The sequence below is a fragment of the Somniosus microcephalus genome, chromosome 6, assembly GCF_052327205.1.
Source record: "Somniosus microcephalus isolate GS21.2 chromosome 6, FLI_Smic_1.0, whole genome shotgun sequence".
In the NCBI taxonomy this organism is placed as follows: Eukaryota; Metazoa; Chordata; class Chondrichthyes; order Squaliformes; family Somniosidae; genus Somniosus; species Somniosus microcephalus.
Genome location: NC_140992.1, coordinates 83675648 through 83747736, shown reverse-complemented (window position 1 = coordinate 83747736; position 72089 = coordinate 83675648).

The window sequence follows — 72089 nt, the reverse complement described above, 5'->3', positions numbered from 1 at the left end:
AACACCGCACCGCCGACCATATCTATACCCTTCACACCCTCATTGAAAAACATATACACCAAACAAAAAATGGGAAAATATTCGCCTGTTTCATCGACTTCAAGAAAGCCTTTGACTCTATATGGCACGAAGGGCTCTATTATAAACTTCTTCAATGTGGAATAGGGGGCAAAGTCTATGACCTTATTAAATCAATGTATCTGAAAAACAAATGCGGGGTCAAAATTGGAGACAAACGCACCGATTTCTTCACCCAGAGAAGAGGCGTCCGGCAGGGCTGCAATTTGAGCCCGACCCTGTTCAACATATACATAAATGAATTAGCAGACATGCTGGAGCAAAGCAAGTCACCAGGTCTCCGTCTCCTGGATGGAGAAGTGAAATCCCTGTTCTATGCGGACGACCTGGTTCTGCTGTCTCCCACAGAACAGGGATTACAGCAACAACTAGACCTACTCGACAAATACTGCCAAAATTGGGCTCTAACAGTAAATCTAAAGAAAACCAACATCATGATTTTTCAAAAAAGGCCCAGATGTCAGGAAAACAAATACCAGTTTACCCTCAGTGATATCACTATAGGACACACTATGAGCTACACCTACCTTGGTCTAACTATTACAGCATCAGGGAGCTTCAGCATAGCAGTGAATGCACTAAAAGAAAAAGCCCGAAGAGCCCTATATGCAATAAAAAGAAAATTCTACAACATCCAAATCCCAATCAAAATCTGGCTCAAAATATTTGACAGCATAATCCTGCCCATTGCACTGTACGGTAGTGAAGTATGGGGCCCGCTAAATCACCAAAGCTACACTAAATGGGAAAAACATACAATAGAAGCCCTACATGCAGAATTCTGCCGAAGCATCCTTCGCACCCAAAGAAAAACGCCAACAAATGCATGCAGAGCCGAACTAGGCAGATACCCACTGATAATAAACATCCAAAAACGAGCACTAAACTTCCTAAATCACCTCAAATCTAGCTCCCCAGACACCCTTCATTTCAAAGCCTTTCAGACCCAAGAGCTAAACCCAGAAAAGAGTCCCCTGAGTCAGCTGCTACGGAAACTAAGTACTCAGCCGGACCCTGACCAGCCCCAGACCAACACAGCCGTCCAAACACCAATCCGAGTGAACCAAATCATTAAAAAATGCAAAGAAACCTACCTGGAACATTGGAACAAAATAACCGAAAGCCAAAGCAGATTAGAATGTTACCGGGCCCTAAAAAGAGAATATAAACTGGCAGACTACCTCACGACCATCAGAGACACAAAACAGAGACAGACCCTCACCAGGTACAGACTAAGCGACCACCAACTGGAAATTGAAAAAGGCAGATACAAGAAATCCTGGCAGCCTAGAGAGAATAGAATATGCGATCAATGTCTGGCTGGCGAGGTTGAAACAGAAATGCATTTCCTCCTAAAATGCGAAAAATTCAACACATCAAGAAACATATTATTCAACAAGCTAAGCCAAACAACTCCAGATTTCAAGGAATTGGATGATCTGTCAAAATTGAGATTAGTCCTAGGAGAAGGAGACAGACCATACCTTGGGGCCAAATATGTAACAACATGTCACAACCTGAGGACTGTTTAAAATTAAGACTGTTTAAAATTAATATTGAACGTACCAAATGAAGTACAAAGACTGTTTAAAATTAATATTGTTTAAAAGTAATATTGTATGTACCCAACAAATGTCAAATCGATTGACACCTACAGAATGTTGGAAAACTGTACCTTTTTGCTATGTAAGCTTTGGCAATATGGTTCTCTGTAAACTTTCATGCCAATAAAGCATTTTAATTGGAATTGGAATTGGAATTGGAGTGAGACAGAGAGAGAGAGAGAGACGAAGAGAGAGAGAGAGATGGAGATAGAGACGGGGAGAGAGAGACGGGGAGAGAGAGAGAGAGACGGGGAGAGAGAGAGATGGGGAGAGGGAGAGAGAGACGGAGATTGAGAGTGAGACAGAGAGAGAGACGGAGAGAGAGAGAGAGAGACAGAGAGAGGGAGAGACAGAGAGAGAGACGGGGAGAGAGAGAGAGATGGGGAGAGAGAGAGAGACGGGGAGGAGAGAACGAGACGGGGAGAGAGAGAGAGGCAGAGGGGGAGAGAGAGAGACAGAGAGGGAGAGAGATGGAGAGGGAGAGAGAGAGGGATGGATAGAGGGAGAGAGAGAGGGACGGGTAGAGGGAGAGAGAGAGGGACGGGTGGAGAGAGGGAGAAGGACGGGTAGAGAGAGAGAGGGAGACAGGGAGAGAGAGAGAGAGAGACGGGGAGAGAGAGAGAGACGGGGAGAGAGAGAGACGGGGAGAGGAAGAGAGAGACAGAAATACGGAGAGAGAGAGAGACAGAGAGAGAGACGGGGAGAGAGAGAGAGACGGGGAGAGAGAGAGAGAGACGGGGAGGAAAGAGCGAGACGGGGAGAGAGAGGGAGGCGGAGGGGAGAGAGATGGAGTGGGAGAGAGAGAGGGATGGATAGAGGGAGAGAGAGAGGGACGGGTAGAGGGAGAGAGAGAGGGACGGGTAGAGAGAGAGAGAGGGGCGGGTAGAGAGAGAGAGAGATGGGGAGAGAGAGAGAGAGACAGGGAGAGAGACAGGGGATGGAGAGAGAGAGGGGGATGGAGAGAGAGAGAGGGACGGAGAGAGAGAGAGGGACAGAGAGAGAGAGGACAGAGAGGACAGAGAGAGAGGGAGAGAGAGAGAGAGAGACGGAGAGAGAGACGGGGAGAGAGGGAGAGAGACGGGGAGAGAGACGGGGAGAGGGAGAGAGATGGGGAGAGGGAGCGAGATGGGGAGAGAGAGACGATGGAGAGAGAGACGGAGAGAGACGGGGAGAGAGACGGGGAGAGAGAGATGGGGAGAGAGAGACAGGGAGAGAGATGAGGAGAGAGAGATGCGGAGAGAGAGACAGGGAGAGAGATGGGGAGAGAGACGGGGAGAGAGAGAGAGAGAGGGGGAGAGAGAGAGAGATGGAGAGAGAGAGAGATGGGGAGAGAGAGAGATGGAGAGGGAGAGAGAGAGACAGAAAGGGAGAGAGAGCGAGAGACGGAGAGAGAGAGAGAAGGGGAGAGAGAGAGAGAAACGGGGAAAGACGGGGAGAGAGAGAGAGAGACAAGGAGAGAGGGAGGGAGAGACAGGGAGAGAGAGAGAGGGAGAGACAGGGAGAGAGAGAGACGGGGAGAGAGAGACGGATGGAGAGAGAGAGACGGAGAGAGAGAGAGACGAAGAGAGAGAGAGAGATAGAGAGAGAGACGGAGAGAGAGAGAGAGAAAAATGGAGAAAGAGACAGGGAGAGAGAGAGGGAGAGACGGGGAGAGAGAGAGGGAGAGACGAGGAGAGGGAGAGAGAGGCGGGGAGAGGGAGAGAGAGGTGGGGAGAGGGAGAGAGGCGGGGAGAGAGAGTGAGAAAGAGAGAGAGAGATGGAGAGAGAGAGAGATGGAGAGAGAGACGGGGAGAGAGAGACGGGGAGAGAGAGAGAGAGACGGGGAGAGAGAGATGGGGAGAGGGACAGAGAGACGGAGATTGAGAGTGAGACAGAGAGAGAGATGGAGAGAGAGAGAGAGAGAGACAGAGAGAGGGAGAGACAGAGAGAGAGACAGAAAGACGGGGAGAGAGAGAGACAGAGAGAGAGACGGGGAGAGAGAGAGAGACGGGGAGAGAGAGAGAGAGACGGGGAGGAGAGAACGAGACGGGGAGAGAGAGCGAGGCAGAGGGGGAGAGAGAGAGACAGGGAGGGAGAGAGATGGAGAGGGAGAGAGAGAGGGATGGATAGAGGGAGAGAGAGAGGGACGGGTAGAGGGAGAGAGAGAGGGACGGGTAGAGAGAGAGAGAGGGACGGGTAGAGAGAGAGAGAGAGAGACAGGGAGAGAGAGAGAGACGGGCAGAGAGAGAGATGGGGAGACGAAGAGAGAGACGGAGAGAGGGAGAGACAGAGAGAGAGAGACGGGTGATGCGCCTCAATGACTTCAAGACTCAAAGTTAACGAAATAAAACAAGGCTTTTATTAGCAAAGAAAAGATGCCTGTGGCTTCACCTAGCATGCTGCTGTTCTGCTGCAAGACAAGCCTGGGCTTGTCTTAAGTAGGGCCAGGTATGGGCGGAGCCGACACACAAAGGGGGCGGTCCACTATACACAATACAAGGTAAAGCACCGGAGCAGGCAATACAATATATGTAGTTAACTACAGAGTCTGATGAATGACATATTTCATCACATTCACCCCTTCTACAGATTTAGTCTGTCCGGGGGTGTGATAGTCCTCTGTGACCGACGTAACGGTTGCGGTGCCGCGGGTGCTGGCTGGGTGTCCCGGGTGGTCTCCTGGGTCTCTGCCGGGGGCGCCACCAGGGTTGTTGAAGGAGTAGGTGGTGGGGGTACCGTTGGCTGGTGTTCTTCCGGGGGTGTTGAAAGAATAGTGGGTGGAGTGGGTGGGTAATAGTTGTTGTGGTTGTTGTGGTTGTTGTTGTTGTTGTAGTCGTTGTCGTTGTTGCTGTTGTTACCGGCTGGGGCGAGGTCTTTTATGGACACAGTGTCCTCCCGTCCGTCGGCGTGCCGGACATACGCATATTGTGGGTTGGCGTGGAGCAGGTGCACTGGCTCCACGAGAGGGTTCGTCTTGTGGCCCCTCACATGCTTCCGCAAAAGTACCGGACCTGGGGTGGAGAGCCATGACGGTATGGATACGCCTGAGGTGGATTTCCGGGGAAACACAAACATTAGCTCATGAGGCGTGGCATTAGTGGCGGTACACAATAGTGACCGTATTGAGTGGAGCACATCTGGGAGGACTTCCTGCCAGCGGGAGATAGGGAGGCCCTTGGTCCTTAGAGTTAGGGTGACTGCCCTCCATACTGTCCCGTTCTCTCGCTCCACCTGACCGTTACCCCGGGGGTTGTAGGTGGCGGTACGGCTCGTGTCAATCCCCTTGGACAGCATGTACTGGCGTAGCTCTTCACTCATGAAGGACGCCCTCCTATCCATGTGGATATAGCTTGGCATCCCGAACAGGCAGAATAGGCTGTTGAGGCATTTAATGACCGTGGCGCTGGTCATGTCTGGGCAGGGGAAGGCGAATGGGAAACGGGAGTATTCGTCCACAATGTTCAGGAAGTAAACATTGCGGTCGACGGACGGGAGGGGGCCCTTGAAATCTAAGCTAAGCCGCTCGAAGGGCCGTGTAGCTTTGATTAGGTGGGCTCTATCAGGGCGGTAGAACCGAGGCTTGCACTCAGCGCAAGTGCGGCAGTTCCTGGTCAGGGACCGAACTTCCTCAATCGAGTAGGGTAAGTTGTGGGACTTTATGAAGTGGAACAGCCGTGTGACCCCTGGGTGGCAGAGGTCGTTGTGGAGGGTCTGTAGCCGATCCCCGGTGGCGTTGGCACACATCCCTCGTGAGAGGGCGTCGGGGGATTCATTAAGGGCCCCCAGCCGGTATATGATGTTGTACTCGAAGGTGGAGAGCTCGATCCGCCACCTAAGAATCTTATCATTTTTAATCTTCCCCCTCTGTTTATTATTGAACATAAACGCTACCGACCGCTGGTCGGTAAGTAGGGTGAAGCGTTTGCCGGCTAGGTAGTGCCGCCAGTGGCGCACTGCCTCCACGATGGCTTGGGCCTCCTTTTCCACGGAGGAGTGTCTGATCTCGGGCCCCTGGAGGGCCCTCGAGAAGAAAGCTACGGGCCGCCCCGCCTGGTTGAGGGTGGCCGCCAGGGCAAAGTCAGACGCATCACTTTCCACTTAGTCATAGTCATAGAGTCATAGAGTTTTACAGCACAGAAAGAGGCCCTTCGGCCCATCGTGTCTGCGCCGCCCATCCATCCCTGTCCAGTCTAATCCCATTTTCCAGCATTTGGTCCATAGCCTTGTATGCAATGGCATTTCAAGTGCTCATCCAAATGCTTCTTGAATGTTGTGAGGGTTCCTGCCTCTACCACCCTTTCAGGCATTGAATTCCACATTCCAACCACCCTCTGGGTGAAAAAGTTCCTCCTCAAATCCCCTCTAAATCTCCTGCCCCTTACCCTGAATCTATGCCCCCTTGTTATTGACCCCCCCACTAAGGGGAAAAGTTCCTCTTTATCTACCCTATCTATGCCCCTCATCATTTTGTACACCTCAATCAGGTCCCCCCTCAGCCTTCTCTGCTCCAAGGAAAACAACCCCAGCCTGTCCAGCCTCTCTTCATAGCTGAGGCGCTCCATCCCAGGTAACATCCTGGTGAATCTTCTCTGCACCCTCTCCAAAGCAATCACATCCTTCCTATAGTGAGGCGACCAGAACTGCACACAGTACTCCAGCTGTGGCCTCACCAGCGTTTTGTACAGCTCCATCATAACCTCCCTGCTCTTATATTCTATGCCTCGGCTAATGAAGGCAAGTATCCCATATGCCTTTTTAACCACCTTATCTACCTGCTCCGCTGCCTTCAGGGATCTATGTACATGTACACCAAGGTCCCTCTGACCCTCTGTACTTCCTAGGGTCCTACCACTCATTGTGTATTCCCTTGCCTTATTTGTCCGTCCAAAATGCATCACCTCGCACTTTTCAGGGTTAATTCCATTTGCCACTTTTCCGCCCATCTGACCAACCCGTTTATATCGTCCTGTAGCCTGAGGCTTTCCTCCTCGCAATTTACCACCCCACCAATTTTCGTGTCATCTGCGAACTTACTGATCATACCTTTTACATTCTCATCCAGATAGGCCAACCGGTTTTGGCCCGGGACTACCGTACACTTGAAAGGGAGTGTTCTCGTCCACTGCCTGTAGCGTGGCCCGCTCAATATCCTGCTTAATGCTTTTGAAGGCAGCATGGGCCTCAGCAGAGAGCGGGAAAGAGGATGCTTTCAAGAGGGGGCGGGCTTTATCGGAGTAGTTGGGGACCCATTGGGCATAATACGAGAATAACCCCAGGCACCTTTTCAGGGCTTTGGGAGTGTTGGGCAGGGGCAGCTCCCGTAGGGGGCGCAATCTGTAGTGTCCGTGTGTAGATAAAGACACTGAAGACAGGAGTTGGTTCATAGGTATTTACTAAGCAAGTCTGGGGGGGGGTTTCTAAAGGATATACACAATACACAGGCTTATATAGCCCAAGTGGCAATTACCGGCATTACGCACACCTGGGGCTCTTAAAGGCACATACACCACAATTCCTCCCCTTCTAGCTAACTAGTACATCATATTTTAAGTAATTATTAATTACATGTTATGTGCAAAATAATATACATTGCTGTATTAATTAATTATAAGTTAGTCTCTCAGGAGGCTTCCTGACTCGGTCCGGATAACGCCTCGGGGGTGTAGTAGTTTCTGGTGGTGTAGTAGGTTCTTCTGGCAAGGCTGATTCAGCTTGAAGGCCAGTGTCGGGTTCATCGGGCTCCAGTATCACCGGATCGGAGGTAGATATGGGTATCTCTACTTCATCGTTAGATGTATAGAGTGGTGGTGTAGGTTGTCCCTTTTCGGATGACTTGATGATTTGGTCAGCATGGCGCCTTATTATGCTGTCTCCGATGTCCACGGTATACATCAGTGGTCCTAATCGTGTGCAGATAGTTCCAGGCTGCCATTTCTCGGTACGGTAGTCCCGGGCCAAAACCGGTTGGCCTATCTGGAAGGCCCTAGTTGGCCTTTCATTCATGCCCTGAAACTGCCGGTTCTCCACGTCCCTTCGGATGTTGGGCTTGACCAAATCCAGCCGGCATCTTAGGTTTCTATTGTAGAACATCATGGCGGGAGTTTGGTTAGTAACCATATGCGTTGCATTCCTATATGCAAATAAGAAGTTATCCACCTTGTGCTGAAGTTTTATGTCTTCATTACCCATGGCCTTGATGGCCTTCTTGAAGGTCTGGACAAACCTTTCAGCCAATCCATTGGTGGCGGGATGGTATGGGGCGGACGTGTAGTGCTTTACCCCATTGTTCTTTAAGAACTTTCTGAATTCTTCGGACACAAATTGCGGTCCATTATCAGAACATATCTGCTCCGGCAGCCCATTCCTGGCAAATATGGTCCTTAATACTGTGATGGTTTTTTCCGTGGTGGTGGAGGACATCTTTATTACCTCCGGCCACTTGGAGTGTGCATCAACTGCGATTAAGAACATTGAGTCCATAAATGGACCAGCAAAGTCGATGTGCACCCTTTGCCAGGGAGATGAGGGCCACTCCCATGGATGTAGAGGGGCCTGTGGCGGAGCATTTTGGACCTTCTGGCATCCTAGGCAACTCTTGGTCATGTCTTCGATGTCTCATAAGAACATAAGAACATAAGAAATAGGAGCAGGAGTAGGCCAATTGGCCCCTCGAGCCTGCTCCGCCATTCAATAAGATCAAGGCTGATCTGATCCTAACCACCAATCCACTATGACAGGACTATCTCCTGAATCTAACAGCATTAGACACACGAAAACAGGAGCAGGATCAGGCTACACAGCCCCTGGGCCCGCTCCGCTACCCACAGGGCCATGACCTATCCGAACCTAGACTCATGTCCAAATTCCTGCCCGCTCCCCGTAACCCTTAATTCCCTTTTCTACTAGGAAACTGTCTATTTCTGTTTTAAATTTATGTAATGATGTAGCTTCGACAGCTTTTTGGGGCAGCATATTCCATGGACCTACCACCCTCTGAGTGAAGTAGTTCCTCCTCATCTCAGTTTTGAAAGAGCAGCCCCTTATTCTAAGACTATGCCCCCTAGTTCTAGTTTCACCCATCATCTGGAACATCCTCCCTGCATCCACCCGATCCAACCCCTTCATAATCTTATATGTTTCAATAAGATCGCCTCTCATTCTTCTGAACTCCAATGAGTAGAGTCCCAATCTACTCAACCTCTCCTCATATGTCCATCCCCTCATCCCCGGGATTAATCGAGTGAACCTTCTTTGTACTGACTCGAGAGCAAGTATGTCCTTTCTTAAGTATGGACACCAAAACTGTATGCAGTATTCCAGGTGCGGTCTCACCAATACCTTGTACAACTGAAGCAATACCTCCCTATTTTTATATTCTATCCCCCTAGCAATGAAAGCCAACATTCCATTGGCCTTCTTAATCACTTGCTGCACCTGCATACTAACCTTTTGAGTTTCGTGCACCAGGACCCCCAGATCCCTTTGTACTTCAGTACTTTCCAGTTTCTTGCCATTAAGATAATAACTTGCTCTACGATTTTTCCTGCCAAAGTGCATAACCTCACACTTTCCAGTATTGTATTCCATCTTCCAAATCTCTGCCCACTTACTTAGCCTGTCTATGTCCCCTTGCAGGTTTTTTATGTCCTCCTCACTCACTACTTTCCCTCCCATCTTAGTATCATCTGCAAACTTTGACGTGTTACACTCGGTCCCCTCCTCCAAATCGTTAATATAGATTGTAAAGAGTTGGGGACCCAGCACTGACCCCTGCGGAACACCACTGGTTACTGATTGCCAGTCTGAATATGAACCATTTATCCCAACTCTCTGCCTTCTTTTAGATAGCCAATCCTCTATCCATGCCAGAATATTACCCCCAATCCCGTGATTTTTTATCTTAAGCAATAATCTTTTGTGTGGCACCTTGTCAAATGCCTTTTGGAAGTCTAAATACACTACGTCCACTGGTTCACCTTTATCCACCCTATATGTTACTTCCTCAAAGAACTCCAGCAAATTTGTCAAACATGACTTCCCCTTCATAAAACCATGCTGACTTGTCTTATTAAATTATGATTATCCAAATGTCCTGTTACTGTCTCCTTAATAATGGACTCCAAAATTTTACCTACCACAGATGTTAGGCTATAGTTTCCAGCCTTCTGTCTACTGCCCTTTTTAAATAAGGGTGTTACATTAGCAGTTTTCCAGTCTGCCGGGACCTTTGGTGAGTCCAGGGAGTTTTGGAAGATTATTACCAATGCATCCACAATCCCTACCGCCACTTCCCTCAAAACCCTGGGATGTAAGCCATCAGGTCCAGGTGATTTATCCGCCTTGAGTCCCATTATTTTACCAAGTACTACTTCCTTAGTGATTCTAATCGTATTTAGCTCCTCCCCCCCTATAGCCCCCTGCTTGTCAAGTGTTGGGATATTCTTGGTGTCCTCTACTGTAAAGACTGATGTAAAATATTCATTCAGTGTTTTTGCCATCTCCATATTTCCCACCATTAATTTCCCGGTCTCATCCTCTAAGGGACCAACATTTACTTTAGCCACCCTTTTTCTTTTTATATAACTATAAAAACTCTTACTATCTGTCTTTATATTTTTTGCTAATTTACTTTCATAATGTATCTTCCCTTTCTTAATCAATCTTTTTGTTATTTTTTGCTGTCTTTTAAAGTTTTCCCAATCCTCTATCCTCCCACTAGATTTGGCTACCTTATATGCCCTTGTTTTTAGTCGAATACTATCCTTAATTTCTTTACTTAGCCACGGATGGCTGTCTTTTCTTTTACACCCTTTTTTTCTCAGTGGAATATACTTTTTTTGGAATTTGTAAAATAACTCCTTAAATGTACACCACTGATCATGTATCGTCTTATCCTTTAACCTATTTTCCCAATCCACTTTACTCAATTCCGCTCTCATACCTTCATAGTCTCCTTTATTCAAGCTTAGCACGCTTGTTTGAGATACAGCCTCCTCACCCTCTGACTGAATATGGAATTCAACCATGTTATGGTCACTCATTCCAAGGGGATCCTTTACTAGGACATTTTTAATTAATCCTGTCTCGTTACACAGGACCAGATCTAAGGTTGCTTGCCCCCTGGTTGGTTCAGTTACATACTGCTCAAGAAACCCATCCCTAATACACTCAATGAACTCATCCTCAAGGCAGCCCTGCCCAATTTGATTCGTCCAATTTATATGATAGTTAAAATCCCCCATAATTATAGATGTTCCCTTATTACAAGCCTCAACTATTTCCTGATTGATACTCCGTCCAACCGAGTTGCGACTGTTCGGAGGCCTATATACTACACCCACTAGTGTTTTTTTCCCCTTATTATTCCTTATCTCCACCCAAACTGTTTCATTATCCTGATCCTTTGACCCAATATCATTTCTCTGTATTACAGTGATTCCTTCCTTTATTAACATAGCCACCCCACCTCCCCTTCCTTCCTGCCTGTCCTTCCTGATTGTTAAATAACCTGGTATGTTTAATTCCCAGGCATTGTCACCCTGCAGCCATGTTTCTGTAATGGCCACAAGATCATACCCATATGTAGCTATTTGTGCCTTTAACTCGTCTATTTTGTTACGAATGCTACGTGCATTCAGATAGAGAACTTTCAAATATGTTTTGTGACACTTAGTTCCTGCTATTGCCCTTTTTATTACTTTACCTTTTACTCCACACCTTCTACCCCTTCCTGACACGCTCTGGTTTTTAATTTCCCCACTGCTACCTAAGTCTATGACCTTCTCTGTTGTCATTTGTATTATTTGCTCTCTGGGAACCTCCCCCCCACTAGTTAGTTTAAAGCCCTCTCTACAGCCCTAGTTATATGATCCGCCAGGACTCTAGTCCCAGCACTGGCCAAGTGAAGCCCGTCCCAACGGAACAGCTCCCTCCTGTCCCAGTACTGGTGCCAGTGTCCCAGGAAGCAAAACCCATTTCTCCCACACCAGTCTTTGAGCCACGCATTTAACTCTCTTATTTTATTTGTCCTAGCCAAATTCGCTCGTGGCTCAGGTAATAATCCAGAGATTATTACCCTTGTGGTTCTGCTTTTTAATTTGGCCCCTAGCTGCTCAAACTCCCTCAGCAGAACCTCCTTCCTTGTCCTATCTATGTCGTTGGTACCAACATGGACCACGACAACTGGATCCTCCCCCTCCCACTCCAAGTTTCTGTCCAGCCCAGAGGAGATGTCCTTAAACCTGGCACCGGGTAGGCAACACAGCCTACGGGACTCTCGCTCTTGGCTGCAGAGAACTCTATCTATCCCCCTAATAATAATATCCCCTACCACTACAACATTTCTATTTACTCCCCCCTTTGAATGGCCCCCCTCTCCATGGTGCTGTGGCCAGGTTGCTCATCCTCCCTGCAGCCCCTGCTTCCGTCTCCACAGGGAGTAAGAAGCTCGAACCTGTTGGACAAGAGCAAGGGCTGCGGCTCCTCCAACACTACCTTCTTGATCCCCGTACCTGCCTCACTCGTGGTCACACCGTCCAGTCCCTGACCATGGGCTACATCTGAATTAATTAACTTCATAGGTGTGACCACCTCCTGAAACACAGAGTCCAGGCCTGGCCACCATACCTGGCCACCATACAAACGCCCTAGCTAGGTTCTTCATTTTCACTCCACCCAGATGCCCCTCGTGAAGCTCCTTTAGCACTTTATCCTGGAGTTTGGGTGGAATCACCACTCTGGATCCACACATCAAGGTTCCTCGGCAGACTGACAGCTGTTCTCTTCTTTGCGAGAATGCTGGCAACAGTGGTTCGCCATGTGCTGGCCATCCCTTCACTGTTAAATCGTAGACCCGTGAGAGAGTAGGGTCATTTCTTGTCTCCCTTTCAATGGCAGAATTTGTCACCGGTAGACATTCCACTATGGTAGAGTGGAATATCTCTACTGGGTCTACTGTAGGTGCCTCTTCTATCGTTGGCAACGGTAGGCGTGATAAACCGTCAGCATTCCCATGCTGTTTTGACCCTTTGTATTCAATGTTGTATTGGTGTGCCCCTAGAAAAAGGGACCACCTCTGTAGTCTTTGTGCCGTCATAATGGGGACACCTTTTTTAGGGTTGAATATGGAGATGAGGGGTTGATGGTCAGTCAGCAAGGTAAATTTTTGTCCGTGTAGGTAATGGTTGAATTTCTTCACTCCCCATACCAGGCTGAGTGCTTCCCTGTCTGTCTGGGCATAGTTACGCTCAGCTGAGTTCAATGAGCGTGACGCAAAAGCTATCGGCCGTTCCGAGCCATCAGGGAATCTATGGGACAATACCGCTCCTATGCCGTAAGGGGACGCATCGCACGCCAGTCTGATTGGTAGTGATGGGTTGTAATGAGCCAAAATTTTCTCGGATGTGATTAAGTCTTTACATTTATCTAGGCACGTTTACAGTCTTCGTTCCATTTCCAAATCACTCCTGTCTGTAGAAGATCATTAAGAGGGTGTAGAATAGTTGATAAGTTCGGTAAAAATTTATGATAGTAATTTATTAATCCCAGGAATGACCTTAATTGTGAAACATTTTCAGGTGCTGGGGCTTTTATAACTGCTTCAATTTTTTCAGGTGACTTATGCAACCCTTCCTTATTAATTATGTGGCCACAATGTGATATCTGATTTTGGAAAAATTCGCACTTGGGGCGATTTGCTCGTAGGCCCCGTTCTTTCAGCCTAGTGAGCACCTGCTCCAAATTGGCAAGGTGCTCGTTGTCGTTTTCTCCTGTTATAAGGATGTCGTCTAGGTAGCATTGAGTCCCCGGAATCCCTTGCAGGACTTGCTCCATAGCTCTTTGCCAGATAGCTGGAGCTGATGCTATTCCAAAAACCAGTCGATTGTACTGGTACAGGCCTTTGTGTGTGTTTATTGTGAGATACTTTTTAGAGGTCTCCTCAACCTCCATCTGTAGATATGCCTGTGCCAAGTCAATTTTTGTGAAACGTTTCCCTCCGGATAGTGAGGCGAAAATATCTTCTATCCTCGGAAGAGGATACTGTACCGTGTGAAGGACCGGGTTTACAGTCACCTTAAAGTCCCCACAGATGCGAATTTTTTTCTGTTCCTCAGAGTTATTTTTCAATGTTTTTTTCATGACTGGAACGATGGGTGTTGCCCATTCGCTCCAATCTATTTTGGATAATACGCCTGCCTTTTCCAAATTCTTCAGCTCTGCCTCGACTGCCGGACGTATTGCGTATGGCACCGGTCTTGCCTTAAAAAATTTTGGAATTGCTGTATCTTCCACTTTTATTGAGGCGGTGATGCCTTTCAAGGTTCCTAGTTTCTCTTGAAACACTTCTTTGGCGTTGGCCAAGATGTCTTTTAATCGTTCAGGTATGATGTCATCATTGTTTTTTTCCTTACTGGTCACCGTCAGTGCCTGAATGGAGTGCCAGTCTAAACGTATCTTCCTTATCCATTCACGTCCCAACAACGGTGGACCACCATCTTGTAGAATGTATAAATACAACTTTTGTATTTCTTTGCCGTTGTATACCACAGGCACCCTTATTTTTCCTTTGGGGTAGACTTTCTGCCCCGTATATGTTTTTAAGATAATGGATGTGTCTTTTAGAGGTATATGCGAAAATAGCCTCTCGTAATCTTGTCGATTTATTACGGTTAGAGCTGATCCTGTATCTAGCTCCATTTTAACTGGGGACCCTGCTATTGTGAGGGTAACCCAAATGGTTTGGTAATCCTCTTTGGCAAGTACATTATGTAATTTGAGACAGCTTAGTCTCTTGTTTCCGGAGTCGCTATCGCTATTCTGGTCTTCGGAGCTATTGTCCGTCATCATTTGTACCTTCCTGTACTTTTCTTTATTGATTTTTTGTTTTCTGTCAGTGGATTTATTTTGTCCAGATTGGCATACCCGTGCAATGTGTCCAATCTTACCACATTGCCTGCATGCTTTGCCCTTGAACCAGCAGTCCCTCTGGTTATGGGTGGATCTGCCGCAGCGATAACATCTTCCGAACTCCTGTGTCATTTTATGGGTGCTGAAGTCCTGTGTCTCTTGTTGTATCTCTGCAGCTCCTTTTGCTGCTGCTTCGTATGATACAGCCATACTGAAAGCTTTGTCCAATGTTAAATCTTTTTCAGAAAGCAGTCTTTTTTGTGTTCCTTCACTTAAGAGACCGCAAACAAATTTGTCTCGAAGATAATCCGATAGTCCTGCTCCGAATTGGCAGTAGTTTGATAGCTTTCTTAATTTGGTTAGGTAATCAGCGTTACTTTCATTCTTGTGTTGATTTCTCTTGAAGAACTTGAATCATTCCGCTATCAGCAGCGGTGTTGGGTTTAAATGCTCCTGCAGGGTATCAACAATTTCTTTAAAAGTCTTGTCCTTTGGTTTGGCTGGAGTGATTAAATTTTGTAACAGCCCGTATGTCTTCGCGCCCATTAAGTTCAGAAGTACTGAAGCTTTTTTTTCATCTGTTATTCCATTTGCAGTGCAATAAACCTCTACTCTTTCCACGTATGTGGTCCAATCTTCTATTTCGCCATCAAAAGCCTCAATATTACCAGATTTAGGCATTTCAGAAAAGATATGGCGCTTCCCGCGCTTTTTTTTTTTCTCTCTGTAGCAACGATATGGCGCTTCCCGCGCTTTCCCGCCGCTGCTACCGATAACAACGCTGTTTTACTGTGGTTTCCGTTTATTCACTGTTGGAGACTCGTTCCCGACGGAGGTCTAAACGCTGACCTGCTTGCCACGCCGGCCGTCTCTCGAGTGCACCCTCCCAGTCCGTTATTGCTTGCCTCCGATTTCGCTGCCTGTCTCAGCTGTAGAGCCCGCCGCTGGAGCTCCAGCCTGACGCCCAGGAAGGATTAGCGCAGTACCTGTCACCAGCTTGGCCAGCTGGTGAAACCACAGTTTCTCTTACTTCCTTGAGTCTTCTGGACGCTGGAGGAATCGATGCCCTTGAGGTGCTGCCGAATTGCAGGTAAGTCCGTTTCCACTTCGTCGCCACTGTAGTGTCTGTGTGTAGATAAAGACACTGAAGACAGGAGTTGGTTCATAGGTATTTACTAAGCAAGTCTGGGGGGGGGGGGTTTCTAAAGGATATACACAATACACAGGCTTATATAGCCCAAGTGGCAATTACCGGCATTACGCACACCTGGGGCTCTTAAAGGCACATACACCACACAATCGGTCGGGGTCTGGTCCGATTTCCCCATTCTCCACCACGCTGCCTAGTATGCAGAGGCGCGTGGTGTTGAAAATGCACTTGTCCTCGTTGTAGGTGAGGTTGAGTTTTTGTGCGGTTTTCAGAAACCTCGCGAGGTTTGAGTCGTGGTCCTGTTGGCTGTGACCGCAGATGATGACGTTGTCGAGATAGGGGAAGGTTGCCTGCAAGTGGTGGTCATCAACCATGCGGTCCATCTCCCTCTGAAAGACCGAGACCCCATTCGTCACCCCAAAGGGGACTCTGAGTAACTGGTAGAGGCGTCCGTTTGCCTCGAAGGCGGTGTACGAACGGTCCTCTGGTCTGATAGGGAGCTGGTGATATGCTGACTTGAGGTCGATGGTGGAGAACACCCGGTATTGGGCGATTTGGTTCACCATCTCGGATATGCGGGGTAGCGGGTAGGCGTCTAGTTGGGTATAGATGTTGACTGTTTGACTATAGTCAATCACCATTCGCTTCTTCTTGCTACCCCTCACCACCACCACTTGGGCGCGCCATGGGCTGTTGCTGCGTTCAATAATGCGCTCCCTCAGGAGCCTGTCTACCTCGGTCGCGATAAACCGCCTGTCCTCCCAGCTGTACCTCCTGCTTTTGGTCGCTATTGGCCGGCAGTTAGGGGTAAGGTTCACGAATAGCGAAGGCGGCTTTACCTTCAGGGTAGCCAGACCGCACACTGTGAGGGGCGGCTGGGTCCCACCGAAATTGAGCGTGATGCTTTGGTGGTGGCACTGAAAATCCAGGCCGAAGATCATGCTCACACATAAATCCTTCATAATTAACAGTTTAAAATTATTATATACAGTGCCTTTAACGGACAATAGTACCGCGCAGTAACCCGCAATAGTCGATATCTGGGTTTTGTCGGCCATAGAGATCCTGCCCTGAGTAGGGACTATAGTTAGAGAGAGTCGTTGTACCAGATCAGGGTGAATGAAGCTCTCCGTGCTCCCGCTGTCAATTAAACATTTAACCTTGCACCCGTTTACCTCGATGTCCACCATCGATTTGGATAGTGGGTGCGGTCTGGACAGGTCCACTGTGATCGACGCCACTGTAGGGCCCTGATCGGGACAAGATGGTGGGCCACACGAGGCCGGGTAAGATGGTGTCCACGATGTCTGCTCGCGAGATGGCGGACCCCACGAGGTCGGACAAGATGGCGTCCAAGATGGCCGCTCCCACGGCGCGCACGCGGTGGTGGCGGTTTTGCCTGCGGGGTTCCCTCTGCACACCTTCCCAAAGTTCCCCTTCTTACTGCACTTACAGCAGGTGGTGCCTTTCGCCGGGCACAGGTTCCTGGTGTGCTTCGGCTGCCCGCAGAAGTAGCATTTGGGGCCCCGATGCGTCGCGGCGGTCGTAGGGCTTCTGGGGGGAGAGCAGGGCCCCGACGGTGTTGGGCTACCGGGCGGGGAAGCAGAGGCGGCGTGGGCCGCGCGGCCTGACGAGTAGGAGTCAGAGTTCTTCTGAGCCGCATCCAGCGATCGCGCTGTGTCCACAGCCTGTGTCAGATCTAGGCCCGTTTTCTCTAGCAGTATCTGCCGGATGTAATTAGAGCTAAGGCCTGCGATAAAGGCATCCCGAATAAGCTCGTCTGTGTATACCGTGGCTTTCACGTCTTTGCATTTGCAGTCTTTGCCAAGCACTTTTAGGGTGTGTGGTGATTATTCTTGTTTTATAAGAAGCATTGTAATTGGTTGCCTGTTTTCCTGCCTTGAGATATATGCTGTAAACTTATTGGTTAGTTGATTCCATGTGACCTGTGGTGGCCATCTTAAATTCAGTTCTCTACAGCTTGGTTGAGACTGGGTGCTTAACATGTACTGCTGGTTTTTTAAGGTTAATAAAGCCTAGCTTTTGAAAGGCAAGCTACTCTTTATTTCAATTTATTAACCTTTTGCTATAATGGAACGATATCTTCGACCAGAACGATTTAATGCTGACCCTAATTCTGCAGGAGTGGATGATCAATGGAAACATTGGTATCGTACATTTAAAAACTTTTTGGGCGTGTTGGATCAGCAATCTCTGAATAAGTTGGATATACTAATCAACTACATTGCTCCGGATGTGTATAAGTATATTTTGGACTGTGAAACTTATGAATTGGCTATTGCTATGTTGGAAAATTTTTTTGTTAAACCCAAAAATGAGGTATTTGCACGTCACCTTTTATCTGCCCGTAGGCAGCAGGTGGGAGAATCCTTGGATGTTTATTTATAAGCAATCCGGCGCCTTGGTGCTAACTGTAATTATAAGGCCGTGTCTGCAGAAGAACATAAGGAAGAGTCGGTACGGGATGCATTTATTAATGGATTACTGTCTAGATCAATTCGTCAGCGGATATTAGAAAATAAGACCTTGGATCTTAAGAGTGCTTTTGAGCAAGCCTTTACATTGGATTTGGCTCAGAGAAGTTCGGATTCTTATGCTCTTTTTGAACGGCCTGCGACCGTGGTTTCGGCAGTTCCGGATGAAAGGGAGTCACGTGGATTTAATAGGAGTGGTTTACCAGATTCCGAAACAGTTTCTACTTCGGCAGCTGTTGCCTCTAGGATTCAGAAGTGTTATTTTTGCGGGAACGCCCGGCACCCCCATCTGAAGTGCCCTGCCCGGGAGGCTGTGTGTAGTAAATGCGGCAAGGGAGGTCATTATGCACGTGTTTGCAAATCGGTTGCCTCCTCTGCGACCATTCAGCCTTTAGATAGGGCGTTTATTGCATCAGTTTCTGCCGCCTTTTCCCATGGCCTAAACAAAGCTATAGTTATGGCCCAAGTTAATGGGTTAGAAGTGAAGGCCCTTATAGATACGGGCAGTACTGAGAGCTTTATAAGTCTTCAGTTTGTGAGGGAGAAGCGTTTGAAAATTTCGCCTGCTTCCTATCAGGTGTCTATGGCTCAGACGACTCTCACCTCACAAGTAGCTGGTTGTTGCCTTGTGAAATTAATTCTCCTAGGTAATACATATACTGATATACGCCTATCCGTTCTGCCTAATCTCTGTGCGGACATTTTGATTGGTCATGATGTGCTTCAATTACATGAGTCCCTCAGTCTTTCTTTCGGAGGAACTAAGCCACCTTTGTCTATTTGTGGATTAACTTCTTTATTCATTTCTCCATTATCACTTTTTTCCAATTTGATGCCAGACTGTAAGCCAATTGCTACCAAGTCAAGAAGGTATAGCAGTCAGGATAAAGAATTTATTAATTCTGAAGTTCAACGTCTTTTATCGGAAGGAATCATTGAACCTAGTTTTTCGCCCTGGCGGGCACAGGTAGTTGTCACCACTAATGAGAGACATAAGAAGCGAATGGTGATAGACTACTCTCAAACTATTAACAGGTATACTCAATTAGATGCGTACCCCCTGCCTAAGATTGATGAGCTTATCAATAAAGTATCTCAATATAAGGTTTTTAGCACCATTGACCTAAAGAGTGCTTATCATCAGATTCCTATCACTAAGAGGGACAAAGCATATACGGCCTTTGAAGCTGGCGGAAAGCTGTACCAGTTTTGCCGAGTACCATTCGGTGTTACTAACGGTGTCGCCTGTTTTCAACGGGCAATGGATGCTTTTATAAGTGATAACTCTCTCTCTGACACCTTCTCATATTTAGATGACATCACGGTGTGTGGCAAATCAAGGGTGGAGCACGATTTTAATCTAGAAAGATTCCTTCAAGTTGCGGAAAAAGTTGGCTTAACTTTCAATAAAGAGAAGTGTATCTTTTCGACCACCGAGGTAAATTTACTGGGGTATATTATCTCGGGAAACAAGATTAAACCAGATCCAGAACGGCTGCGACCACTGATTGAGTTACCTTGCCCTACTAATTCTAAGGCCTTGCAACGAGTTGTTGGACTGTTTTCTTATTATTCTAATTGGATTGCAAACTTCTCGCAGAAGATTCGGCCCCTTATTCGGGTTACGACATATCCTCTATCATGGGAGGCCAGGATGTGTTTTGATAATCTTAAAAAGGATATCCTTGGAGCAGTTGTGCATTCTATTGATGAGCAGGTTCCCTTTGTGATTGAGACGGACGCTTCCGATTTTGCAATTGGGGCTACCCTGAACCAAAATAGAAGACCTGTGGCCTTTTTCTCACGTACTCTGAGCAATAGTGAGCAGAGACATTCATCAATAGAGAAAGAGGCGTACGCAATAGTAGAAGCACTGCGTAAATGGAGACATTATTTATCTGGGCGACATTTTACGTTAGTAACTGACCAAAAATCTGTGTCCTTCATGTTTGATGTCAAACATTTCGGAAAGATTAAGAATGATAAAATAATGAGGTGGAGGATCGAGCTGGCATGCTATCATTTTGATATAGTCTATCGTCCGGGGAAGGATAATGTTGCCGCTGATGCGCTGTCGAGGGCTTATTGTTTTGTGCTTCACGGAGATACGCTTATTAATCTTCATAATGCTTTGTGCCATCCTGGTGTTACGAGGATGATACATTTTGTACGCAGTAAGAATTTGCCCTTTTCAGTTGAAGACGTCAAGCGGATGACTTCGTCATGCTCTGTCTGCGCCCGGTGTAAACCGAATTTCTTTAAGTCTCAACGAGCTCATCTTATAAAGGCTACTTCTCCCTTTGAACGCCTGAGCGTTGATTTTAAGGGGCCTCTTCCTTCAACGACTCAGAATCGATATATATTTACTGTTGTGGATGAGTTTTCAAGGTTCCCTTTTGCTTTTCCTTGTGCAGATGTATCAGCTGCTACAGTTATTAAATGTCTGACTCAACTTTTTGTCATCTTTGGGATGCCTGCGTATATCCATTCGGATCAGGGAAGTTCTTTTATGTCTTCCCAGTTGAAGGAATACCTCCAGAGTCGGGGAATTTCTACTAGCAGAACTACCCCGTATAATCCCCAGGGTAATGGACAGTGTGAACGATACAATGAGGTGATCTGGAAGGCAGTTATGTTGGCTTTGACATCCCGGAACCTTAAGAATACACAGTGGGAAATGGTACTGCCTGATGCCCTGCATTCCATTAGATCATTGCTTTCAACGGCTACTAATGTGACCCCCCGTGAAAGGCTCTTCAACTATCCGCGGAGATCCTCTACGGGATATTCGGTACCTTCATGGCTTACTATGCAGGGACCTGTGCTGCTCCGACGCCATGTTAGACTGTCAAAGTATGATCCTTTAGTGGAGGAGGTGGAGCTATTGGAGGCAAATTCCCAATATGCTCATATTCGATTCCAAGATGGGAAAGAAAGTACGGTTTCAGTTAAAGACTTAGCTCCTTGTGGTGGCCAGCCCTCTCCTGAGGACATTAACAATAGCCATAATTCAGATAATGTTGATGTCGTCACAGATACTACGAACATTTCCAATCCTATTGCAGACACTTACAATTCTCTCAGTCTGCCCCCGATGGATGTTCATGACCCTCCCAGTCTACCTTCTAATGGGACTTCCAATCCGGAAACCGTTGATAATCGGGATATTGATAGCCTCCCTGCAGAAGGTATTTCTGTGTCTCCTGGTGTGGGAGGGCAAGGAACTCCACCAAGGCTAAGAAGGTCGACACGAACAAGATATCCGGTTGACCGATTAAAAATGGACTTTTAAAATAATTAATAATTTAATAGTAAAATTTTAAAATTGTTGAAGGCATTATACATGTATTGCTCTAGTCATAAATAACTAATTGTAAACTGTAAAGGCTACCTAGGTTGAAGTATATTTTAAAAGGAGGGGTGAATGTGGTGATTATTCTTGTTTTATAAGAAGCATTGTAATTGGTTGCCTGTTTTCCTGCCTTGAGATATATGCTGTAAACTTATTGGTTAGTTGATTCCATGTGACCTGTGGTGGCCATCTTAAATTCAGTTCTCTACAGCTTGGTTGAGACTGGGTGCTTAACATGTACTGCTGGTTTTTTAAGGTTAATAAAGCCTAGCTTTTGAAAGGCAAGCTACTCTTTATTTCAGGGTGACTAGAAAGTCCTCTAGCAACTCTCCGGGTCGCTGTGTGCAGGTAGCAAGCAGGTGCCTGGCGTACACCTCGTTGGTAGGCCGCTGATAGTGGGCCTTTAGAATGTTGCAGGCATCCAGGTAGGTGGCGGCGTCTTGGATGAGTGGAAAAACCCGGTGGCTTACCCGATTCTGCAGGATCCCGAGTTTCACATCTCCGGTGGCTTTCGAGGCTGTGACGGCTTCGGAGTTGGCCATAAAGAATTCCAAGCACTGGAACCAGTGTCCAAACCGTGCCGATGCATCCGAAGCATGCGGGTGCAAATCCAAGCGTTCCGGTTTCAAAAGTTGATCCATCGTTAACGTTTGCTAATAAAATTGATGCGCCTCAATGACTTCAAGACTCAAAGTTAACTGAATAAAACAAGGCTTTTATTAGCAAAGAAAAGATGCCTGTGGCTTCACCTAGCATGCTGCTGTTCTGCTGCAAGACAAGCCTGGGCTTGTCTTAAGTAGGGCCAGGTATGGGCGGAGCCGACACACAAAGGGGGCGGTCCACTATACACAATACAAGGTAAAGCACCGGAGCAGGCAATACAATATATGTAGTTAACTACAGAGTCTGATGAATGACATATTTCATCACAATGGGGAGAGAGAGAGAGACGGGGAGAGAGAGAGAGAGACGGGGAGGAAAGAGCGAGATGGGGAGAGAGAGAGAGGCGGAGGGGGAGAGAGATGGAGAGGGAGAGAGAGAGGGACGGATAGAGGGAGAGAGAGAGGGACAGGTAGAGGGAGAGAGAGAGGGACGGGTAGAGAGAGAGAGAGGGATGGTAGAGAGAGAGAGAGGGACGGGTAGAGAGAGAGAGACGGGGAGAGAGAGAGAGAGACCCACTGTCCTCCAATGTACCATGAAATCATTGTGCCCTCAGTAAAGAACACTAAAACACGCAAGGGCAGAACCTCCGGGGGAATATTGGTGTGGTATAAGGGAGAACTGGACAAACACATCTCACCGGTAAAACAGGGGAAATCACACGTATGGCTAAAACTAGATAAAAATATAGGAATAGCAAAAAAAGATGTTTACTTATGTGCGATCTACATACCTCCAATAGATTCGCCATATTTCGAAGAGGAGTTATTTGATACTCTCCACATGGAAATCAGCCATTTCCAGGCCCAAGGAAAGGTGATAATATGTGGGGACCTAAATGCAAGGACCGGTTGTGAACCTGACTTCATAGACCCACAGGGAAACAACCATGTGTTTGGCCAGACCCCTTTAGATGTCACACCAGCCATCGCAAATCGGAACAACCTTGATCGTGAAATAAATAAAAGCGGTAGGGAGGTAGTGCAACTCTGCCGAGCCTTAGGCCTGTACATAGTTAACGGTAGGTTCAGAGGGGACTCCCTAGGGAGACTCACATACTCCTCAACTCTTGGGTCTAGTGTGGTGGACTATACAATCACTGACCTGGACCCCTGCGATATCAACGCATTCACTGTCAGGCAGCAATCCCCCCTCTCAGACCATAACCAAATAAATGTGTACCTTAAACTTTCTGCCCAAACTACAGACACAAAAAAGGAACACAGTAAGCTACATAAAATAAACCAGACATACAGATGGGCCCCAGACAGTGGAGATAAATTCATCACAGCACTAAAGTCACCTGATCTCAAAAGTAAAATATCAAAATTTAAAGAAAACCCATACGAGATCACCAGAGATGGTGTAAACATGGCCATAGAGGATATAAATATGATCTTCCATGAGGCAGCTGTAAAAGCCGACCTCGTGAAACAGAAGAGGAAGCGTCACAAAAGACAAAATAAAAATAAGAAATGGTTTGACCACGAATGCAAAAATGCCAGAAAAGACCTGAGAAAAATATCAAACCAAAAGCATCGCCAACCAAACAATCCGGACCTACGTACTAGATACAATGAAACCCTCAAAAGATATAAACACACCATTAGGAACAAAACACAAAACTATACCCACAAAATACTCGAAGAAATTGAAAACTCCACCAATCCAAAACAATTCTGGGAAATGTGGAATAACCTGAGTACAACACAATTGCAAGCATTACCAATCCAAGATGGCGACATCTGGAGAACACATTTTGAAAACCTCTACAAAGACATCCCAATAAACGAAACAAACCCAAGTCAACATCAGGTCACAGAAAAACTCCACACATTAGAAGCAACAATTAAAGACAACCAAAACCCTCTAGACTCCCCAATCACATGGAAAGAATTGGCCACAAAAACAAAATCTCTCCACCTAAAGAAAGCCTGTGGCCCAGACAACATCAAAAATGAAATGCTCAAGTTCAGCAATATGGAGATGCAGGGTGCGGTACTCAAATTATTCAACATCATATTACGTTCAGGCTGTTTTCCCGATATCTGGTGCCAAGGACTAATCTCCCCCATATATAAAAGTGGAAACAAATCAGACCCAAATAACTACCACGGCATCTGTGTCAACAGTTGTCTAGGGAAGTTATTCTGCAGTATTCTAAATAGTAGATTACTTGATTTTCTTAACAAACATAATATCCTCAGAAAAAACCAAATAGGCTTTCTTCCAAAACACCGCACCGCCGACCATATCTATACCCTTCACACCCTCATTGAAAAACATATACACCAAACAAAAAATGGGAAAATATTCGCCTGTTTCATCGACTTCAAGAAAGCCTTTGACTCTATATGGCACGAAGGGCTCTATTATAAACTTCTTCAGTGTGGAATAGGGGGCAAAGTCTATGACCTTATTAAATCAATGTATCTGAAAAACAAATGCGGGGTCAAAATTGGAGACAAACGCACCGATTTCTTCACCCAGAGAAGAGGCGTCCGGCAGGGCTGCAATTTGAGCCCGACCCTGTTCAACATATACATAAATGAATTAGCAGACATGCTGGAGCAAAGCGAGTCACCAGGTCTCCGTCTCCTGGATGGAGAAGTGAAATCCCTGTTCTATGCGGACGACCTGGTTCTGCTGTCTCCCACAGAACAGGGATTACAGCAACAACTAGACCTACTCGACAAATACTGCCAAAATTGGGCTCTAACAGTAAATCTAAAGAAAACCAACATCATGATTTTTCAAAAAAGGCCCAGATGTCAGGAAAACAAATACCAGTTTACCCTCAGTGATATCACTATAGGACACACTATGAGCTACACCTACCTTGGTCTAACTATTACAGCATCAGGGAGCTTCAGCATAGCAGTGAATGCACTAAAAGAAAAAGCCCGAAGAGCTCTATATGCAATAAAAAGAAAATTCTACAACATCCAAATCCCAATCAAAATCTGGCTCAAAATATTTGACAGCATAATCCTGCCCATTGCACTGTACGGTAGTGAAGTATGGGGCCCGCTAAATCACCAAAGCTACACTAAATGGGAAAAACATACAATAGAAGCCCTACATGCAGAATTCTGCCGAAGCATCCTTCGCACCCAAAGAAAAACGCCAACAAATGCATGCAGAGCCGAACTAGGCAGATACCCACTGATAATAAACATCCAAAAACGAGCACTAAACTTCCTAAATCACCTCAAATCTAGCTCCCCAGACACCCTTCATTTCAAAGCCTTTCAGACCCAAGAGCTAAACCCAGAAAAGAGTCCCCTGAGTCAGCTGCTACGGAAACTAAGTACTCAGCCGGACCCTGACCAGCCCCAGACCAACACAGCCGTCCAAACACCAATCCGAGTGAACCAAATCATTAAAAAATGCAAAGAAACCTACCTGGAACATTGGAACAAAATAACCGAAAGCCAAAGCAGATTAGAATGTTACCGGGCCCTAAAAAGAGAATATAAACTGGCAGACTACCTCACGACCATCAGAGACACAAAACAGAGACAGACCCTCACCAGGTACAGACTAAGCGACCACCAACTGGAAATTGAAAAAGGCAGATACAAGAAATCCTGGCAGCCTAGAGAGAATAGAATATGCGATCAATGTCTGGCTGGCGAGGTTGAAACAGAAATGCATTTCCTCCTAAAATGCGAAAAATTCAACACATCAAGAAACATATTATTCAACAAGCTAAGCCAAACAACCCCAGATTTCAAGGAATTGGATGATCTGTCAAAATTGAGATTAGTCCTAGGAGAAGGAGACAGACCATACCTTGGGGCTAAATATGTAACAACATGTCACAACCTGAGGACTGTTTAAAATTAAGACTGTTTAAAATTAATATTGAACGTACCAAATGAAGTACAAAGACTGTTTAAAATTAATATTGTTTAAAAGTAATATTATATGTACCCAACAAATGTCAAATCGATTGACACCTACAGAATGTTGGAAAACTGTACCTTTTTGCTATGTAAGCTTTGGCAATATGGTTCTCTGTAAACTTTCATGCCAATAAAGCATTTTAATTGGAATTGGAATTGGAAATTGGAGAGATGGGGAGAGAGAGAGAGAGAGACGGTGTGAGAGAGAGACCGGGAGAGAGAGAGAGAGAGAGAGACGGGGAGAGAGAGAGAGAGACAGGGGGAGAGAGATGGGGAGAGAGAGAGACGGGGAGAGAGAGAGACGGGGAGAGAGAGAGAGAGAGAGCCGGGGAGAGAGAGAGAGAGACGGGGAGAGAGGGAGAGAGACGGGGAGTGAGAGAGAGAGAGAGAGACGGGGAGAGAGAGAGAGAAAGAGACGGGGAGAGAGAGAGAGATACGGGGAGAGAGAGAGAGAAAGAGATGGGGAGAGAGAGAGAGAGAGATACAGGGAGAGAGAGAGAGAAAGAGATGGGGAGAGAGAGAGAGATACGGGGAGAGAGAGAGAGAGAGAGAGACGGGGAGAGAGAGAGAGAAAGAGACGGGGAGAGAGAGAGAGATACGGAGAGAGAGAGAGATGGGGAGAGAGAGAGACGGGGACAGAGAGAGAGAGAGAGAGACGGGGAGAGAGAGAGAGAGATACAGGGAGGGAGCTAGAGAGGGACAGAGAGAGAGAGAGGGAGAGCTGGAGAGAGAGAGACAGGGAGAGAGAGAGAGAGAGAGAGAGAGATGGGGAGAAAGAGAGAGAGAGATGGGGTGAGAGAGAGACCGGGAGAGAGAGAGAGAGAGAGAGACGGGGAGAGAGATGGGGAGAGAGAGAGAGATGGGGAGAGAGAGAGAGAAGGGGAGAGAGAGAGCGACGGGGAGAGAGAGAGACGGGGTAGAGAGAGAGAGAGACGGGGAGAGAGAGAGAGAGAGAGAGACGGGGAGAGAGAGAGAGAGAGAGAGAGACGGGGAGAGAGAGCGAGACGGGGAGAGATAGAGAGAAAGAGACTGGGTGAGAGAGAGAGATACGGGGAGAGAGAGAGAGATGGGGAGAGAGAGACGGGGAGAGAGAGAGAGAGAGAGAGACGGGGAGAGAGCGAGTGAGACGGGGAGAGAGGGAGAGAGACGGGCAGAGAGAGAGAGAGACGGGGGAGAGAGAAACGGGGAGAGAGAGCGAGAGTGACGGGGTGGGAGAGAGAGAGGGAGAGGGAGAGAGAGGGAGTGATGTGCCATCGATAACTCAAAGACAAGGGCCTAGAAATTCAGTTGCTTGCGCCACCAGTTTGCGCCCAAAGAGGCCACTCAGAGGCTTTAGCGCCTCTGGCCACAACCACCGCGATATTTAACGGGGCGCTAATGGCGGCGTTAGCCTGTAGCGCTGCGCCGCCACCGATGACGTCATCGGTGTGCGCAGCGCCCCGCTACCGCCCCGAGCACCATATTAGGTCGCGCCCGCCTCTTCCGCGCCGGCCGCAAACAGCGACCGGTACACAGGGGCCTACCTGTGGCGGTAGTGGGGCGAGTTAAGGTGGAGGTGCGGCCGGCCGCTTTTTCGGCGGCCGCCTGCCCGCACCTCCGTCCCCGGCCTCCTACACCCCCCCCCGCGGCATTGCCGGCTGTTTCCTGAGAGCCCGGCACTTCTCCTTGGTGCCGGGCTCATTTGCCGGCACTCGCGAGCGGGGATCGCGCTGTTGCAGGCACCTTTCCCTTAACAGTGGGAGGAAGGCCTGCAGTACCGCAGCCTGCCGTGCCGCAGCGGGTGGCGCTGTGGCACATTGCGCGCCGATATTCAGTTTCAGCGCCCCAAGCGGGGCGCCGAAAGCCTTGTTTAGCGGCCGGCTTCCACTTGGGGCGCTGAAACGGAATATCCCGATGGCGCAAGTGGCTCCGCGCGCAGCAGTCATTCCTGCGCCCAGGCGAGCTTGGCGCCCCAAACTGAATTTTTAGCCCAAGGAGTTTAAGGATTCAACTAAAGGCTTTTAATCACTAAGAACTTTGCAGGTATTTACACATCGGGTTCGCCTGCTAGAATGACTCATACAGCTCTTGAGATCTTTATATGGCAAAAGACAGGGGCGTAGCCAATACACACAATAGGAAAAAGGGGGCGGTACACACACAATACAAAGCAGGTAAAACACAGGAGTGATGAAGGCATATATTTCATCACATTCACCCCTTCTACAGATTTAGTCTGTCCGGGGGTGTGATAGTCCTTCCTGAACGTCGCAACAGTACCTCGGGTTCCGACCGGGAGTCCGTGGTGCCCTCCTTGGCATACCCATGTGTTGGGGGTGTTGCAGGTACTTCTGGGGGTGGTAAGCCTGGGGGTGGTGGTGGTTCTTCTGGGGGTGGTAGTGATGGGTCGTCGTCGTCGTCGCTTCCTGCCGAGGCGAGGTCCTTTATGGACACGGTGTCCTCACGCCCGTCGGCGTGCTTGACGTACGCATACTGTGGGTTTGCGTGGAGTAGGTGTACTGCCTCCACGAGTGGATCCATTTTGTGGCCCCTCACATGCTTTCATAATAGGACGGTCCCTGGGGTGGAGAGCCACGAGGGTAGGGACACTCCTGAGGTTGATTTGCGGGGAAAAACAAACATCTTCTCGTGAGGAGTGGCGTTAGTAGCAGTACACAGTAGCGACCTTATCGAGTGGAGCACGTCTGGGAGGACCCCTTGCCAGCGGGAGGTGGGGAGGCCTTTAGACCTCAGTGCTAAGGTGACCGCCTTCCACACTGTCGCGTTCTCCCTCTCCACTTGCCCATTACCCCGGGGGTTATAACTAGTGGTCCGACTCGTGGCTATCCCCTTCGACAGCAGGTATTGGCGCAGTTCGTCGGTCATGAACGACGCCCCCCTGTCAGTATGGATGTAGTTGGGCATGCCGAATGTGCAAAACAGGTTGCCGAGGCACTTGATGACCGTGGCACTGGTCATGCCTGGGCAGGGGTAGGTGAATGGGAAGCGGGAGTACTCGTCCACAATGTTGAGAAAGTACACATTGCGGTCGGTGGAGGGGAGTGGTCCCTTGAAATCTAAGCTCAGGCGCTCGAATGGCCGTGTAGCTTTGATCAGGTGGGCTCGGTCGGGCCTGAAAAAACGGGGCTTGCATTCCGCACAGGTGCGGCAGTCCCTGGTCATAGACCGGACCTCCTCGATAGAATAGGGCAGGTTACGGGATTTTATACAGTGGAATAGTCGGGTGACCCACGGGTGGCAGAGGCCATTGTGGAGGCCCTGTAGCCTGTCCTCCTGGATGGTGGCACACATCCCTCGTGATAGGGCGTCAGGGGATTCGTTGAGGGCCCCCGGCCTATATATTATGTCGTACTCAAATGTGGAGAGTTCGATCCGCCACCTGAGAATTTTGTCGTTCTTGATCTTCCCCCTCTGTTTGGTGTTAAACATGAAGGCTACCGACCGCTGGTCGGTAAGCAGGGTGAAGCGTTTGCCGGCTAGGTAGTGCCTCCAGTGCCGCACTGCCTCCACTATGGCCTGGGCCTCCTTCTCTACCGAGGAGTGCCTGATCTCGGGCCCTTGGAGGGTTCTTGAGAAAAAGGCTACGGGCCGCCCATCCTGGTTGAGGGTGGCTGCTAAGGCGAAGTCGGACGCATCGCTTTCGACCTGGAAAGGGATGTTTCCATCCACTGCCCGCAGCGCGGCCTTCTCAATGTCATGTTTAATGCTGTTGAAGGCGGTGTGGGCCTCGGCCGTGAGCGGGAAGGACGTTGATTTCAGGAGGGGACGGGCCTTGTCGGAATAATTGGGGACCCATTGGGCGTAATAGGAGAAGAACCCCAGGCACCTTTTCAGGGCCTTGGGAGTGTTTGGTAGGGGTAGCTCCCGTAGGGGGCGCAATCGGTCGGGGTCCGGACCGATTTCCCCGTTTTCCACCACGCAGCCCAGGATACAGAGGCGCGTGGTGCTAAAGACACACTTATCCTCGTTGTAGGTGAGTTTGAGTCTGAGGGCGGTTTTCAGAAATCTCGCGAGGTTCGAGTCGTGATCTTGCTGGTCGTGGCTGCAGATGGTGACGTTGTCTAGGTATGGGTAGGTGGCTGTTAACTGGTTCTCATCGACCATGCGGTCCATCTCCTGCTGGAAGACAGAGACCCCATTCGTTACCCCAAAGGGGGCTCTGAGGAAGTGGTAGAGGCGTCCGTTCGCCTCGAAGGCGGTGTATGGACGGTCCTCCGGCCTAATGGGGAGCTAGTGGTATGCCGATTTTAGGTCGGTGGTGGAAAACACCCGGTATTGCGCGATTTGGTTAACCATATCCGCTATGCGGGGCAGAGGGTAGGCGTCTAGCTGGGTGTATAGATTAACTGTCTGGCTATAATCTATCACCATCCGCTTCTATTCGCTACCCTTAACTACTACTACCTGGGCGCGCCACGGGCTGGTACTGCATTCGATGATACCCTCCCGCTTGAGTCTTTCTACTTCCGACGCAATGAACCGTCTATCCTCCCAGCTGTACCGCCTACTCTTGGTCGCTATGGGTCGACAGTTGGGTGCGAGGTTGGCGAACAGAGAGGGCGGCTTGACCTTCAGGGTAGCCAGACCGCACACTGTGAGGGGCGGCTGGGACCCACCGTAGGTAAGCGTGATACTTTGGTGGTGGCACTGGAAGTCCAGACCCAAGATCATGCTCACACAGAGATCTGGCATTATCAATAGTTTAAAATCTCTGTAATCAGTGCCTTTTACCGACAGCATAACCGCGCAGAAACCTGTGATTTTTGAGGTATGAGTCTTATCAGCCATGGCAATTTTGCCCTGTGTGGGGACTATCGTTAGTGAAAGTCATTTTACCAGGCTAGGATGAATAAAGCTTTCGGTGCTCCCGCAGTCAATTAAGCATTTAACCTTGTTCCCGTTTACCTCTATGTCCATCATCGATTTAGACAACAGATGCGGCCTGGACTGATCCACTGTGATTGAGGCCACCAGTGGGTCCTGGAGGTCCGTGTAGTCGAGGCAAGATGGTGGACTCCATGAGGGTGGACAAGATGGCTTCCAAGATGGCCGCTCCCACGGCGCGCACGCGGCGGTGGTGGAGTTGGAGGCGGGGTTCCCTCTGCAGACTTTGCTGAAATGTCCTTTCTTCCTGCATTTAAAACAGGTGGTGCCCTTCGCTGGGCACAGATGCCTGGAGTGTTTGTCCTGGCCGCAGAAGTAGCATTTCGGGCCCCGATGCATCGCGGCAGTAGTGGGGCTCCTGGGTGGCGGCTGGGGCTCCGATGGTGCTGGGCTGGCCTGAGACCTGGGAGGTGAAGATGGCTTCCAAGATGGCGGCCCTCACGGTGCGCATGAGGCGGAGTGGGCCGCGTGGCCTGGGGAACAGGATTCAGAGTTCCTCTGGGCCATATCCAGCGATCGCGCTGTACCCATAGCCTGTTTTAAGTCCAGTCCCTCCTTTTCAAACAGCTTCTGCCGAATGTAATTTGAGCTGAGGCCCGCAATAAAGGAGTCTCGGATCAGCTCCTCTGTGTACACGGTGGTAGACACGGCCTTACAGTTACAGTCTCTGCCCAGTACTTTTAGGCTTAGCATAAAGTCCTCTAGTGACTCACCATGCCGCTGCGTGCGAGTAGTCAGAAGATGCCTGGCGTACACCTCGTTTATTGGCCGCACGTAGTGGGCCTTCAGAATGGTGCAGGCATCCCCGTAGCTGGTGGCGTCTTGGATGAGAGGGGAGACCCGATGGCTCAGCCAGTTTCGCAGGATTCCCAGTTTCACGTCTCCGGTGGCGACTGCTATGGCGGTGGATGAATTTGCAATGAAAAATTCAAAGCATTGGAACCAGTGTCCGAACTGTGTGGCTGCGTCTGAGGCATGGGGGTCCAGATCCAAGCGCTCTGGTTTCAGGAGTCGATCCACCTTGTTGTTTTAGTGATTCAAATTGATGTGCCATCGATAGCTCAAAGACAAGGGCCTAGAAATTGGGTTTTGGCGCAGCCAGGGCTTTAGCGCCGGAAGTTAGTGCCGGCGCTAAGTCACCCTGCGCGCGCCAAAAATTCAGTAGCGCCGCGCCCAAACGGCTGCCGGCGCTACTGGAGGGTTTCAGCGCCTCCCAATGGGCGCTACCTGCCCCATTGCGGCGCTGTTCCGGCGCTGCGGCGCCCGATGCAGTGCGGCAGGCTGGGGAAGTGCAGGCCTCCTCCTTCCGTTAAGGAGGAGCTGCCTGCACCCGACCGCTGGCCGTTGACGGCTGAATAAAAATGAGCCCGGCACCTCGGAGAAGTGCCGGGCTCGCGGCCCACATGCATCTGTGCCGCGGGGGGGTCTTGGAGGAGTCCGGGGAGGGAGGTGCGGGCAGGCGGCCGCCGGGGAAGCGGCCGGCCGCCGCGCGACCTTAATGCGCCGGCGCTAACTTCAGCAAGGCACCTTTTACAGAACGTTGCTTGCGGCTGCCACGGGCGAGGCGGCCGCAACTCAATTTCGGAGTTCGGGCGGGTTACCACGGCAACCGGGACGCTGCGCACACCGATGACGTCATCGGTGCCGGCGCAGCGCTACCGGTGCAACGCCGCTTTAGGGCCCCACTCAATTTTTCAAATGGCCATAACTCTGGTGCTAGTTCCTCTAGCGCCTCAAAAGCGGCGCTAAGGCTAGTGAATTTCTAGGCCACGGAGTTTAAGGATTCAACTAAAGGCTTTTAATCACTAAGAACTTTGCAGGTCTTTACACATCAGGTTCGCCTGCTAGAATGACTCATACAGCTCTTGAGACCTTTATATGGCAAAAGACAGGGGCGTAGCCAATACACACAATAGGAAAAAGGGGGCGGTACACACACAATACAAAGCAGGTAAAAGACAGGAGTGATGAAGGCATATATTTCATCACAGGGAGAGCTGGAGAGAGAGAGAGAGAGAGAGACAGGGAGAGAGAGAGAGAGAGAGAGAGAGATGGGGAGAGAGAGAGAGAGAGACGGGGTGAGAGAGAGACCGGGAGAGAGAGAGAGAGAGAGAGACCGGGAGAGAGAGAGAGAGACAGGGGGAGAGAGTTGGGGAGAGAGAGAGAGATGGGGAGAGAGAGAGAGAGAGACGGGGAGAGAGAGAGAGAGAGATGGGGAGAGAGGGAGAGAGACGGGGAGAGAGAGAGAGAGAGAGAGATGGGGAGAGAGAGAGAGAGACGTGGGGGAGGGAGAGAGAGAGAGAGAGAGAGAGAGTCGGACAGTAAATCTAAAGAAAACCAACATCATGATTTTTCAAAAAAGGCCCAGATGTCAGGAAAACAAATACCAGTTTACTCTCAGTGATACCATCATAGGACACACTATGAGCTACACTTACCTTGGTCTAACCATTACAGCATCAGGGAGCTTCAGCATAGCAGTGAATGCACTAAAAGAAAAAGCCCGAAGAGCCCTATATGCAATAAAAAGAAAATTCTACAACATCCAAATTCCAATCAAAATCTGGCTCAAAATATTTGACAGCATAATCCTGCCCATTGCGCTGTATGGTCGTGAAGTATGGGGCCCACTCAATCACCATAGCTACACTAAATGGGAAAAACACACAATAGAAGCCCTACATGCAGAATTTTGCCGAAGCATTCTCCGCACCCAAAGGAAAACACCAACAAATGCATGTAGAGCCGAACTAGGCAGATACCCACTGATAATAAACATCCAAAAACGAGCACTAAACTTTCTAAATCACCTCAAATCTAGTTCCCCAGACACCCTTCATTTTAAAGCCCTCCAGACCCAAGAGCTGAACCCAGAAATGAGCCCCCTGAGTCAGTTGTTACTGAAACTAAGTGCTCCTACCCAGCCGGAGCCTGACCAGCCCCAGACCAACACTGCTCCCCAAACACCAATCCGAGTGAACCAAATCATTAAACAATGCAAAGAAACCTACCTGGAACATTGGAACAAAATAACCAAAAGCCAAAGCAGATTAGAATGCTACCGGGCCCTAAAAAGAGAATATAAACTGGCAGACTATCTCTCGACCATCAGAGACACAAAACAGAGACAGACCCTCACCAGATACAGACTAAGCGACCACCAACTGGCAATTGAAAAAGGAAGATACAAGAAATCCTGGCAACCTAAAGAAAATAGAATACGTGATCACTGTCTGGCCGGCGAGGTTGAGACAGAGGTGCACTTCCTCCTAAAATGCGAAAAATTCAACAAAACAAGAAACATATATTTTGACAAGCTCAGCCTTACAACCCCAGATTTCAAAGAATTGGATGACCTGTCAAAATTAAGAATAGTCCTGGGGGAAGGAGACAGACCATATCTTGGAGCCCAATATGTAACAACATGTCACAACCTGAGAAACAGTGAGTGACTAACGAGCACACCCGTAGCATATATACTCTAAAAATGTTTAAATCAATACCGAATGTACCCAACGACTGTTTAAAAATTAATACTGAATGCACCCAACGAGGGTCAACGACTGTTTAAAATTAATACTGTCTGTACCCAACGAGGGTCAAAAGTGTTTGACACCTACAGAATGTTGGAAACCTGTACTTTTTGTTATGTAAGCTTTGGCAATATGGTTCCCTGTAAACTTTCATGCCAATAAAGCATTTGAATTTGAATTTGAATTTGAATTTGAATTTGAAAGATGGAGAGAAAGAGAGATGGGGAGAGAGAGAGACGGGGAGAGAGAGAGAGACAGGGAGAGGGAGAGAGAGAGACGGGGGAGAGAGAGAGAGAGAGACGGGGAGAGGGAGAGAGAGACAGGGAGAGAGGGATAGAGATGGGGGAGAGAGAGAGAGAGAGATGGGGAGAGAGAGAGAGAGAGACGGGAGGTAGAGAGAGAGAGAGAGTCGGAGAGAGAAAGATGGAGAGAAAGAGAGATGGGGAGAGAGGGACTGGGAGAGAGAGAGAGAGAGATGGGGAGAGAGAGAGAGACGGGGAGAGAGAGAGAGAGAGACGGGGAGAGAGAGAGAGAGACGGTGAGAGAGAGAGAGTTGGGGAGAGAGAGAGACGGGGATAGAGAGAGAGACGGGGAGAGAGAGAGAGAAAGAGACGGGGAGAGAGAGAGAGATACGGGAGAGAGAGAGAGATGGGGAGAGAGAGAGACGGGGAGTGAGAGAGAGAGAGACGAGGAGAGAGAGAGAGAAAGAGATGGGGAGCGAGGGAGAGAGACCGGCAGAGAGAGAGAGAGAGACGGGGGAGGGAGAGACGGGAGAGAGAGAGAGAAAGAGATGGGGAGAGAGAGAGAGAGATACAGGGAGAGTGAGGGACAGGGAGAGAGAGAGTGAGAGACAGGGAGAGAGAGAGAGAGACGGGGGGAGAGGGAGAGAGATGGGCAGAGAGGGAGAGAGACAGGGGAGAGAGAGAGAGAGATAGAGAGGGAGAGAGAGACAGGGAGAGAGAGAGGGGGAGAGAGAGAGAGAGAGACGGTGTGAGAGAGAGACTGGGAGAGAGAGAGAGAGAGAGACGGGGAGAGAGAGAGAGAGACAGGGGGAGAGAGAGAGATGGGGAGAGAGAGACAGACAGATTTCAAGGAATTGGATGACCTGTCAAAATTGAGATTAGTCCTAGGAGAAGGAGACAGACCATACCTTGGGGCCAAATATGTAACAACATGTCACAACCTGAGGACTGTTTAAAATTAAGACTGTTTAAAATTAATATTGAACGTACCAAATGAAGTACAAAGACTGTTTAAAATTAATATTGTTTAAAAGTAATATTGTATGTACCCAACAAATGTCAAATCGATTGACACCTACAGAATGTTGGAAAACTGTACCTTTTTGCTATGTAAGCTTTGGCAATATGGTTCTCTGTAAACTTTCATGCCAATAAAGCATTTTAATTGGAATTGGAAATTGGACAGAGAGACGGGGAGAGAGAGAAAGAGAGAGATGGTGAGAGAGAGAGTTGACACCTACAGAATGTTGGAAAACTGTACCTTTTTGCAATGTAAGCTTTGGCAATATGGTTCTCTGTAAACTTTCATGCCAATAAAGCATTTGAATTGGAATTGAATTGGAGTTGGGGAGAGAGAGAGACGGGGATAGAGAGAGAGACGGGGAGAGAGAGAGAGAGAGAGAGATGGGGAGAGAGAGAGAGAAAGAGATGGGGAGAGAGAGAGAGAGGTACAGGGAGGGAGAGAGAGGGACAGGGAGAGAGAGAGAGAGACAGGGAGAGGGAGAGAGAGACGGGGAGAGAGGGAGAGAGACGGGCAGAGAGCTGAACTTACTTCAGAGTCAGGTGAAAGAGTTGCAGAAAGACAAAGAGAAACACAGGGGAGAGAGAGCGGCAATAGCACAGCAGCCAGAGGCAAGAGATAAAACAATACAAAGCCAGACTGGGCAGCTACAATCTCACAATGAACAACATCAGCAGACCCACAATACAGGGGGAGCCACACGGACCGACCAGCACACTGAAACCCAGTCACAAGAGGATCACTCACAACAGACACGACCACACCGGTCCAACACACAACCGAGGAGTCCAGAGGAAAGCCACAAACCAGTAAACACCAACAAGGCAGACATAGTAATACTCATAGACTCAAATGGGAAATATCTATGGGAGAAAAGGCTCTTCCCTAGACGAAAATTAGAAAAGCTCTGGTGCCCAACAACAGACAGAGCCTTAAAATGGCTGACCAAAACACAATTAGGCTCCCCCCAACACATAATAATACACACCGGCACAAATGACCTAAGAGCTCAGCAGGAAAGGGTAGCAACATCGCCAGGATCAATGATCAAGAAGGCAAGCGACACCTTCCCAAACACTAGAATCACGGTTTCAACAATATTGCCGAGAAGAGACTTCAACAACAGATTAATCCAAGAGATAAATGCAAGAATAGAAAGAGACTGTGAATCAAAACATAACGTGCACCTGGCCCAACACCCCACCCTCAATGTGGAATGTCTTTACGACCGAGTCCATATACACAGGAACCAAATGTCGGTCTTTGCAAAGGACCTGAAGGACGTCGCGTTTAACCGGATCCCAAAAAGACCCCCTCCCGATCACCAAAGACCAACGGGATACAGATCAGGACCACTACAAAGATCATCACCACACCAACCGGGAACAGAGAGGATCCCCACGCACAACAACAATATCGGAACTGCACCACTCATGTACTACAGGGGAACAGGACCACCCCCAACCAGACAGAGGGAGATGTGCTCAGAGCACACACAACACCACTGACAGAGGCAATCCACTAAGAGACATAATGCAGGCGATCAGCAGCATCCACTCCCGACTTATGGACCAGAAAAAATAAGGACTAGTTGTTAGAAAAATTTGTTACCAATTATCCTCAGCATTTATAGACAATTGAAATGTTCTTTTTTCCCCATTTAGACACGACAAACACATTTTACTATTTATCATATTTTAACCGATCACAGAAAAAAAAACAAATCAAGTTTAGCATGAAATCTTTATATATATCAACCTGGAATATCCAAGGTCTACGCTCTTCTACGCTTGGCATGAAGAGTGAGACCCCAGATTTCCTAGATGAGATTAAAAATCTAGACATTATCTTTCTACAGGAAACCTGGTGTAGAGGAGAAGGACACACTGGCTGTCCCAGTGGATACACAGAGCTGGTGGTCCCCTCCAATAAATTGCCAGGAGTAATGTAGAAGTGCCTTACTTCTTAGCTCTGGGTAATGACTCAATACACACTTGGATTCGTCAGACGGACAGGCCTTTTATTTTACTTCTCTTGCAAGGGGAATCAGCACCTCCACTCAAGGGGTGAGGCTACTATTCCAATGATACAGTGTAAACGTTCTATATTTATACAGTGTAACAAACAAGTTTGATTGAAATCCCTTTGTTCCTCTATCAGGATACATTTTAGATTAATCATCAGGTAGAAATAACATATTGACAGAAGGATCCTGGACACATAAGTCAACCGTTAATCTATAACAGGGCATGAATCGTGTAACCGGAGGTCCTCTTTAATCATATATAAGGGAGGCAAGCTTTGCTTTCGGTCACAAGTTATCAGGTCATTGGTACATCAAAGAAACTCATTATTCCACTTCTACATTCTCATTAGGTGGGCAGGCATCTGTTCTTGGCTGTAGTTCGAGTACGTGCAATAGCTCTAGTTACACATCGACACTTGCCCAGTGTCAAGTCTGAAAACTTTTACCCAGCAAGCACTTGAAATTAACCCCTTATATCATGTAGATTTCCTCATTCCCCCCTTTTGTCCTTTCTAAGGACAATCTATCTCGCTAAGTTTAAGAAACTCTACATCAAAGGTCTCACCCTTAATATCCTCATATTCAGACATCATTGGTACTGGAGGAGTTGACGCTAATAAGGAAAGGACTTTTGTACACAATAATTTTAAACAACCAATCAATAAACTAATTAAAATTATTATCATCACAATTGCGATAAAAGCTTCCAAAATTTGCTTTCCCAATGCTCCTCCCCATCCTGAAATCCAATCCCACATTGACCATGGTTCAGGTTGACGTAGTTTCTCTATGGCCTTCTTTATGTGGTTTACCAGATTGGTGATATTTTCTGAGCTATCTGGGATATAGGTGCAACATTCGGTTTTTATGATTGCACATGTGCCCCCTTCTTTTGCCAACAAATAGTCCAGAGCCATGCGGTTTTGTAAGGCAACAGTGCGCAAAGCCACCATTTCTGCGTTTACATCACTAAGAGCATCTGCAGTATCATTGGCTATTTGTTCCAACACTGCTGCCATGTTTATAGATTCTCTTGTTAACTTCCCTGTTCCATACCAGGGAAATGCTATAGCAAAGAACCTTTCAATTTCTGTAATGGCTCGTTTTGCTCGTGTCCCAGGGTGGCTATCCAAAGATGAAATGTGATGTATATAAGGCACTACATATCCCAAATAACATGACCCAGTCCAATTTTGTGGTAACCAGGGGTATGCTCTATGCCCACAGATGAAATAGGTGTTATTATAGGCTTCAAATTTGTTCCATATCTGGTGCATCATTCCTATTCCGTATTCTCCTTTCCAGATTTTTTTGCTAGTCAAATTTTGTACTGTGGACAGATTCCACCATCCCCAATAAGGCCATTCGATTGCACCTGGTGGTTTAGTAGTAGTTTTAGTCAAAGTGTAGTTACATTTGCACTCACTCCATCCAACCATCAATCCTTCTCCATTGTCGTTTACAAGACAGACTTCTCCTTTTGTTTTATTTATGGTTCCCATTGACGTAACTAATAGACTCTCTGGATTCCTTCGATTATCATATAGGGGATGAAACCACCCTTCAAATTTTATAAGGTTGTATCCTGCATTTTTCCATTCATTTTCCAACTGATCTGGGTTTAAACTATTTTGGGTCTGAAATGTACTGGCTGCCTCCTCATTCCAGGTGGTATTAGACTGTAATAACCACCCTACCATCTCTTCTATCTTGAAGGGAATGGGCCTTAGAGGTATTCCACCCTCTGCATGCACAGGGATGTGGCTGCATATCCAGCATTTGGCAAGGTTCTGTTTTTTAGCATACAGATAGCTCATGTATACAAAGGTATTAACTTGATGATAGTTATGCTTATTTAACAGTCTTCTACTTCTCCCTCCTTGTTTCCTAGCGGTCCTATTAATTTTTCTTTTCTGAGTAATTGATGTTGAAACGAGGGGTTGTGTAAAAGGATTATCACAAAACATTAACTTAGCTGTCAGGGCCAGTCCTCCTCTTGAATTACCATTGCAGAAAACCCCTCCGTTCGCAGTTTTGTCACTTGGTAATACAGTATCAGGGCATGTGACCCACAGCTTATCAAGCCTCTGTCCACTATCTTCTTCTACTATCTTACCCTGTCTTACCCTAAGATTTAGGGGTTGATACGGGGGTACCTGCATAGTATGGTCCTGAAGCTGAACTTTCATGGTCTCATTATAGCATATAACATAAAAGAGATTTTTGGTTAAAAGTACACATTCTTCTATACATGGTTTGCCTTTCAGAGGATCTGGGTAAATCCATATGGCAGTTTCAATTATCGTTAACAAAAGGAACAATCTCATCAGAGTCCAAATCCAGTTCATCTTGGTAGTGTATTGTCTTCAACTGATGCCTTCTTACAATGGGACGCGTGTATCCATGTTGGTCGCTCCTTTACTTTTACAGCGGTGTTTGTGGTCAGGAGTACTTGGAAGGGTCCCTCAAATCTGGGTTGAAGGCCATTCTTTCGTTTGAAGATTTTTATGTAAACGTTATCTCCTGGCTCGAAAGTATAGCACTTTCCTTCAGCGGGATCGACCTGGGCTTCCTTCACCTGTTGATGGAAACTAGAAATGCATTTGGTTAGTGCAATGCAATAACTCAACATATCTTCCTCCATTTTATGAATGTCCATTTGTTTAGCTGTTAAAGGTGCCGAAAAAGGCAATCTTTGTGGTCTTCCCATGACGATCTCGTGAGGCGACAATCCTGTAATTCTGTTGGTAGCAGACCGCATTGTCATTAAAGCTATGGGTAACAAATCAATCCATTTAAGTCCAGTTTCTTTACACAGTTTTGCAAGCTTGTTTTTCAGCATCCCGTTATATCTTTCCACTAGTCCAGCCGACTGTGGATGATAACTACAATGAAGGTGCTGGTTAATCTGTAAAGCTTTGCATAGTTCCTTAATCACTGTTCCCGTAAAATGGGACCCATTGTCACTTGACAGTTTTGCTGGTATCCCAAAGCGAGGTACAATGTCCTTCAATAAACATTTAGCAACAGTAGTAGCGTCATTCTTTCTACAAGGAAACGCTTCAATCCATCTTGAAAACATATCAATAATAACTAATATATATTTAAAGCTCATACATACAGGTAATTCAATAAAATCCATTTGTAAGTGTACAAAAGGGCCCATGGGGTTTGGGTGGGATGCGGGCTGTACCTTCTTTATTTTCCCTGCATTTATGGTCTGGCAGATAGTACAATTTTCACATATTTGTTTTGCCAACTTTGAGATTCCTGGTGCATACCAGGTCTTGAGGATATAGTCCGCCATCCCCCCTTTGCCCGCATGGGTGAATTTATGAACACATCGGGCAATTGGTGATAGTAATGATTTGGGTGCCACCATGCGGCCGTCATGATGAACCCATAAGCCGTCAGTGTTTTTAAAACAATGATTAACATTCCACTCCGCTATTTCTTCAGGGCTAGCCTTTTCTTGATGGGCTAGCACATCATTCAGGGACGGGGTCTGTTGTTGATCTGTACTTTCTTTAACTGGACAAGTCTTAACCTGTGATCCTATTTGTGATAAGGCTACAGTTTTAGCAGCTTGATCTGCTGCTGCATTTCCCAGTGCAACCTCATCCAAATGCCCTGTGTGCGCTTGACACTTAATAATTGCAACTTGTTTAGGTTTTTGGATTGCCAATAAAAGGTTTTTCACCTCTTGTGCGTTTTTAATTTGGGTTCCTGAAGATGTTAAAAAACCACGAAGTTTCCAAATCTGTCCGTAATCATGGGCTACTCCAAACGCATATCTAGAATCTGTATAAATATTAACAGATTGACCTGTAGCTAATATACATGCTCTGGTTAGCGCAAATAATTCCGCTTGTTGTGCTGAAAATGAACTTGGGAGACGAAACGCTTCTATTGCTTCGTTCTGGGTAGTCACTGCATGTGTTGTTTTTGGACTTCCCTTCAAGTCTCTCAATGCTGATCCATCTACGTAAAATATACAATCTGGATTTAGTATAGGGTCTTCAGTCAGATCTACCCTTGGTTTAGAAACCAGCTGAGTGATTTCTACACAGGAGTGTGGTTCTCCTTCTTCCTCTGTAGGTAATAAAGTAGCTGGATTCAGGGTATTGCATCTTTTAATTACCAATCTTGTATTGGACAAAAGTTCTACCTCATATTTAGTTAACCTGGCTGAGGTTAGATGTTGGGTAGCACATTTGGTGAGAAGAATTTCAACCGCATGAGGAACATACAAAACGGTCTGGTGACCTAGAGTGATCGTCTGTGCCTGCTGAACGGCATAATACGCTGCTGCTAAAGCAGGCAGACACCCGGGTAATCCTCTTGCTACTGGATCTAATTGAGTGCTAAAAAATGCTACCGGCCGCTGTTTATCCCCATGCAGCTGCGTCAGGACTGATTGTGCGAACCCTGATTTTTGATGTACGAATAAGTTAAATGGCTTGCTGTAATCTGGGAGTCCCAAAGCTGGGGCCGATACCATAGCTTGCTTAACTTGCCGGAAGGCTTCCTCGGTACCTGGGGTCCATTTTAATTTTTCTGGCATGGTTGGCATACTGATATCAAGTAATGGTCTGGACATCTCGGAATAATTTAAAATCCATTGTCTGCAATAGCCAGACATTCCTAGGAAATGTTTCATTTCCCTTTTTGTCACTGGCTTAGGTGAATTGCAAATTGCCGCTACTCGATCACTTGTTAGCTGCCTGGTATTTCGTTCTAGCTGATGTCCCAGATATTTTACCTTTTCTTGAACCATCTGTAGCTTGGTTTTGGAAACCTTATGTCCTTTATCTGCTAACGCCGTTAACAAAGTTAAAGAGTCTTGGACACAGGCTTCTCGGTTTGGTGAAGCTAATAGCAAATCATCTACATATTGAATTAATGTTGAACCCGCTGCTAGGATTACATCATCCAGATCCTTCTTTAAGCATTGAGAGAAAATCGTAGGGCTTTCGGTAAATCCTTGTGGGAGTCTAGTCCAAGTGTACTGCTGGCCTTTATAGGTAAATGCAAATAAAAATTGTGACTCCGGGTGTATTGGTATTGAAAAGAAAGCGGAACATAAATCGACTACCGTGTAAAAAGTAGTATCTGCCGGTATGCTGATTAAAATTGTGACTGGATTGGGGACCACCGGATAGGTAGGGAAGACTGCTTCATTTACTGCCCTTAGATCTTGCACAAACCTCCATTTTTGGGACTCCGCCTTTTCTACTGGCAGAATCGGGGTATTGCAAGGGCTTTTAGTAGGAACAATAATACCTTGTTCTAAAAGTGATTCAATTACTGGCTGTATCCCCCTTTCTGCTCTTTCAGACAATGGATACTGCTGTCTTCGCGGTAATGGTGCCGCTGAATTTATGGTAACTTTATAAGGTTGTGCCGTATACATTTTTCCTACTTCATTAGGATGTTGTGCCCATAATTTCCCTGGGACTTGTTCAAGCCATTCTTCAACCTGTTTAGATAACCATACTCCATTGTGTCCCAACTCTCTTCTTTCGAGAAATCCATTAAAAATTTCCTTTGTAGCTAACTTTACTGCAAATCCATCACTACCGTACTGGAGAAGGGCGGCTCCCTCTTTATACCATGTATACGTTACTGGTAGTAAGCTCATTCTCAGTACCATTGGCCCTAAGTCCTTTGAACGGTATCCTTGTGCCACAGCTAAAGTCAGATGTGGCTTAGAATGTTTTATCCAGAACAACGACCTTGAAGTCATGGTTAAATTAACTAAGGCTGCGATTCCTTCTGGCCCAACAAAAATCATCTCGGTAGATAAAAGGTAACTTCGTTTTAAAAACGGTTGGTAAAACTTTTCCAATTTCCAATCGTGTCCAGTTTTATCATAATAAACGGTACAATGCAAATCGTAGTGCCAGCTTCTTATGTTTGAGGTATTAATATAGTCAGACAAGACGGATGTCATTCCTTCCCATACCTCTATTTGGTCTACTAGATCTGATCGTAGATTTCCTTGTAGCACTTCCCATGTATACAGAACAGGGTGTTGGGTCTCTTTCATTGGGCAAATACAAGCCTTTTCTTCTGGGATTTGCACCGTTATTCCCGTGGGGGAACATATTATAGTCGCGTTCATCTTGCACAGTAAATCTCTCCCACATAAATTCATACCGGAATCTTCAGATAGTAAGAACGTATGTCCTTGTTCATATTGATCAAATTGTATTGTTATTGGCGCTGATCTTTTTAAACTTTGGGGAATCCCAGTCACTCCTATTATGGAAACCTTTGTTCCGCTTGTTGGGATTTTCTTGGCCAAGTCTTTTCCTATCATGGAAAAAGTAGCTCCTGTATCTACCAAAAAAGTGGTTGGCTGTCCCGCCACTTCAATCTCTATTTCAGGTTCACTTCGGGCATCTTTGGAAACTACGGGCATTTGGGTTTCTGGTGCACCTGGGTCTAATTGTCACTGGCTCTGTCCTTGAGTACCTCTTGTAGCGAAAGGATTGGAAGTGGTAAAATCGGGATTCTGTATTCCACCTCCCATTCCCTTATTTGGGCATTGGGCCTTCCAATGGCCCATTTGTCCACATTCAAAACATCCCTGCTGGCCTAATCCTCCAAAACCTCCCTGTTGACCTGATCCTCTGCCTCTATAAGTTCCTCCCCTTCCTGCCCGGTATCTACCTCTTCCTCTGCCCCTTCCATATCCTCCCCGATATTGCTGTTGTTGATATTGTTGTTGGGCCGCTATGGGGAACGGTTCTCCCAGTGGTTCACTTTTCTCATACTCCACTAACATATTATAAATCTTTTTCCCTTTTTGCTCTCTATTTCTTTCTTGTAAATCTTTAAGTATAGAAGTCAATTCGGGAAGTTTCTTCTGCCTCCACCCCAAACAAATCAATTGTAATGGTTCTTTCAATTCCGGGCGGAGGCCATTTACAAGAGCACTAACCAAGGGGCCTCGTGATTCTTTTTCAGCCAATCCTGAAAACTGTTTCATTTGTGATTCTACTCGCTCTATATAATCTTCTACATCCTCATCCTTCCTTTGGGTAGTTTCCATTATTTTTGACCAGTTAGTTCTTTTGGGGAAGGTAGTATGCAAGTCGGTATACAACTGGCTCCATAGTCCCTCCGCTGGAGGGTTAGCTGGGCCTGCAGTGGCTAAACTACGATGGGTAGAGAAACCCTTAAAGGTTTCTTCTAATTTCTTAAACTGAGATTCCTTCAACCAACCTTTACAAAGGATTTCCATATCCAAAATACTAGGTTGGTGACACAGAACAATCATTTTTAAGTTTGCTATTGCTTTTTCTAATTCTAATTCTGGATCTGGAAGTTCACTCATTATAGTTCGCAACTCAGACGGGGACCATGGACGGTGAACAGAAACATTCCCCTCTCCTTGAGGGTTCGGAAATAATTTCATGGGGGCCTGTCTAACCGGTAAAACCGGTGATTCTAATTCCACGGGGGAGGAAGGGGCCGTGGGAGGCACCTCTAAATCCGGACTACGGGGGTCCTTACTTCGGGTTCTAGATGATACCCCCGGGCTGGTATGTGGCCATGGTGATGATAAGTGGGGGGCCGGAGCCCGCTCTCTATATGGAGGGGGTGATGACACCGACTGACGTGGGGAGGGTTTTGGCAATACTGCTGGTAGTGGCTCATACTGAGGATATAACCTCCTAGTTGTTTGGACTAAATCATCATCACTATCCTCCTTTTCTTCGTCTTCCGTGGGGGATTTCTTCTCTTTACTTAATGGGCATTGCAGAGCTTGAGGGATCTTTTTCTGCTTTTCCTGCTCTCTCCCCCTTTTGCTGGCAATAACACTCATCTCCCTTCTTTTCTCGGCTTCTCTTTTCCAATCACAAAATGCAGACCAATCCACACCCTTATTCCTTTTTCTTCCGGGGTCTCTTTCTAACAGGCATTCCTCGAGACAAGTAATTCTGTCTATATTAAACGTTCCATCTGGTGGAAAGGGGTGATTACTGCCTGAGGTCCATTTGGACCAACTTGGTAAGTGGTCAATAGCTGACTGACCGCAATGTTTTAACATAAAAGCGGCTGGCGTGCCTTTTTCAGGCAGTTTACTGTTACTAGAACCCATTGTAGCAGCTTAAATATTTTAGTTAAAACATACAACAATTCCGTAACACTCTATGATCTGCGTGGGACGCCTCTACAGATCAGACATGACTAAACATTAATACATATAACAATAAACAATAAACAATACACTTGTTAAACAACAACCAAAGTGTTACTAAATCCCCAACCTATGCAGCCTTACTGGACAAAGCTGCAAAGTTGATTGATAATAACAAGTAGTTAAATACTCACTCTCATAAACATTAAACATTGACACTGTGTTTCAGACATCCGCCCACTCTTCTCTCTTTTTTTTACCCTATTCCCTTTAGCCAAATCTTTAGCAAAAAGGGCCTTCAATTTGTCCCAGCTAACTTCAAGCTCTTCTCTCCTTCTACCCTACTCCCTTTAGCCAAATCTTTAGCAAAAAGGGCCTTCAATTTGTCCCAGCTAACTTCAAGCTGGAACCTTGCTAGTTCAATTTCCAGTAAATCGCTAGCTCCTTAGTTAATCAAATTCCTGACTTAACCTTCTCTCTCAGCAAGCTGGAACCTTGCTAGTTCAATTTCCAATAAATCGCTAGCTCCTTAGTTAATCAAATTCCTGACTTAACCTTCTCTCTCTGGTACCTTTATTTCAGCGCTTCCTACAGTCCTTTTCTGCACGATCCTGTTCGCGGGGCGTCAGCGCCTCATGGCTGGTCCTCTGTTCCGTTTCTGAAAGGGAAGCAGTCACAACGGCAGTTTAACCCCCGAACCTTGTGAGTCAATTACCCGATGGCAGTGCTGTCCAATGGAATAAACAGACTGTGCGCAGCTATGCTTATGGCAGGGAAAGTCCCAAAAATGTGGCAAAACACCACCTTCGGCCGATGGGATTTTCCCAACCGAGCAACGTACTCGGCGTCTGTTAACTCACCAATTGGTACAGCAAGCCATCTCGGTGGAACCTCCAAATTGTAGAAGTGCCTTACTTCTTAGCTCTGGGTAATGACTCAATACACACTTGGATTCGTCAGACGGACAGGCCTTTTATTTTACTTCTCTTGCAAGGGGAATCAGCACCTCCACTCAAGGGGTGAGGCTACTATTCCAATGATACAGTGTAAACGTTCTATATTTATACAGTGTAACAAACAAGTTTGATTGAAATCCCTTTGTTCCTCTATCAGGATACATTTTAGATTAATCATCAGGTAGAAATAACATATTGACAGAAGGATCCTGGACACATAAGTCAACCGTTAATCTATAACAGGGCATGAATCGTGTAACCGGAGGTCCTCTTTAATCATATATAAGGGAGGCAAGCTTTGCTTTCGGTCACAAGTTATCAGGTCATTGGTACATCAAAGAAACTCATTATTCCACTTCTACATTCTCATTAGGTGGGCAGGCATCTGTTCTTGGCTGTAGTTCGAGTACGTGCAATAGCTCTAGTTACACATCGACACTTGCCCAGTGTCAAGTCTGAAAACTTTTACCCAGCAAGCACTTGAAATTAACCCCTTATATCATGTAGATTTCCTCAGTAACCCAGGGCAGAGAATCTGGCGGCATACTGATTTGGATCAAAGCAGAACTTAGGAGTTGCATTGAATGTGTGGAAAAGGGCGAAAACCACCTATGGCTAAAAATTAAGAGGGGCATCATCTCCAGCAGGAAAGATATTTTCATTTGCACACTCTATAGCCCCCCGATAGATTCCCCGTTCTTCAAAGAGGACACCTTCTCCAACATAGAGAGGGAGATTATCCAATTCCAGGCCAAGGGAAATGTGTTGATATGTGGGGACCTCAACTCAAGAACGGGAGAAGAACCAGACTTCACCAACAATCACGGGAATAATTACATATTTGGGAATAACCATTTTGATCTCCCTTCCCATCCACACAGGCATAACTGCGACAAACAGACAAATACTAACGGAAAACAGCTACTGCAGCTCTGTCGAAGCCTGGGTCTGTACGTTGTCAATGGTAGGTTATTGGGAGACTTCCTAGGAAGACCCACCTATTGCTCACCTCTTGGCTTCAGCACCGTAGACTATATGATTACAGATCTAGACCCATCCTCTTTCAGAACATTCACCGTCAAACCGCAAACAATATTGTCAGACCACAGTCAAATTACTGCATATCTTGAAAGGACAGAAACAACCAACACAGAAACACAACCCAGTAAACTGTACAACATTAAAAAATCCTACAGATGGGCCAAAAACAGCACGGAAATATACCAGAAATCAATTAGCAACCAAACAACTCAAGCTCTCTTGGACACCTTTCTGGAAAATACATACACACACAATAAAGAAGGCGTAAACCAGGCAGTGAATAACCTAAATAATATTTTTGATAATCTGGCATCAATGTCAAACTTGAAAGTTCGAAAGAACAAACCCAAAACAAAAAACTACGAAAAATGGTTTGACTCCGATTGCCAGAACATGAGGAAAAAACTCAGAAAAATATCAAACCAAAAACACAGACAACCAGAAAACGAGGAATTACACCTTGCTTATTGTCAGGCACTAACACAATACAAACGCACACTCAGAACCAAGAAAGAGCAGTATATTAAGAATACACTCATCTCCATTGAGGAATCCATTGATTCCAATTGTTTCTGGGACAACTGGAATACATTACACAAAAAACAACACGATGAATTGGCCATTCAAAACGGTGACACATGGGAAAACCATTTTGAAAAATTATACCAGAAAAACACAGTAAGCCCAGAGCAATATCAAATATGCAAAAAACTGGCAAAGCTAGAATCTGCCATAAAAGATAACCAAAACCCGATAGACACCATAATATCTGAAAAAGAGCTAATTGAAAAACTCAAGGACCTGCAACCAGGAAAGGCTTGCGGGGCAGACGGCATCCTAAGCGAGATGATTAAACACACGGACGATAAAATGAGATTGGCTATACTGAAACTCTTCAACTTGGTTCTGAGTGTCGGTTACTTCCCTGATATCTGGAACAAAGGACTCATAACGCCCATATACAAAAGTGGGGATAAAGGAGACCCAAATAACTATCGAGGCATCTGTGTAAACAGTAACATGGGAAAGGTTTTCTGTAGTATCATAAACAAAAGACTTATAAACTTCCTTGAGGAGCACAATGTCTTGAGTAAAAGCCAAATTGGATTCCTGCCAAACTATAGAACATCAGATCATATCTTCACCCTACAGACCCTAATTGACAAACACGTCCATCAAAACAAAAGCAAAATCTACGCATGCTTTATAGATTTCCAGAAGGCTTTCGATTCCATCTGGCACGACGGTCTATTCCTGAAACTTATCGAAAGCGGGGTAGGGGGAGAAACATATGATGTAATTAAATCAATGTATACAAACAACAAATGTGCAGTTAAAATTGGAGACAAACAAACAAAATACTTCCCACAGGGGCGGGGGGTGACGCAGGGCTCGCCAATCTCACCGACACTCTTTAATATTTACATAAATGAATTAGCAAAACTACTTGAACAATCTACAGCACCCGGCCTCACCCGATATGAATCCAAGGTTAAATTCCTCCTCTATGCAGACGACCTGGTTCTACTGTCACCAACTAAGGAGGGTCTACAGCGGAACCTGGATCTGCTGGAATCAGTCTGTCAGACCTGGGCCCTGACAATAAACCTCCAAAAAACCAAAGTCCTCGTGTTCCAACAAAGATCCAGACATCAGGGACCCAAAATAAATCTCACACTAGGAACAACTAAAATCGAACAAACCACTAACTACACATACTTGGGCATAAAAATCAGCTCTACGGGAAATTTCAAACTGGCTGAGAATGAACTGAAAGATAAAGCAAGAAGGGCTTTCTACGCCATTAAAAGATCAATCCAAATAGAAATCCCAATTAGCATTTGGCTCAAAATTTTCAAATCAGTAATTGAACCAATTGCACTCTATGGCAGTGAAGTGTGGGGACCGCTAACACAACAAGACTTTGCAAAATGGGACAAACACCCAATTGAGATCCTACATGCAGAATTCTGTAAAAGTATCCTCCGGACTCAAAGGAAAACCGTAAACAATGCACGCAGGGCAGAACTAGGCCAATTTCCACTAATAATTACTATCCAAAAAAGAGCCACCAAATTTTGGAAACACCTAAAAATGAGCAACCCCCACTGCTATCATTACGAAGCCTTGAAATGCCAAGAGAGGACCATAAAGAATAACTCCCTCAGTCAACTAGTCCTGGGACTCAGTGAAGCAACCACTAACACTACTAACAATAACCAGCCACAGGACAGTGACATCGTAGCAGAGAGAATTCGACCCAACACAATTGTCACTAAACAAAAGGAAAAATACCTGTCATATTGGGCAGAAACAACAAAAACCCAAAGCAAACTAAATTGCTACTTGACCCTAAACAGACAATACAACATGGCTGAGTACCTGACCATGGTAAAGGATAACAAACTGAGAAAAACCTTGACAAGGTACAGACTTAGCGAACATAGCCTAGCGATCGAAAAAGGCAGACACAGGCAGACCAGGCTGCCAAGAGAGGACAGGATATGCTCTCACTGCAGTCAGGGAGTAGTGGAGACAGAGATGCACTTCCTCACAGCCTGTGGAAAATATCAGGGCATCAGGGAGAATTTCTACCAAAAATTCTCACAAATATGCCCTGAATTCAGAAATCTGAATGACAACCAAAAACTCCCATACCTACTGGGGGAGGAGAGAAGCTGTGTAGCACTGGCGGCACACTATGTTACAGCTTGCCATGAACAGAGGGACAACCAGTACTCTAAGAAAAGAGTATATATAAATAATGCGAATGTATATTTATACACTCAGGAATATACCTGTTTATACACTGTATGAATAGAACTGCGTTTATGTGTTCAACCATAAATGTATTTTGATGCTTTGGCAACATAAGATGTACCTTATCATGCCAATAAAGCGATTTGAATTGAATTGAATTGAGAGAGAGAGAGACAGGGAGAGAGAGATGGGGAGAGAGAGAGAGAGAGAGACAGTGTGAGAGAGAGACCGGGAGAGAGAGAGAGAGAGAGAGAGACGGGGAGAGAGAGAGAGAGACAGGGGGAGAGAGATGGGGAGAGAGAGAGAGATGGGGAGAGAGAGAAAGAAGGGGAGAGAGAGAGACGGGGAGAGAGAGAGACGGGGAGAGAGAGAGAGAGAGACGGGGAGAGAGAGAGAGACAGGGGGAGAGAAATGGGGCGAGAGAGAGAGATGGGGAGAGAGAGAGAGAAGGGGAGAGAGGGAGACAGGGAGAGAGAGAGACGTTTGGCCAGACCCCCCTATATGTCACACCAGCCATCGCAAACCGAAACAACCTCGATTGTGAAATAAATAAAAGCGGTAGGGAGGTAGTGCAACTCTGCCGAGCCTTAGGCCTGTACATAGTTAACGGTAGGTTCAGAGGGGACTCCTTAGGGAGACTCACATATTCCTCAACTCTTGGGTCTAGTGTGGTGGATTATACAATCACTGACCTGGACCCCTGCGATATCAACGCATTCACTGTCAGGCAGCAATCCCCCCTCTCAGACCATAACCAAATAAATGTGTACCTTAAACTTTCTGCCCAAACTACAGACACAAAAAAGGAACCCAGTAAGCTACATAAAATAAACCAGACATACAGATGGGCCCCAGACAGTGGAGATAAATTCATCACAGCACTAAATTCACCTGATCTCACAAGTAAAATTTCAAAATTTAAAGAAAATCTATATGAGATCACCAGAGATGGGGTAAACATGGCCATAGAGGATATAAATATGATCTTTCATGAGGCAGCTGTAAAAGCCGACCTCGTGAAACAGAAGAGGAAGAGTCACAAAAGACAAAATAAAAATAAGAAATGGTTTGACCACGAATGCAAAAATGCCAGAAAAGACCTGAGAAAAATATCAAACCAAAAGCATCGCCAACCAAACAATCCGGACCTACGTACTAGATACAATGAAACCCTCAAAAGATATAAACACACCATTAGGAACAAAACACAAAACTATACCCACAAAATACTAGAAGAAATTGAAAACTCCACCAACCCAAAACAATTCTGGGAAATGTGGAATAACCTGAGTACAACACAATTGCAAGCATTACCAATCCAAGATGGCGACATCTGGAGAACACATTTTGAAAACCTCTACAAAGACATCCCAATAAACGAAACAAACCCAAGTCAACATCAGGTCACAGAAAAACTCCACACATTAGAAGCAACAATCAAAGACAACCAAAACCCTCTAGACTCCCCAATCACATGGAAAGAAATGGCCACAAAAACAAAATCTCTCCACCTAAAGAAAGCCTGTGGCCCAGACAACATCAAAAATGAAATGCTCAAGTTCAGCAATATGGAGATGCAGGGTGCGGTACTCAAATTATTCAACATCATATTACGTTCAGGCTGTTTTCCCGATATCTGGTGCCAAGGACTAATCTCCCCCATATATAAAAGCGGAAACAAATCAGACCCAAATAACTACCGCGGCATCTGTGTCAACAGTTGTCTAGGGAAGTTATTCTGCAGTATTCTAAATAGTAGATTACTTGATTTTCTTAACAAACATAATATCCTCAGAAAAAACCAAATAGGCTTTCTTCCAAAACACCGCACCGCCGACCATATCTATACCCTTCACACCCTCATTGAAAAACATATACACCAAACAAAAAATGGGAAAATATTCGCCTGTTTCATCGACTTCAAGAAAGCCTTTGACTCTATATGGCACGAAGGGCTCTATTATAAACTTCTTCAATGTGGAATAGGGGGCAAAGTCTATGACCTTATTAAATCAATGTATCTGAAAAACAAATGCGGGGTCAAAATTGGAGACAAACGCACCGATTTCTTCACCCAGAGAAGAGGCGTCCGGCAGGGCTGCAATTTGAGCCCGACCCTGTTCAACATATACATAAATGAATTAGCAGACATGCTGGAGCAAAGCGAGTCACCAGGTCTCCGTCTCCTAGATGGAGAAGTGAAATCCCTGTTCTATGCGGACGACCTGGTTCTGCTGTCTCCCACAGAACAGGGATTACAGCAACAACTAGACCTACTCGACAAATACTGCCAAAATTGGGCTCTAACAGTAAATCTAAAGAAAACCAACATCATGATTTTTCAAAAAAGGCCCAGATGTCAGGAAAACAAATACCAGTTTACCCTCAGTGATATCACTATAGGACACACTATGAGCTACACCTACCTTGGTCTAACTATTACAGCATCAGGGAGCTTCAGCATAGCAGTGAATGCACTAAAAGAAAAAGCCCGAAGAGCCCTATATGCAATAAAAAGAAAATTCTACAACATCCAAATCCCAATCAAAATCTGGCTCAAAATATTTGACAGCATAATCCTGCCCATTGCACTGTACGGTAGTGAAGTATGGGGCCCGCTAAATCACCAAAGCTACACTAAATGGGAAAAACATACAATAGAAGCCCTACATGCAGAATTCTGCCGAAGCATCCTTCGCACCCAAAGGAAAACGCCAACAAATGCATGCAGAGCCGAACTAGGCAGATACCCACTGATAATAAACATCCAAAAACGAGCACTAAACTTCCTAAATCACCTCAAATCTAGCTCCCCAGACACCCTTCATTTCAAAGCCTTTCAGACCCAAGAGCTAAACCCAGAAAAGAGTCCCCTGAGTCAGCTGCTACGGAAACTAAGTACTCAGCCGGACCCTGACCAGCCCCAGACCAACACAGCCGCCCAAACACCAATCCGAGTGAACCAAATCATTAAAAAATGCAAAGAAACCTACCTGGAACATTGGAACAAAATAACCGAAAGCCAAAGCAGATTAGAATGTTACCGGGCCCTAAAAAGAGAATATAAACTGGCAGACTACCTCACGACCATCAGAGACACAAAACAGAGACAGACCCTCACCAGGTACAGACTAAGCGACCACCAACTGGAAATTGAAAAAGGCAGATACAAGAAATCCTGGCAGCCTAGAGAGAATAGAATATGCGATCAATGTCTGGCTGGCGAGGTTGAAACAGAAATGCATTTCCTCCTAAAATGCGAAAAATTCAACACATCAAGAAACATATTATTCAACAAGCTAAGCCAAACAACCCCAGATTTCAAGGAATTGGATGATCTGTCAAAATTGAGATTAGTCCTAGGAGAAGGAGACAGACCATACCTTGGGGCCAAATATGTAACAACATGTCACAACCTGAGGACTGTTTAAAATTAAGACTGTTTAAAATTAATATTGAACGTACCAAATGAAGTACAAAGACTGTTTAAAATTAATATTGTTTAAAAGTAATATTGTATGTACCCAACAAATGTCAAATCGATTGACACCTACAGAATGTTGGAAAACTGTACCTTTTTGCTATGTAAGCTTTGGCAATATGGTTCTCTGTAAACTTTCATGCCAATAAAGCATTTTAATTGGAAATTGGAATTGGAGAGAGACGGGGGAGAGAGAGACGGGGAGAGAGAGAGAGAGACGGGGAGAGAGAGAGAGAGAGACGGGGAGAGAGAGAGACGGGGAGAGAGAGAGACGGGGGAGAGTGAGAGAGAGACGGGGAGAGAGAGAGAGAGAGACGGGGAGAGAGAGAGAGAGAGAGAGAGACGGGCAGAGAGAGAGAGAGACGGGGGGAGAGAGAGAGGGACAGGGAGAGAGAGAGTGAGAGACAGGGAGAGAGAGAGAGAGAGATGGGGAGAGAGGGAGAGAGACGGGCAGAGAGAGAGAGACGGGGGAGAGAGAGATGGGGAGAGAGAGAGAGAAAGAGATGGGGAGAGAGAGAGAGAGATACAGGGAGAGAGAGAGGGACAGGGAGAGAGAGAGTGAGAGACAGGGAGAGAGAGAGAGAGACGGGGAGAGAGGGAGAGAGACGGGCAGAGAGAGAGAGAGAGACGGGGGAGAGAGAGAGAGAGAGAGACGGGGAGAGAGAGAGACGGGGAGAGAGAGACAGAGAGACGGGGAGAGAGAGAGAGAGAGAGACGGTGAGAGAGAGAGTTGGGGAGAGAGAGAGACGGGGAGAGAGAGAGAGATACGGGGAGAGAGAGAGAGATGGGGAGAGAGAGAGATGGGGAGACAGAGAGAGAAAGAGATGGGGAGAGAGAGGGACAGGGAGAGAGAGAGTACGAGACAGGGAGAGGGAGAGAGAGACAGGGAGAGAGAGAGACGGGGAGAGAGAGAGACGGGGAGAGAGAGAGAGAGAGAGACGGTGTGAGAGAGAGACCGGGAGAGAGAGAGAAAGAGACGGGGGGAGAGAGAGAGAGACAGGGTGAGGGAGATGGGGAGAGAGAGAGAGATGAGGAGGGAGAGAGAGAAGGGGAGAGAGAGAGATGGGGAGAGAGAGAGACGGGGAGAGAGAGAGAGAGAGACGGGGAGAGAGAGAGAGAGAGAGACTGTGTGAGAGAGAGACCGGGAGAGAGAGAGAGAGAGAGAGAGACGGGGGAGAGAGAGAGAGAGACAGGAGGAGAGAGATGGGGAGAGAGAGAGAGATGGGGAGAGAGAGAGAGCTGGGGAGAGAGAGAGAGAAGGGGAGAGAGAGAGACTGGGGGAGAGAGAGACGGGGAGAGAGAGAGAGAGACAGGGAGAGAGAGAGAGAGATGGGGAGAGAGAGAGACGGGGAGAGCGTCACAAAAGACAAAATAAAAATAAGAAATGGTTTGACCACGAATGCAAAAATGCCAGAAAAGGCCTGAGAAAAATATCAAACCAAAAGCATCGCCAACCAAACAATCCGGACCTACGTACTAGATACAGTGAAACCCTCAAAAGATATAAACACACCATTAGGAACAAAACACAAAACTATACCCACAAAATACTCGAAGAAATTGAAAACTCCACCAATCCAAAACAATTCTGGGAAATGTGGAATAACCTGAGTACAACACAATTGCAAGCATTACCAATCCAAGATGGCGACATCTGGAGAACACATTTTGAAAACCTCTACAAAGACATCCCAATAAACGAAACAAACCCAAGTCAACATCAGGTCACAGAAAAACTCCACACATTAGAAGCAGCAATTAAAGACAACCAAAACCCTCTAGACTCCCCAATCACATGGAAAGAACTGGCCACAAAAACAAAATCTCTCCACCTAAAGAAAGCCTGTAGCCCAGACAACATCAAAAATGAAATGCTCAAGTTCAGCAATATGGAGATGCAGGGTGCGGTACTCAAATTATTCAACATCATATTACGTTCAGGCTGTTTTCCCGATATCTGGTGCCAAGGACTAATCTCCCCCATATATAAAAGTGGAAACAAATCAGACCCAAATAACTACCGCGGCATCTGTGTCAACAGTTGTCTAGGGAAGTTATTCTGCAGTATTCTAAATAGTAGATTACTTGATTTCCTTAACAAACATAATATCCTCAGAAAAAACCAAATAGGCTTTCTTCCAAAACACCGCACCGCCGACCATATCTATACCCTTCACACCCTCATTGAAAAACATATACACCAAACAAAAAATGGGAAAATATTCGCCTGTTTCATCGACTTCAAGAAAGCCTTTGACTCTATATGGCACGAAGGGCTCTATTATAAACTTCTTCAGTGTGGAATAGGGGGCAAAGTCTATGACCTTATTAAATCAATGTATCTGAAAAACAAATGCGGGGTCAAAATTGGAGACAAACGCACCGATTTCTTCACCCAGAGAAGAGGCGTCCGGCAGGGCTGCAATTTGAGCCCGACCCTGTTCAACATATACATAAATGAATTAGCAGACATGCTGGAGCAAAGCGAGTCACCAGGTCTCCGTCTCCTGGATGGAGAAGTGAAATCCCTGTTCTATGCGGACGACCTGGTTCTGCTGTCTCCCACAGAACAGGGATTACAGCAACAACTAGACCTACTCGACAATTACTGCCAAAATTGGGCTCTAACAGTAAATCTAAAAAAAACCAACATCATGATTTTTCAAAAAAGGCCCAGATGTCAGGAAAACAAATACCAGTTTACCCTCAGTGATACCACTATAGGACACATTATGAGCTACACCTACCTTGGTCTAACTATTACAGCATCAGGGAGCTTCAACATAGCAGTGAATGCACTAAAAGAAAAAGCCCGAAGAGCCCTATATGCAATAAAAAGAAAATTCTACAACATCCAAATCCCAATCAAAATCTGGCTCAAAATATTTGACAGCATAATCCTGCCCATTGCACTGTACAGTAGTGAAGTATGGGGCCCGCTAAATCACCAGAGCTACACTAAATGGGAAAAACACACAATAGAAGCCCTACATGCAGAATTCTGCCGAAGCATCCTTCGCATCCAAAGAACAACGCCGACAACTGCATGCAGAGCCGAACTAGGCAGATACCCACTGATAATAAACATCCAAAAACGAGCACTAAACTTCCTAAATCACCTCAAATCTAGCTCCCCAGACACCCTTCATTTCAAAGCCTTTCAGACCCAAGAGCTAAACCCAGAAAAGAGTCCCCTGAGTCAGCTGCTACTGAAACTAAGTACCCAGCCGGACCCTGACCAGCCCCAGACCAACACAGCCGTCCAAACACCAATCCGAGTGAACCAAATCATTAAAAAATGCAAAGAAACCTACCTGGAACATTGGAACAAAATAACCGAAAGCCAAAGCAGATTAGAATGTTACCGGGCCCTAAAAAGAGAATATAAACTGGCAGACTACCTCACGACCATCAGAGACACAAAACAGAGACAGACCCTCACCAGGTACAGACTAAGCGACCACCAACTGGAAATTGAAAAAGGCAGATACAAGAAATCCTGGCAGCCTAGAGAGAATAGAATATGCGATCAATGTCTGGCCGGCGAGGTTGAAACAGAGATGCATTTCCTCCTAAAATGCGAAAAATTCAACACATCAAGAAACATATTATTCAACAAGCTAAGCCAAACAACCCCAGATTTCAAGGAATTGGATGACCTGTCAAAATTGAGATTAGTCCTGGGAGAAGGAGACAGACCATACCTTGGGGCCAAATATGTAACAACATGTCACAACCTGAGGACTGTTTAAAATTAAGACTGTTTAAAATTAATATTGAACGTACCAAATGAAGTACAAAGACTGTTTAAAATTAATATTGTTTAAAAGTAATATTGTCTGTACCCAACAAATGTCAAATCGATTGACACCTACAGAATGTTGGAAAACTGTACCTTTTTGCTATGTAAGCTTTGGCAATATGGTTCTCTGTAAACTTTCATGCCAATAAAGCATTTGAATTGGAATTGGAATTGGAGAGATGGGGAGAGAGAGAGAGATGGGGAGAGAGAGAGAGAGAGATACGGGAGAGATAGAGATGGGGAGAGAGAGACGGGGAGAGAGACAGAGAGAGAGAGAGAGAGACGAGGAGAGAGAGAGAGAGATACAGGGAGAGAGAGAGAGATGGGGAGTGAGGGAGAGAGACAGGCAAAGAGAGAGAGAGAGACGGGGAGAGAGAGACGGGGAGAGAGAGAGAGAGATACAGGGAGAGAGAGAGGGACAGGGAGAGGGAGAGTGAGAGACAGGGAGAGAGAGAGAGAGACGGGGAGAGAGGGAGAGAGACGGGCAGAAGAGAGAGAGACGGGGGAGAGAGAGAGAGAGATGGGGAGAGAGAGAGATGGGGAGAGAGAGAGCCGGGGAGAGAAAGATAGAGGGACGGGGAGAGAGAGAGAGAGAGAGAGACTGTGAGAGAGAGAGTTGGGGAGAGAGAGAGACGGGGATAGAGAGAGAGACAGGGAGAGAGAGAGAGAAAGAGACGCGGAGCGAGAGAGAGATGGGGAGAGAGAGAGACGGGGAGAGAGAGAGAGAGATACAGGGAGGGAGAGAGAGGGACCGGGAGAGAGAGAGTGAGAGACAGGGAGAGGGAGAGAGAGACGGGGAGAGAGGGAGAGAGACGGGCAGAGAGAGAGAGAGATGGGGGAGAGAGAAACGGGGAGAGAGAGCGAGAGAGACGGGGAGGGAGAGAGAGAGGGAGAGAGAGAGAGAGAGGGAGATCTGGAGAGATGGAGAGAGAGAGACAGGGAGAGAGAGAGAGACGGGGGAGAGAGATGGGGAGAGAGAGAGAGATGGGGAGAGAGAGAGACGGGGGAGAGAGAGAGAGAGACGGGGAGAGAGAGAGAGAGAGACGGGGAGAGAGAGAGAGAGAGACGGGGAGAGAGAGAGAGAGACGGGGAGAGATGGAGAGAGACGGGGGAGAGAGAGAGAGAGAGAGAGATGGGGAGAGAGAGAGAGAGACAGGGTGAGGGAGAGAGGGACAGGGAGAGAGAGAGAGAGACGGGGAGTGAGAGAGAGAGAGACGGGGAGAGAGGGAGAGAGACGGGGAGAGAGAGAGAGAGAGATGGGGAGAGAGAGAGGCGGGGAGAGAGAGAGACGGGGAGAGAGAGATAGACAGACGGGAAGGGAGAGAGAGAGAGAGACGGTGAGACAGAGAGAGATGGGGAGAGAGAGAGACGGGGGGAGAGAGAGAGAGACACAGGGAGGGAGAGAGAGGGACCGGGAGAGAGAGAGTGAGAGACAGGGAGAGGGAGAGAGAGACAGGGAGAGAGGGAGAGAGACGGGCAGAGAGAGAGAGAGATGGTGGAGAGAGAAACGGGGAGAGAGAGCGAGAGAGACGGGGAGGGAGAGAGAGAGGGAGAGGGAGAGAGAGAGAGAGAGAGAGAGGGAGAGCTGGAGAGATGGAGAGAGAGAGACAGGGAGAGAGAGAGAGAGAGACGGGGGAGAGAGAGAGACGGGGGACAGAGAGAGAGAGACGGGGAGAGAGAGAGAGAGGGACGGGGAGGGAGAGAGAGAGAGATGGGGAGAGAGAGAGAGAGAGACGGGGAGAGAGAGAGAGAGACGGGGAGAGAGGGAGAGAGAATATAAACTGGCAGACTATCTCTCGACCATCAGAGACACAAAACAGAGACAGACCCTCACCAGGTACAGACTAAGCGACCACCAACTGGCAATTGAAAAAGGAAGATACAAGAAACCCTGGCAGCCTAGAGAGAATAGAATATGTGATCAATGTCTGGCCGGCGAGGTTGAGACAGAGATGCACTTCCTCCTAAAATGCGAAAAATTCAACAAAACAAGAAACATATATTTTGACAAGCTCAGCCAAACAATCCCAGATTTCAAAGAATTGGATGACCTGTCAAAATTAAGATTAGCCCTGGGAGAAGGAGACAGACCATGCCTTGGTGCCCAATATGTAACAACATGTCACAACCTGAGGAACAGTGAGGGACTAACGAGCACACCCATAGCATATATAAACATTAAGAATGTTTAAATCAATACCGAATGTACCCAACGACTGTTTAAAAATTAATACTGAATGTACCCAACGAGGGTCAACGACTGTTTAAATTAATATTGTCTGTACCCAACAAAGGTCAAAATTATTTGACACCTACAGAATGTTGAAAAACTGTATGTTTTGTTATGTAAGCTTTGGCAATATGGTTCCCTGTAAACTTTCATGCCAATAAAGCATTTGAATTGAATTGAATTGAATTGAGAGAGAGTTGGGGAGAGAGAGAGAGAGACAGGGGGAGGGAGAGAGAGATGGGGAGAGAGAGAGAGACGGGGAGTGAGAGAGAGAGAGACGGGGAGAGAGGGAGAGAGACGGGGAGAGAGAGAGAGAGAGAGATGGGGAGAGAGAGAGACGGGGAGAGAGAGAGAGAGAGAGAGACGAGGAGAGAGTGAGAGAAAGAGATGGGGAGAGAGAGAGAGATACAGGGAGAGAGAGAGAGGGACAGGGAGAGAGAGTGAGAGACAGGGAGAGAGAGAGAGAGATGGGGAGAGAGGGAGAGAGACGGGGAGAGAGAGAGAGAAAGAGACGGGGAGAGAGAGAGAGATATGGGAGAGACAGAGAGATGGGGAGAGAGAAGGAGATGGGGAGAGAGAGAGAGAGATACAGGGAGAGAGAGAGAGGGACAGAGAGAGAGAGAGTGAGAGACAGGGAGATAGAGAGAGAGATGGGGAGAAAGGGAGAGAGACGGGCAGAGAGAGAGCGAGACGTGGGAGAGAGAGACGGGGAGAGAGAGAGAGAAAGAGGTGGGGAGAGAGAGAGAGAGATACAGGGAGAGAGAGAGGGACAGGGAGAGGGAGAGAGAGAGAGAGAGAGAGAGAGAGAGAGAGAGAGAGAGGCGGGGAGGGAGTGTGATGAAATATGTCATTCATCAGACTGGATTTAACTACATATATTGTATTGCCTGCTCCTGTGTTTGTATTGCCTGCTCATGTGTTTTACCTTGTATTGTATATAGTGCACCGCCCCCTTTCTCCCCATTGGGTGTGTTGGCTCCGCCCATACCTGGCCCTACTTAAGACAAGCCCAGGCTTGTCTTGCAGCAGAACACCAGAATGCTAGGTGAAGCCACAGGCATCTTTCTTTGCTAATAAAAGCCTTGTTTTATCCAGTTAACTTTGAGCCTTGAAGTTATTGAGGCGCATCAATTTTATTAGCAAACTTGCAACGATGGATCAACTTTTGAAACTGGAACGCTTGGATTTGGACCCGCATGATTCAGATGCATCGGCACGGTTTGGACACTGGTTCCAGTGCTTGGAATTTTTTATGGCCAACTCCGAAGCCGTCAGAGCCTCTAAAGCCACCGGAGATGTGAAACTCGGGATCCTGCAGAATCGGGTAAGCCACCGGGTTTTTCCACTCATCCAAGACGCCGCTGTATTGATTTATTTGTGGGTTCAAGGACGAGACATTTATGAAAGAGAATGTCTTTTAATCTAAAGCTTGTTCAACTCTTTATACAGCATTTCAGGAGACATCATGCTTGTGATGCATCTAGAACGAAACTGAAACTAAAACTAAACTGCCTTGCTTGTCTCGGTCACATGCCCTCTGCTGGTCAGGCACAAGCAATCAATACATGCAATTATGCTGGTAAGGCATGATAATCAAACAGGCAAATAACATCACTATTTGCTGATATCATTACATCTCCCTTTCTTAAAACAGAAGTATTTTATTTTTAACTAACAACATGTTTTCTTTGTATTAATCTGCATTTTAACTGTAACACTTAATGAACTTACATTAACATTATCATTATCAAGGTTTTTTAACCTTGCTTTGTGTGTTCACATGAAATATGTAAATACACTAGAACTTGAAGAAAGAATAAGATAACATTACTTCCTTCTATAACAATAGTCCTTAAATTTGCTCAATGAGTCTCTCAGGAGGCTTCACATGTCTTGAGGATTTTCTGATTGATTGTCCTTGAATCTGAGTTGTTGCCTCAGATGATTGGTTCTCAGCTGTGTGATCAGGTTGTTCAACAGTATCAGTCTCTTGACTTGCTGTGGCTGGTCCCATGAGAAGATCTCGATGATTTCTTCTCAGAACAGCACCCTCATCTGTCTGAATGGTGTATGATCTTGGTTGAACTTCACTCAGGTAGTTTCCTTCTGAGTCCATATGTTTGTTTTGTCTTTGAACCTTACTTGGTCACCAGTGTGGAGTTCAGGTAGGTTTTGTGTTCCTCTGTCATAGTAGTACTTTTGCTTTTCTTTCTGTTGCTCTTTGAACTTCCTCACTTTCTCCCCCTCTTTTGTTTTAAGGAGGTTCTCCGGGATGGGTAGGTTTGACCTTAGCCGATGTCCCATAAGGACTTGGGCTGGTGACATACCACACTCGAGCGGCGTTGTGCGGTATACAAGCATGCTCTGGTAGAAGTCAGTTCCACTGTCTTTTGCCTTGTACTTCAGTCTTTTCACTGTGTTTGCGGGCTCTCCTGGGTCAACAGCTCTGGACAACGTGTCTGCTGTATACATCAGCTTACCCGGTGTGTACGCAACATTCAGTTCATCATAGACTGTCTCTCCTTCGCTTTCCACAACGAGGACTCTCTTTACCAGGTTCAGTCTCTCACAGGCTTTTAAACCTAGTATGGCTTGCACATCCTTGGCACCACGATTAATGCTAACGTGTGCTCTCTGTCCTTGTGTGTTACTTTGACAATGCACCTTCCTTTCACTGGTATATCAGTACCTGAGTATCCTGTCACTTTCACTTTTATTCCATGTATCTTTGGTCTGGGTCTAATTTTCTTAAAATCAGTCTCTGATATCACATTAACTTGTGCTCCAGTATCCAATTTAAATGGAATATGTATGTCATTCACTTTTAGTGTCAACATCCAGTCTCTTTCTTCTTTTTTGTTTTCAGACACAACATCTACATAGAACTCCTCTATGTCGCTTTCATCTACTGCATGGACCTTGCTTTGTTGCACTTGGTTCTTGCAGCAACGGGCATAATGGTTGTTTTTGTTGCAACTATTGCATTTTTTACCATATGCTGGACACTTTTTTGGTGGATGCTGTGTACTGCATCAACTACATGACTTTCGATTGTCCCTTTCATTTTCGTTCGCTGGCCACGCCTCTTTATTCACATTGGCGCTCGTTTTGTTAAACGGTTTGTATCCGTTCTTTCTCACTGCATCCACGTTGCAGCTATTGTCACTGAACAGCTCCTTTGCCTGCAACTTCACAGTCTCTGTAGCCCTACACAGTGCTATGGCTTTTCCCAGGTCTAGATCTTGCTCTCTTAGCAGTCTTTCCCTTAGACCATTATCTGGAATACCACACACCAGTCTGTCTTTTATCAGCGAGTCTGTCAGTCCCCCAAATTCACACGATTTGCTCCTGTTTCTCAGTTCAGTCACATGCTGATCAATAGTCTCACCCGTTTTCTGTACACATGTGAAAAATCTGTGCCTCTCAAACGTCACGTTACGTTTAGGTATGCAGTAGGCCTCAAACTGTTCCATTATTTTATCTAGCTTCATTTTGTCTCCATCAACAGCAAATATGAAGTTATTATACACCTCCAGCGCTTCATCACCCACGACATGTAAGAACAGTGACGATTTCCTTTTATTACTTTTCTCGTCAGCTCCGATTGCCGCTAAATACAACCCCACACGTTGTTTGAATCTCCTCCAATTTTCAGCCACATTACCTGTCAACTGAAGCGTCGCTGGTGGGTGTAAACCTTCCATTTTTTCACTTCGTTAGCTATTCCCTAATGGTAAGTAACGATGTTCTCTTTTGGCTTGCTAATTTGTGGAGAGCTGATTTAACTTCAGATTTTTTCTCTTCATCTCTTTCAATCACTTCTGACACCATGTATTGATTTCTTTGTGGGTTCAAGGACAAGACATTTATGAAAGAGAATGGCCTAGAATTTCAGTATAGCCAGTTTTGGGGCGCTAACCTTAGCGCCCGCCCGAAGTTAGCGCCCGCCTGTAAGTTGCGCCCCGTTGCCGGAAATTCAGTGGCTTCGCCCTAAGAGGTTGTTGGCGCGCTAAAAGAGGTGTTCCACTACTATCTTTAGGCGCTAAGCCGGCGGTCCAGAGGGATAGCGCCCAGGCGGGGCGCAGCACGGGTGCGGTCATTTTTTGATTGACAGCAGACCCCGTGGCGCCGACCAGCTCTTAAAGGGGGAAGGGACAAATTGGTCTGCTGCCACGCCCTGCACACTGCAGCCTTGCAAAGAGGCCTCAACACTGCTGCTCAGCCCCAGGGAGTCATGGCAACACCAGAGAAGGCCCTTGAGCGTGCCCTGCGCTTCTCAGAGGGTGATCTGGAAATAATGGTCACAGCTCTGGAGCAGAGGCGCAGGATCTTGTTCTCAGAGAGTGGGAGGAATCCGAACCACCACGATTACACCAGAGCCTGGAAGCAGATCGCCCACAGGGTGACGTTCACCGGTGATGCCCCCAGGACCCACAAACAATGTCGTAAAAAATACAACGACCTGACCAGGATTGTCAGGGTGAGTACCCTTTCCAGTCTCCTCCTCATTCTTGCATGTACACCTGACATGATGGGCAAAGGGAGCTCAAAGTTCTAATGGCCAGCCCTCAGCCAGCAGCATTGGGACAGGCATGAGCATCAATTGGCCATTCTGCACTCTACACTCTGGCCAAGCTATTCCACCATGGGAGGCAGTGCACAGGACATCAGGGCTACACTCTGGCCAAGCTATTCCACCATGGGAGGCAGTGCACACTACATCAGGGCTACACTGCGCACTTACAGCCCGTCCTTTCTCTTGCAGGCTAAAGTTGCCTATAATCGCCAGGCCTGTGCCAGGGCCAGGGGAGGACGTGCCAAGCTGCAGAAGCTCACTCGGCTGGAGGAGCGCATGTGTGTGCTCATGGGAGCCTGGCTGATCGTCCCCACAGCGTGCGGAGTAGCCGAGCCTCCACTGCCCGGCAATGGTAAGGACCTCGCCTTTTGGCCCTCTCGCGTCGCACTTGCGCATCCGAGCTACCTCCTTTGCCACTGTCCCACCAATGCGCTGAATACCACCAGTCCTAACTCCCTCGCTGACGCCGTCTCCTCACTCTGAAGCTACTCTTGTGCATTCCTGCTTTCAGCTGGTGACGACCAGGACCCTGAAGCTGCCAGTGACAGCCCCTCCGAGCAGGAGGAGGAGGAGGAGGAGCAGGAGCAACAGCAAGCTGGACCATCAGGGGAACACTCAGGTCCCGCAGGAGAGGACAAAATGCTTGACACGTCCTCACTGGACGAGTGCCTGGACGAGCTGTCGCAGGGGAATGCAGCTTTTGGGACCAGTGGCGTCCAGCCACCCAGGAGCCGTGCGCGAGGCCCGCGGCCTTCCCCCCAAAGGGGGGAAGGATCAGAGGGGAGTGCTGTTGATCGGCACACTCGCCGCCACCAACGTGGCAAGGTTCGCCTACTTCGGTCCCCTCCTCCCCAGCGGGAGAGTCGCGAATCCAGTCCGGACACCTTCACCTCGGAGGAGGCGCGGAAGCTGGATAAGATGGCCGAGGATTCGGACCGGCGCCACACGGAGCTCATGAGCGTGGTGGGGCGCATGCCTGAGGCCATCGAGTCGCTGGTGACCAGTGTGCGCGAGTTCGGGGCATAAACTTCCGCGAGTGGCCGCATGCTGGCTGATGCCGTCAAGACCCTGGCGGGTGTGATGCGGGCGCACACCAGGACAACAGGGGCACTCACTGCTGCCACACGCGCTGTCTCAGGCAGGCATCGCCAGGGCAGCCGCCGCGCTGGAGCATCCCAGCGAGCCGCCCCTCGGCTGATTGTTGCGGATCCTGCAGTGCGGGCCCGGCCGAGTGCCAGCGCGCCACAGCACCAGCCAGCGCATCCCAGACGCCAGCTGGCCCACATTGCGCCATCCGTCGCTGCCATTCCCCCACTGGGGCGTCAAGGGCAAGCGGCTGGAGCTGATGTTGGCCAGGCTCAGGTGCGCCACTCAGCAGACGGCCCCTCGAGGCCCAAAGGCCATGTAGGCCGCCCCCCAGCGGCATGTGGCGGAAGGACATCTGAGCCTCCGGCGCCTTCCCCCAGCCTCGCAGCAGCCACTGGGCAGAGCTTGCGAAGGAGCAGCAGGCCGGGCAGGGGAGGCAAAAGGCTGGGCAAGGTCTCGCCCTCGCGGGCCACTCATTAGAGGGTGTGGCCAGCTTTCATTTTATATGGCGGTGGCCATCTTTCTTTTGCCCATGGTTGTTTGGTTTGTGGGCTTATTTTTTGCGTTAGGCCGAGGTTGAGGCCCGGGTTGTTCAAATGTGGAGTGACTCCTCCCCAGTTTGTGGGAGTGAGTCGTTTGTTGGGCTTTTTGTGGGGCCCGATGATTGTTTTTGGGGATTCATGTGGGAAGGGGTTTTCATTTTTGTGTAATAAATAGTTATCTTTATTCATGCAGTCTCCATGGTTGTTCTTCTTAGTGTTTGTTGGCTTCGCCGGCTGAGGGCTTGCGGAGCGGCTGCATTCATCTTCCCTCATGGCCCCAAGGCATTCCCTGACAGGGGGCTTAGAAGTACCGTGTAATAAGGTGGCGTCGCGCGGCCCTTGGCCCTGGTCGCTCCCTCCTGGGAACGTACTCCTGCTCCTCCTCCTCCTCCTCACGCTCCTCCTGCTCCTCCTCCTGAGGTGCTGCTCCAACGTCAGGTGTCAGTGCCTGAGTCCTGCGGATAGCCAGGTTGTGTAGCATGCAGCAAACTACCACAAATTGGGAGACCCGGTCCGGCGAATACTGGAGAGCTCCTCCGGAGCGATCAAGGCAGCGGAACCGCTGCTTGAGGACCCCAATAGTTTGCTCAATGATGTTGCGGGTGGTTTGATGGCTCTCGTTGTAAGCCTCTTCAGCAGCGGTCCTGGGCGCGCGGAGCGGGGTCATGAGCCAGGTACACAAAGGATAGCCTTTGTCCCCGAGTAGCCATCCTCTTGGGGGAGGCTGTGCCTCGAACATGTCATGCACCGTACTCTGCCGCAGGATGAAGGCATCGTGGCTGCTGCCTGGGAAGCTGGCATTGACTGCCATGATGCGCTGCTTGTGGTCACAGACCAGCTGCACATTCAGAGAATGGTAGCCCTTCCTGTTGTGATACTGCTCGCCATGCTCCAGAGGGGCCCGCAAAGCCACATGCGTACAGTCAATGGCGCCCTGCACCAAGGGGAAGTCCCCGAGCCTGGCAAATCCCAATGCGCGCTGATGCTGGCTCTCCAGGGCCATGGGGAAGGAGATGAATTGGCTTCTCCTTCTGAACAGTGCTTCGGTCACCTGGCGGATGCAGCGATGCACGCCGTACTGGGAGATGTTTGCTATGTCCCCAGCAGCGGATTGGAAGGAGCCGGTGGCATAGAAGTTCAATGCCACCGTCACCTTCACTTCCACCGACAGAGACGTCCTGCACCTGAGCTTTGGCCGCAGATCTCTGCGAAGCAGGTGGCAGATCTCTGCAATCACCTCCTTTCGGAATCGGAGCCTTCTAACACATCGCAAGGCACTCATGTTTAGGTAGGAGCGCTGCTGGCGGTATAGCCTGACTGGGTAAGGCCTACGTGGCCGATGCCTGTAGCCCCCTCTGCCTCTAGCCAGGGCTGCCCCTCTCACAATGCGTCTGCGAGCCCTACGGACATGGCGCTGCAGCTCCGCGTTGGCACCCCATGCAACCCCCATCAAATCCTGGCAAACACTCAAATTTCCAAAAGGCCACTTGCAGCGCTCTGGCCTGAGTCCAAAAATACCTGAGCTGTTGCTGCTTGAAACCAGTTAGCTATCCTCCTTGTTGTGTGTCCAGAAATGCGTTGCATAAGAGTGTTTGCTGAAAAAAGGCTGGCCTTTATACTGGAGGGCACGTCCCCTTTAATTTGCGACCCCCGGGGCCCGCGCTGGTTGTGTTGCGATCCTTTTTTCAAACGCTCCGGCCGCCAGCCGCTCAATGGGGCGGTCCGACTGAAGTTTGGAATCGGGGCGGCCAAAGGGCGTTGCACGAGGATGTGACGTCATTTTCTGCGCGCGCATCCGGGCGGGCGCTAAACTTTGCGCCGGCGCTAACGGCCAACTTAATTTGGGGCGAGGCGCAAACTGCGCTGCGCCCGGGCGCTACACGCATAGCGCCCGGAATTCACTTCTCTTAAGGCGCTAACTGCTGGCACAAGCAACTGAAAATCTAGCCCACAGTCTTTTAATCTAAAGTCTGTTCAACTCTTTATACAGCATTTCAGGAGACATTATGCTTGTGATGCATCTAGAACGAAACTGAAACTAAAACTAAACTGCCTTGCTTGTCTCGGTCACATGCCCTCTGCTGGTCAGGCACAAGCAATCAATACATGCAATTATGCTGGTAAGGCATGATAATCAAACAGGCAAATAACATCACTATTTGCTGATACCATTACAGCCGCCACCTACCTGGATGCCTGCAACATTCTAAAGGCCCACTATCAGCGGCCTACCAACGAGGTGTACGCCAGGCATCTGCTTGCTACCTGCACACAGCGACCCGGAGAGTCGCTAGAGGACTTTCTAGTCACCCTAAAAGTGCTTGGCAAAGACTGCAAATGCAAAGACGTGAAAGCCACGGTATACACAGACGAGCTTATTCGGGATGCCTTTATCGCAGGCCTTAGCTCTAATTACATCCGGCAGAGACTGCTAGAGAAAACGGGCCTAGATCTGACACAGGCTGTGGACATAGTGCGATCGCTGGATGTGGCTCAGAAGAACTCTGACTCCTACTCTTCAGGCCGCGCGGCCCACGCCGCCTCTGCTTCCCCGCCCGGTAGCCCAACACCGTCGGGGCCCTGCTCTCCCCCCAGAAGCCCTACGACCGCTGCGACGCATCGGGGCCCCAAAGGCTACTTCTGCGGGCAGCCGAAGCACACCAGGAACCTATGCCTGGCGAAAGGCACCACCTGCTGTAAGTGCGGTAAGAAGGGGCACTTTGCGAAGGTGTGCAGAGGGAACCCCGCAGGCAAACCCGCCACCGCCGCGTGCGCGCCGTGGGAGCGGCCATCTTGGACGCCATCTTGTCCGACCTCGTGGGGTCCGCCATCTCGCGAGCAGACATCATGGACGCCACCTTACCCGGCCTCGTGTGGCCCACCATCTTGTCCCGATCAGGGCCCTACAGTGGCGTCGATCACAGTTGACCAGTCCAGACCGCACCCACTATCCAAATCGATGGTGGACATCGAGGTAAATGGGTGCAAGGTTAAATGTTTAATTGACAGCGGGAGCACGGAGAGCTTCATTCACCCTGGTCTGGTACAACAACTCTCTCTAACTATAGTCCCTACTCAGGGCACGATCTCTATGGCCGCCAAAACCCAGATATCGACTATTGCGGGTTACTGCGCGGTACGATTGTCCGTTAAAGGCACTGTATATAATAATTTTAAACTGTTAATTATGAAGGATTTATGTGTGAGCGTGATCTTGTGCCTGGATTTTCAGTGCCACCACCAAAGCATCACGCTCAACTTCGGTGGGACCCAGCCGCCCCTCACAGTGTGCGGTCTGGCTACCCTGAAGGTAAAGCCGCCTTTGCTATTCGCGAACCTTAGCCCTAACTGCCAGCCAATAGCGACCAAAAGCAGGAGGTACAGCTGGGAGGACAGGCGGTTTATCGCGACCGAGGTAGACAGGCTCCTGAGGGAGCGCATTATTGAACGCAGCAACAGCCCGTGGTGCGCCCAAGTGGTGGTGGTGAGGGGTAGCGAGAAGAAGCGGATGGTGATTGACTATAGTCAAACAGTCAACATCTATACACAACTAGACGCCTACCCGCTACCCCGCATATCCGAGATGGTGAACCAAATTGCCCAATACTGGGTGTTCTCCACTATCAACCTCAAGTCAGCGTACCACCATCTCCCTATCAGACCAGAGGACCGTTCGTACACCACCTTCGAGGCAAACGGACGCCTCTACCAGTTCCTCAGAGTCCCCTTTGGGGTGACGAATGGGGTCTCGGTTTTTCAGAGGAAGATGGACCGCATGGTCACTTGCAGGCAACCTTCCCCTATCTCGACAACGTCACCATCTGTGGCCACAACCAACAGGACCACGACTCAAACCTCGCGAGGTTTCTGAAAACCGCACAAAAACTCAACCTCACTTACAACGAGGACAAGTGCATTTTCAACACCACGCGCCTCTGCATACTAGGCAGCGTGGTGGAGAATGGGGAAATCGGACCAGACCCCGACCGATTGCGCCCCCTACGGGAGCTGCCCCTGCCCAACACTCCCAAAGCCCTGAAAAGGTGCCTGGGGTTATTCTCGTATTATGCCCAATGGGTCCCTAACTACTCCGATAAAGCCCGCCCCCTCTTGAAAGCATCCTCTTTCCCGCTCTCTGCTGAGGCCCATGCTGCCTTCAAAAGCATTAAGCAGGATATTGAGCGGGCCACGCTACAGGCAGTGGACGAGAACACTCCCTTTCAAGTGGAAAGTGATGCGTCTGACTTTGCCTTGGCGGCCACCCTCAACCAGGCGGGGCGGCCCGTAGCTTTCTTCTCGAGGACCCTCCAGGGGCCCGAGATCAGACACTCCTCCGTGGAAAAGGAGGCCCAAGCCATCGTGGAGGCAGTGCGCCACTGGCGGCACTACCTAGCCGGCAAACGCTTCACCCTACTTACCGACCAGCAGTCGGTAGCATTTATGTTCAATAATAAACAGAGGGGGAAGATTAAAAATGATAAGATTCTTAGGTGGCGGATCGAGCTCTCCACCTTCGAGTACGACATCATATACCCGCCGGGGGCCCTTAACGAATCCCCCGACGCCCTCTCACGAGGGATGTGTGCCAACGCCACCGGGGATCGGCTACAGACCCTCCACAACGACCTCTGCCACCCAGGGGTCACACGGCTGTTCCACTTCATAAAGTCCCACAACTTACCCTACTCGATTGAGGAAGTTCGGTCACTGACCAGGAACTGCCGCACTTGCGCCGAGTGCAAGCCTCGGTTCTACCGCCCAGATAGAGCCCACCTAATCAAAGCTACACGGCCCTTTGAGCGGCTTAGCTTAGATTTCAAGGGCCCCCTCCCGTCCATCGACTGCAATGTTTACTTCCTGAACATTGTGGACGAATACTCCCGTTTCCCATTCGCCTTCCCCTGCCCAGACATGACCAGCGCCACGGTCATTAAATACCTCAACAGCCTGTTCTGCCTGTTCGGTATGCCAAGCTATATCCACACGGATAGGGGGGCGTCCTTCATGAGTGAAGAGCTACGCCAGTACATGCTGTCCAAGGGGATTGCCACGAGCCGTACCACCAGCTACAACCCCCGGGGTAACGGTCAGGTGGAGCGAGAGAACGGGACAGTATGGAGGGCAGTCACTCTAACTCTAAGGACCAAGGGCCTCCCTATCCCCCGCTGGCAGGAAGTCCTCCCAGATGTGCTCCACTCAATACGGTCACTATTGTGTACCGCCACTAATGCCACGCCTCATGAGCTAATGTTTGTGTTTCCTCGGAAATCCACCTCAGGCGTATCCATACTGTCATGGCTCTCCACCCCAGGTCCGGTACTTTTGCGGAAGCATGTGCGGGGCCACAAGACGGACCCTCTCGTGGAGCCAGTGCACCTGCTCCACGCCAACCCACAATATGCGTATGTCCGGCACGCCGACGGACGGGAGGACACCGTGTCCATAAAAGACTTCGCCCCAGCCGGTAACAACAGCAACAACGACAACGACTACAACAACAACAGCAACAACCACAACAACTATTACCCACCCACTCCACCCACTATTCTTTCACCACCCCCGGAAGAACACCAGCCAACGGTACCCCCACCACCTACTCCTTCAACAACCCCGGTGGCGCCCCCGGCA